The sequence below is a fragment of a genome, unplaced genomic scaffold (genome assembly GCF_019419815.1).
Source record: "Pyrus x bretschneideri cultivar Hongxiangsu unplaced genomic scaffold, Pyrus_bretschneideri_v1 Contig26, whole genome shotgun sequence".
In the NCBI taxonomy this organism is placed as follows: domain Eukaryota; kingdom Viridiplantae; phylum Streptophyta; class Magnoliopsida; order Rosales; family Rosaceae; genus Pyrus; species Pyrus x bretschneideri.
This window is the reverse complement of record NW_025999568.1, coordinates 5,189,393-5,261,194: the sequence shown is the minus strand read 5'-3', so window position 1 is coordinate 5,261,194 and position 71,802 is coordinate 5,189,393. Positions and strand designations below refer to the sequence as shown.

The following is a 71,802-nucleotide window of genomic DNA, read 5'->3' as shown; positions in this document are numbered from 1 at the left end:
GTGTAACTTTCAGACCAAGGATGGGTTCTGGCTGGTCCTTTTCACGGGTGTTTGAATCACATGATGAAAGAAAGACTCACAAAACAATGAAGGATGCCTAATATGAAAGGAATTTTTTCTACGATTCTCCTACAATTCATCACATATAGTCCCATGATGTGCAGAAACTGCGGGATATACCTTCTTAGGAGATATGGTAGCATGATACTAAACTCGATTGTATATTTGTGGATAGAATGTAGTATGCATATTGTAGTTAATTTGTTTTTTTTTTTTTTTTAGTAAAAATAACTTGAATTTGAGACCTCTTTTGATATTTTATATAAAAAAACACGAGGAGATCAATAATATGTTTGTTATAAACAATGCTTTAGTGTGTGTCAACTTTATATAGGTAACACATCAATTAGGAGTGCCAAGGTTTAAAATTGTCGAGTAGAGTAGTAGTGGTGCATGGAGGGACGGGTTACCCTCTCTTTTTTCATGCTTGACAATTTGACAATAATCTACTACACGCTGGGGCCTACCCCTTTCAATCATTTTGTGTGGGACCTCAAGTACACATCCCCGTGAACTCCCAGTGCATGAGTGCAACATTTGATTATTCTCCCTCCCTCCTTCCCTCCCTCCCCCACTCCCTCCCTCCGCCCCTCCCTCCTACTTGCTTCGCATTTCGGGTAGAAGGGGTGTTTTTCTCACTCGATATCATACAACTCAAGAGACAGTCCAATGAGCGTTTGGGGAAGAGGGGGTTACAAATCACATCAACTAAGGCTGCGCATGCTTCACACTACAGAAAAATATAGTTGCATACATACATGTGTGTGTGTGTGTGTGTGTGTGTGTGTGTGTCTTGCATGTATCTTGACATCTTGCATATATACACACTACAGTTGACTACAGCATTACCAGTGTTCTTTTTATATGCGGATGAGGATGAATTTAGACACAAAAAATTGATTGATATGTTCCAATAAAGGATGAAGAGAGAAGCCTATGGCATTTACCAAAAAAAAAAAGAAGAGAGAGAGAGAGAGTGAAGCCTGTGAAAGTGAGAGATAAGACTTATATGGTGCCTTTCGAAAAGTTAAATCAATAGGGTTGTCTTCGAAAATAAGGAAAGTTTGATCTAGCTACCTAGAGTTAGGCTTGCAAATTGCAACTTTGTTGCTGGCTGAAGTTAATAAGGTCATAACAACGAATATTATAATAATAATAACAACAACAACAATACTAATCTTGATTACATAAGGATTGAAATTATGGAGAGAAAAAAATCTCGGCCATTATACATGTAGGGATTAAGGACATCTTACCTAGCACCCATAATTTCCAATGAGTCTCTTTTATCTTTTCTATTTGTCCTCGAGCCTATATCGACGAATATATGACCTGCTTTCAGATTTTGTACGATGCATGTCGATCATGCGATCAAATCGCGTAAAAGGGGAGCATTTGGGAGCATGAACACAATGAGGTTAAATCCCCCCATCCCCCTCTCTTTATTTTGAACCAAAAACAAATCTAAACAAAAATATAGACTCGTGTTACATCTTTCTGCAAGTAATTAATTAAGGACGTGCACCAAATGTTGTAAGGATTTAATGCATGTGCACTAAGAAAACGTAAATGTTTATCCAATAAGTGTATAGTGATGTGCATAGACACTCAAAATAATTTATGTGAAATTATAAACACCTGTTTTCTTTCTACACACTTCTGCTTAGTTATATTCATTGTTTTTGTTTGAATTATTTAATCTAATGACAAAAAATGAAAAAGAAGGTGTAAGAGATAGTAATTGATGAAAATCCCTTAAAAAGCATTTGAGATTTTTTATTGGGCTCCGGTTGAGCGAATATTAGCTCCTCTACTTGAGAATTATATGGGGATATCAAACTCATGGGCAAGTTTTTTCTGTATACAAAAATGGCAAACAAACATGAATTGTCAAGTCATAGCTTTAAAACATTTGGCAAAAGTGTCAAAGGGTTGTCTTGCTCCATAGCTTGATGTGTTTTACATGATTTGCCATATGGTGCAATTTCGTACTAGATGCAGGGTGTATACACTCACACGCACATGTGATCGATGAGTATAAGTGATACAACATAAGCAGTCACATCATGTTCATGGAGGAGAGTAAAAACGTTCGAATGTACAAGTTGGAAAGCAGTTATATATAAAATGTTTGAACAAATAATATGAAATTCCTTTCGTAACAGTGAAAAAATTACCTCAGAACCATGCATGTTAAGGGAGTCGGTAAAACTCCCAACTCAAGCGGCTGATTTACAGAACTTTCTAAGGAACTATAATTTCAAAGCTAGCCAGAGAAGTGAAATTAATGACTAGCTAGAGAAGGTAATATATTAATAAGAGCTAAACATAAAAGTTTTACCTTAGAACTATGCATGTTAAAATAGTCGGTAACAAAAATGACACTCTACTCAAGTGACTGAGTCACCGCACTTTCTAAGACACTCTACTCAGTTATGTTTTATGCGTGATTTCTTAAAAAGATCACGGGCTATGGTTTTGAAACCGTTTTAATTTTCTTCCATCTATTTGACCGTACCACCATTAAATCGTTGTTGTGGCAGATGTAGGACTCATTCTTAGGATGCTTAGAAGCCACACATTAGTTTCACTCTGTGCGATAGGTTATCGTTTTGGAATATGAAGCATTGATATGGAGAAGCTGAATCTCTCTATAATGACTAGTTTTGGTTCATGTGGTGCCGGTGTGGCTTCTATATCAACTCAAAGATAAATCTCATGCTTGTGTTAATGAAACAATCAAACATGCATAAAAACAAAAACTGAATGATTTCAAAAACTTTATAGTGCAATGTCAAAAATATAATTTAAATCACTTCAAGTCTTGAAACTTTAAAGTGTAATTAGCCTAAATTTAGTGGCAAAGAGACACTACTTATTATAGTGCTCAACAACTTCAAAAGCAGTGTCACAAAACTGATGGAATAAGACTGGCCTTGCTCAATATATATCCCATAAAATACATGTTTTTAGCACAAAAAATCATTAATTTAATTGTTTAGATGGATGGTAGAAGAAAGAAAATAAAGAAAAGGAAGAAAAGAAAAGAAATGCATGTGAGGAGGAAGTTACCATAGCAACTTTCGAAACAACACGAAACACCTCTTTAGCCCCAACATTTTACCTCTTGTTGCACTTTTACTACGATTAAAGGTTACTAATTATAATTAGCTCAAGGTAACAACTTACATCAGAGTACAATTCTAGGGCTTTGTAAGAAAGCAAAATTTGGATCGCCCGCCTACCTACCACTGAGTAAATTTACAAGTCCATATAGGCTTGCCGACCTTAATTTGATATTATAAATATTTGCAATAAAATTTAATTATGTCCAACTCATATGGAATGTGATATTTTGTATGGTTCTAGTTAGTGCTTATTTGCTGATGTTTGACCTTTTAGCTCACACGTTTATTCAATCTCAAGATTAAATATTATGAGTTTTTAATTGAGGTGTTATTGTTGAACTAAAATTATTACATCCGTATTGATTTTAAGAAATTTTAGAAGTTGGACATATTAATTATGTCATCAATCCATGTTATAATACGCAACACGTGTTTGAGTACACATAAAATTTCTCGAAATACTATGAAGTATGAACATCAAAATACATACACAGATACACACACACACACACACACACACACACACACACATATACATACATACATATATATAGCTGATATACGAATTACTTCATTCTTATTACATTAAAAAAATCAAAATTTTCTTTTGTTGAGAGTGTAAATCCCACATCTGAGAATTAAGGATGTGTTTGGTTGAGGTGTTTTGAAGTTCCTTTGCATTACCCAAAAAAAAAAAAAAAACACAAACAAACAAACAAACAATATGTGGAGAGACTTTGAAAATGACTTTGGTGCCATATATACGTTTGAAATCAATTTTAATTAAGGTGTCATTTTGAAATCCTTTTGCTTAGTGTCTTTGTAGTGCTCTAGATGTCGAGTAACTTTTTAGCGTTTACGTTGTTCATTGGTAGTTTTTATAATATAGTTCCTTGGGAGTTTAAGCCCCTCTATTTTTTATGGTATTAAAGCAAGTGAATGCATGTATCACAATTGTTCATGTGCTTGCATGTCACCCAATATATATTGTCGCATTTTAAGCTAACATAACATCATACGTGAAGACGGCGTGTTAAGATTACGACATGTGACTTAACAATATTTTACTTGACACTACCCATATATTTCGAATTCAAATAATTGCAACTAGTTTTTGTGTGTTTTTCTAGCATCACTCGTGCAGAGAAACCATGCATGTGGCTGTGTTTTATCTAGGCCAACTTCCTTTGTACATGTACTCTGAGAATACAATGTATATCATCATCTCATCATACGTTTGCATCATACATAAAGCCAGATGGTTCCAAATGCATTTGTGTGCATGGAAACTTTTCTCACACTTTTCATGGCGTTCATAAATTTTAAATTTCATTCTTTAATATAAACATGCATTTGGATTAATATAATCACACAGATGAGCTGGGAGAGCATATTGAGACTTTGGTCGAGCCAGATCCCATTTCAAAAACTAAATCATTGAGGAATAAAACAAGAAAATGACAAAAATGATAATATTTCTTTTATATCTAGTCCTTTTTAAAACCTCTTATTTTACACAAAGCTTATCGAAAAACATGAACTAAAACATTGAGATGATGTAGCTCCTTATGTAACTGCATTATTTAATTCTGCACAGACGCACAGACAGACATGAATACACACACACACACACACACATACACGAGTACCAACTACTATTTATTCAACTATTCGTTTTTGGTTACAAAATATCTTTTTATGGTAGTCATTTGATTTTGGTTACAACATTTCTTTCAAAATTGTCTGTACTATCTGATTGTAAATTTTGATGGAAAATTCAGTAGTGTTTGATCTGGTGAGTACACTACTAGTGTCCTTCACCATCTTAGCCTCAGCAGAACAATGCAGACAAAGATATATGTAATTAATAAAGACATTTCTTTCAATAATTGAAACAAAGTTCTCCTATTCCAATGGGAATACTGGTTGGTGTCAATGGCACCATATCAAGTGTGGATAGTGTTAGATACCCTCTCTTGTGCTTAGGTCTGTCTTTTTTCTTTGGACGAAATGAATCTCTTAAATAATTGACTTAGCACTATTGAGAATTTTAATAATAATAAACTATTCAAAATGTTCTCTCTTTAATTTTTTTTTTATTTTAAAGAAACAATATATTTAAGGGAATTGTTATTGGCACTCCAAAATTCTCATTCTACACTCCAAACTTTCTATATTTAGTAAGAAAAATACACTTGTGAGGAGTGTAGAATGAGATTTTTGGAGTGTCAATAACATTTCTCATATTTAATAGTTATATAAGGATTACGTACAATGCTTAAGCTGTACAACATAAAAAGCTGGGTAGTATTTCATTCTAATTGCAAGAGTCGTCAACACGAAGAGCAATTGCAAAAATATGTGCAAAACCTTTTCTCCAATAATGACCAGTCTCAACATCACCTTCATAATGAATCTGAATTGCAAAGTCGAAATGATCAACATAGAATCAATCGCAAACCAACATATAGAAGAAGTCCTGGTTGAGCCACCAAAGCACACCTGCTCAAGCCATCGATACAAATTTGACCGCATAACATCATAAACCGATAGATCGATACCAAAAAAAACACAGAGAGTGACACCGAATTTGGCCTCATCTAGGTCTCACATGGTGCATTCATCTTATTTAACTCAAAGTTTAGTTCCATGTTTTCATTTAAGTTCATGTTTGGTATTAATTAAATACATACATAATTTTAAGTCATATGGTTCATGTATGATCATTAATAAGGGTTACCAATTCATGGAGGGTGCCCGCACTATTTAAAGCCTTCCTCGTGTATGGAATGTATCATCCAGAAATCTGAGAATTATTTCTGAACTTGTTTAGGAAAAAGGGTCTTCTTTCTATCCCTAAACTCTTATCTCTTTGGTGGATTTCTATAGTGGTGAGTTGTTTATGTTCACTTGTAGTTTCTCTTTGATCTGCATTATATGTCAGAGAGACTACAAAACACATATCAACCTCAACCATACTTATGTGTAATAATACTAAAAACAAACTAAACAGTATTGATAGCTCGTTTGCTAATCCTTAATCAAAATGAGAGGAATTGAATTGAGGAAGAGTTGGAATAGGGAGGAGTTAGAATCAAATTCTTAGAATCGGAATAGGAATGATATTAATTCTATATAAGTTGTTACTAATTCAACTGCATCGGAATAAACCACAGCAAGTGGCCCAGTGATAAGGGTGCGAACTACGCTCCTCAATAAACAAAAAAAAATGTGGGAGGTCCCGGTTCGATCGATGCTCTGAGTTGGTGAGTTTGCTTGATTGTGGTCATGGCTTACAAAAAATTCCCCATAACCTTTTTATGGTTGGCAAATTATTTTATAATTCTTTTGGTAAATAAATTATTTTATAATTTTTTTGTTAATAAATTACTTTATAATTTTTTGTTAATAAATTATTTTATAGTCAAATTAAAAGAAAACATTTATTAATCTTCTATTAATCTCTACTAATTAATAAAACACTCATTGTCAACCAAAATCCTATGAAATTACTAGTTTAACCCTCTAATTAAAATAGAACATGAATAAGAAATATGGGGCAGAAATGTAATTTCACACAACTAAATTTTTTTTTTTTTTTAAAACCTCACTTACATGCAATCCTAACATATCTCTAATTAAAATAAAATATAAAAAAATTAAAAATTAAAAATAAATTAAAAAAAACTTCCCACTCCTACATTCTCTATCACTCTCTTCCTCTCTCCTTCTATTTCAAAAACAAAAATAAAAATTTTCTTATACACTTTGTGTGTGCCCATATGCTAGTATTCAATAATGGTAGCTCTGAGAGTTTTTGTGGAATGAAGGGCAGTGTTGGAATAATCAAAACCAAGTGAAGACATAATTGGTAAAAGAAATTCATTATGATTCTCCACATGTCCTTGGAATTCAATCCCTCCCTCATAAAGGAGTTGAATTCCTCCAAAATAAGGAGTTGAATTCCTAAATTCATGTGGACTTCACATATATTTTTATTTTACAAAATTCAGTAAACAAAGAAGTATTATGTGATCAGAATTCAATTTTGTAAATTAATTTTGATTACAAATACGTAAACGTGTTTTATGAAAAAATAAAAAAATTAAAAAAAACTCCCTACATATTTGCATAAATATGCAAAAACCCATTATTTAGTTTTGCATCACTCCATATCAATCTCATCCATCATCTTGTCCATATCAAGCTCATCCATCATCTTATCACGGGTCCCAAGTGAGAAAAGCGTTGATCAATGTGAAGTGACAATTAGAAACTAAATGGAGGACTAAATGTGAAGAGTGACATAAAATTACACATAATTTAACCATGTTATGTGATCATAAAGATGATGTAGTTCATTGATGTTCTAGCATTACTATCCAATGTTCATATATATACTTTTTGTGTTAGATCATCTTTCTCCCATTACTAAATTTAAAAGAAAATGTGTTATATATGTTTGTGATATTTTTCTTGATATTTATAAAATCATTAATTCCCGTTACAAAGGAAGAAGAAAATCATCCCTTCTACACTTTGGTTCAAGTCAACATAAACACATCTTAGCACATGATTAAAAGTCAATTAATATCATTAATTAGGGTCATGCATGCTCTTGTTCTCTAGCTCTCTCTTGACATTGTAGTCAACAGTTATGCCTTTCTATAGCTATAGGATCATTCTTCCAAGCTCTTTGCTTGAATTAGTCCAATCAGTTTTTAACTCATGAGAATTTTTTTAGTTTAGTAGCCTAGCCATCGTTTTACGGCTCTTGTGACAATATGCGTAGTGCATCTTACGATAAAGCAAAACAGGCGGCCAATAGCAGCTGTGTATTAGCTTTAGCTTGGAGGGGAGATTCATAATCTGATCAAATCTGCATCGATCTTATATATTTTTTATTCTTCGAACCATGCAAAAATGACAGACATGTATATATTCAACCATCTTTTATCTTGGTAAGTAATAGTTTAAGTGATAAATAGAAAATTAGAGTAAATAAATAAATAAAAAGCTGAAAGAGCTTTTTAAGCCATTCCCTGATACAAATTAATCAATGGTTCAATCATACCACTGTAATTGTAGAAAGTTTGGGATAAAAGGGTCTACTGCCCATGATGTAAAACATAGATTTCAAAATCAATCTCTCTCTCTCTCTCTCTCTCTCTCTCATATATATGTATATATAAATATACAAATGATACTCCTTTTTACAAGGTTGCTTTTTATGCTTTCTTTTTCTCCTGCTTACTTTATTTATAAGAGATAGAAGGGAAAGGTTGGAGAGCATAGTAGTTGATTAGTTTAAAGGGTTTTTAGTTCTAAAAAAATACAAACTTTAAAAAAAGCATTTCGTTGTGCATACAAATAATAAAGAAGTGAGTGACTTGAGAGAGAGGGAGGAGAGATTTTTATTTTCTTTCTGGGGTTTGTGTGAAAGAGAACAGAGGAAAAGACAGAAAGTGTAGACGTCAGAGGTTTGGCCGTAGGGTTGGCTTCCCCTTCGGTTGTGGTTTTTGTGAGTTTGTTGTTTTGGACCGTGGCTTCCGGATTACAGAGGTATCTCTCTTATCATCCACATCTCTCTCTCTCTCTCTCTCTCTCTCTCTCTCAGTTTTTATCTTTTGTGTTCATATATAATCGTGTGGCCATAGTTTGGATTTTCTTGGTGTTTTCAAGAAGATGGCTACTGAACTATATTGAAGGAAAGAAAAGTAGCTACCTACCTAGACATACAGGATCTGGTTTCGCTGCTCCTCTCTCTCTCTCTCTCTCTCAACCTTCAGAAAAACAAAAATTGTCTCTTGGGTCGGTGCCAAACAAATATATGTAAGAAACAATCAAGGTGTGAGTGTGTGCATAGTGGGTGTTATTTGTTTGAAAGACTACAACTTCAAACATCATTTTTGCATCTTAGGTTTTCTTCTCTCTCTCTCTCTCTCTCTCTCTCTCTCTCTCTCCTCCCTCTCCCTAGTTGTTTTCCTGGTTTTGTTGTCTTTTAATCAGATCCTGGACTCTCCTCACCATCAATCAGAGAAATCAAGATCCATATGTATTTACACACACACACACACACACACATGTATATAGGGGTACCTAGAGATGCCAGCTTTCTATTAATCCAAGAATTTTGATACCCAACAAAAAATGATGCTCTTCCAACAACAATACTCACAGCAGCTGGTGGATGAGAACATGTCCAATCTAACTTCAGCATCAGGTGAAGCTGCTAGCGTCTCATCTGGCAACAGAAATGAAATTGGCACCAACTTTTCTCAGCAGTTTTTTACCACACCACCGCAAGCTCAACCCGCTCTCAAAAAGAAGAGAAATTTACCAGGCAATCCAGGTATAATTAATTAATTAATCACAAATTATTATCAAAGCCTAATATTAATCACCTCTTAATCTCTATCTTTTCTTTAATTTCTGGATGTTTTGTTTGATTTTCTGGATCAGACCCAGATGCAGAAGTGATAGCCTTGTCCCCCAAGACACTCATGGCAACAAACAGGTTCATCTGTGAGATCTGCAACAAAGGGTTTCAGAGAGACCAGAATCTGCAGCTTCACAGAAGAGGGCACAACCTGCCATGGAAGCTCAAGCAAAGAACAAGCAAGGAGGTGAGGAAGAAGGTTTATGTGTGCCCAGAAGCCAGCTGTGTCCACCATGACCCTTCAAGGGCTCTTGGGGACCTGACTGGGATCAAGAAGCACTTTTGCAGAAAGCACGGTGAGAAGAAGTGGAAATGTGACAAGTGCTCGAAGAGGTATGCGGTTCAATCGGATTGGAAAGCTCATTCCAAAACCTGTGGCACTAGGGAGTACAGATGTGACTGTGGAACCCTATTCTCGAGGTAAACTGATTAATTACCCTCAAATTCCTCATCTTTCCAAGCATTTACATTCATGAGAAAGTGCAAGAACACTCTCTTAATTAGTAATTAATCCAAGCAATAGCTAATCAGACACATATCTTCATCTACGAATTAATGGGTCATTAGAAAAGATGATTTCTCAGAAATCCAGAATTCAAAATTGTAAATTTAATTCAAATAAGTTACTTGGGTACTAATCAAGTTACATTCTTTATTTGGTTCATTGAGTGAACCAAGATTGAAACATTTTAATGCACCTGGCCTGATGTGGACAGTCTTGTCCTATGTTTGGATATCTGAAAGAGAAAAAAATGAATCAAAACAGAAAGAAATGAGAGCAAAAGAGGGAGTGTGTGGGAAGGAAGTCAATACATTTCTCTCAGCAAAAAATGTATTTTTATGCAAAAGCACTTTTATAACATGGTTTTTTGCTTTTGTTTGCTTGTGTTTTGTCTGCTTTTGGGGATTTTCATCACAACAGGAGGGATAGTTTCATCACTCACAGAGCCTTCTGTGATGCTTTAGCAGAAGAGAGTGCAAGAGCCATCACCTCAGCAAACAACCCACATCATCTTCTCATCTCTCAGCAACAACAACAGATGAATCTTAACCAAGTGCAATTAGGGCACCAATTTAATCAAGACATTCATGGATTTTCACTGAAAAAAGAGCAGCAGAGTTTTACAACCCTAAGGCCAGATTTACCACCTTGGTTGGGCCCACCAAACTGCACCATTGACCTCTCCTCATCCTCCTCACTCTTCTCCCCAACCCACCACCAGGATTTATCCCTCGATGATTCCCACAATGGCACATCACAAAACCCTAACCCTAGCCCTAGCAGCTTGGGCCCCACACTCCCACCCTTCCACCCTGCACCTTCCCCTCACATGTCAGCCACTGCATTGCTACAGAAGGCAGCTCAGATGGGTGCAACCATGAGCAGCAAGCATAGTACTACTACAGCAGCAGCTGCAGCCTCTGCATCACCACAGCCCATGGTGAGGGTCCACCAGCACAGCCAGGGTCACATGTCTGAGTTCAGTGGTCACGTGTCTGCTTTTGCAGCAGCAGGGGCCAATGCTACTAATAGCACAACTGGTCCTGCAGTCTCAGGTGTTCATCATCACCATCAAAACCAACATCATCAAGCGTCTCTGCTCCATGATATGATGAACTCTCTGTCTTCCGGAACTGGGTTCGAAGGGGCTGCTTTTGAGCTGGAGGCTTTCGGCTCCCTCCCTAATATTTTGAACAATGCAAAAAAAGACTCGACCAATTCGACCCATTTCAACAGAAGTGGTAGCGACGACGGTGGTGCAAACGGTGAAGGTTTGACCCGAGATTTCTTGGGACTGAGAGCACTGTCTCACAGTGACATTCTGAACATTGCTGGTATTGGAAACTGTGTCAGAAGTGCTAATGCTGCTGCCGCTGTTGCTAATACTGCTTCCCGTGACCACCAAAAACCTTGGCAAGGTTAAGCTAGCTAGCTATTGGCTGAGCTAAGCTCTTACATACGGATCATGACCAGACATCTATTTTTGTTTTTTACTTAAATATAATTTTGGGTTGTTAATTATATAGTCAATTTTCTCTTTGTTAATTACTCTCTCAAGACTCAATCTTCTTCCCAAAGGGAATTAAAGGCCTCGTGATCAAACTTGACGAAATGCCAACATTTTGATGGCTCATGTGGCTTTCTTTACGAAGTACGTAACTATTGCTTTTGCTTCAGTTTTCTTTTTTTCTTTTTTTTTTTAATTGTAATTCATCATATTATGTGCTTCTACTTATGCTAGGGTTTAGGTTTTGTCAAAACAATAATATAATGTTTCATATTAAACTATCTTTTTTTGTATATAAGTGATAATCCACATTAAACTAAATTAAACTGCGGGAGTGACGATTTAATTCCGAGGCAGAAGGAGCATCGCACAACTATATAATCAACTTGTCTAAAGCCAAATTAATAGTATACTCCTAGTATGTACAATAGTAAGTTTACTTCCCATCGATAAAAAAAAAAGGGGTTTATGATCACTTCGAATCTCGGCCCTCGATTTTTAAGTCTATCATTTCCTAGGGTTTCTACCCTACGACAGTGTATGGATACATTGATGATCTACTAGTCCATACCTTAGGAAGAAAAGTTCAATCCGTCACATCTAATCGTTAAACGATATTTATACATTATTGTATTTAGAATTTTCCTATTCCTAACCTTAGTTTTATTGGTAATTTACTATAAAATTAAGGCTTATTTTTAGCTACGTCCCCTAAAACTTGATTTTAATCTCTTTGCTCCTTGTAACTCAGAAATCATCACTTTATTCATTAAAACTCAAAATTCGATTCACTTTGCCCCCTGGAACTCGATTTTGATCCCATTTTGGCCCTTGAAACTTGAATGGTGTCTCTATAGAACTCAAAATTCACTCCACATTGCCTTAGATCTATTAATTTCTTATGTGGGTTTGGTTTAGGTGCGTCAGGCTAATCAATTTTTTTTTTTTTTAATCTCTTCTCTTTTAAACTTAATATTCTCCATTGTTAACACATAATGGATATTTATAATCAAATTTATTGCACATGTGACATAGTTTTATTGGGTGTTGGTCCCACATATGTTTTATGAGGCGAACTATATGTTTCAGAAACAAAACAAAGACCACTTGTCAAAGTGGAACGAATTTTAGGTTTTAGAGAGTAAAATGATGACTTTTGAGTTACAAAGGGCAAAGTGAGATAAAAATAGAGTTTCAGGAGACGTAACTAAAAATAAGCCTAAAATGAACATAGTGTGTGGCTTCTATATATCTTTCAGTGATACGCGCATTTTAGCCATTAGATTTGATTTTCACAACTGTTTAGATCTTCTATTTTCAATTATAAAATGTGATGAAGCCGTATTGAAGAAAAATCCAAAACGCTGATGTCTTATATTTGATCTGAATAAGAACATCCTTTACTTCCCATTCCATTCATGTCAGGCACAATTTAAGGATTTATTGCTGAAAACTTTATTGTTTTTTCTTAGGGTTTAGGGTTTTAATTCTCAAAGGACCAAGTTTTTTTATCCATAACGAATCAACCATTAGCGTGCATGATTAACCCCAATTTACACGTTGAATTATGTATATATTGTTAGCCTTTCCTGTCATATTACGATATTTATGAATACGTACATAGTCCTTTTTTTTTTTTTTTAACTAAACAATATTATTTACAGTAAGGAGTGGGTGGGGGAGTGGGCTAAGCCTCACAATGGGCGCTAGCAATCATGTGGTTCAAATTCGTCTTTGGTGAAAATTGAACTTAAAACCTCTTACTTACAAATGATTCTTGCTCTTATCAAGAATTCATTAAATGCAAATGTTTAGGAAAATTAATCCATGCGATGGAATGGAGCTAACCATTTTTCCTTATTAACTTTCTTAAATTAGTCTTAATCAGTTAATCTTATATGGGTTCCACAAATATTAAAAACAAGATGTTGAATAAAAAGTTGGTTTGACTACAAATTAGTGTGAGTTAGACTTGAAATTAGTGCATCGAGTCACTTTCTTGTTACTAAGCTAGCTATTTACTTTGCTAAACAAGAGTACCATGCAGAGATTGAGTAGGTATGTATACTTTTCTTATATGTTAAATTTCACTCTCCCATATTTTGTTGGTACTCACCACTAAAGGCAAAATAATAAACTATACTAGCCACTAACCCCAAAATCATGGTGGTCCAATTTGTGGACCAACTTCAAAATTTGTAAAAAGTAGGAATTATTTGTCTTAATCATTGGATCATATACTTAAGTTTATATTAATTAATGATTCAAAGGTGTACAAATTATATGTTGATTAGCTTAATCCTTATTCCTCAATGCATGTTAACCCACAAGAGCACTTCTGAGAAATCAAGAAGAGAGAAAAAAAAAAAAAAAAAGCTTTGGTAAGGCTGCTTGAGCGAGCTCTCACAACAAGTGAGATTAGTGTAGCGTCTGACCAAAATACAGTTAAGGAATTGTATATCTTGTGAGATGTGCTTTAATTACAGATGATATGGTCGGCACCTCCCTTACGTCTTGGTTCTCTCTCTAACGATGCATCTAATTATTTTAATTAAAGTAGGAGACTTTGAATATGCGCATATATGCATGTTAGGAAAAGGTAAGGGAGGGGGGATATACGGATTATGGGTACAAAAAAGCATTGGATTCTCCAATACAGAAAGATTCGAAAAATGTGAGAGGCAGAAAGGGTTTGTACATGTAACATGTAAAACCTGAGCAACTTAGCTTTCGTTTGGTTTAGATATTGCTGCTGCTGCTGTGCTGCTCATATCAACACACAAAAGAGAGATGCTGTTTGACACCTGTTGTGGGTGCAATGCAAGTGGGATTCAATCCCGAGGGAACATCACTCTTTGCAAAATGAGAAATGCTAGAAAGTGGGGCTCTCCACATACATCGTCTCATGTTTTTGGCATAATATTTTATAATATTAACATGTAAATTGACGTTAAAATGTAAGATGTCAGAGAATTTCACTTTACGAGAGTTTCCTTAGCATTTCTCTTGCTAAATATACAAATTATTTTTTCTTTAATTTTATAGTTTATCTTCATCAAATAGTAATTTTCACCCGCATGATGTCTAAAATATTTATTCATTCATTTACACACACACACACACACACACATATTTCTACATAGTACCTTTGGCAACCAGTACAACACAATTATCAAAGTGTACGGCATTCCTTATAATACAATGAGGAAACAATAGAGTGCCCTATAACAGCAAATTTATAAGCCAAAAAGTTGGCATCCCGATAAACATAAACAAGCTAATACACTCAAAATTATGAGAAAGTTTATGGATGTCCCCATTCCACTACAATTTTCCAAGGAATTGAGTAAACACCATTCACACAATCAATCAAAATCTTTGAGTCTCATTCCACTACAATTTTCTAGTAACCAGCCCTAACTGCTTGAGGAAGGCCTAGACGGAGCGATGCAGCTGGTTAAAAGCACATTAATTTGTAGAACCAAGAGGTTTAGCTCTAGCAATTATGGGAGAACCCATCTGAAAACGAATATTGAAACTTGCAACAGCCGACTCATTTAGAACAGATCCATCAAAGTTTCATTTAACAAAATCTTAGGAAGGAGGAAACCAACGAATGATCTCTGAAGAAAATTAGAGAAGTTGAGAATTGGTTTTTGGATATGCATGAATTTAAAAATAAATAAATTACAAATTAGCAAACTACACACAAAAATAATCATATTTATGTCCTAACGTAGAAAATCAATATGTCATTATATTTACTTCTTCGTAAATATAAGAAAAGTGATATTTGATTTTTTTTCTTAACATGACAAGTAAGAAATATAAACGATTGACAGGACTCGCCAAGAAACTTTGAGTGTTATGATTTAAAGTTCAGCAGTTACATTAGTGGGATCAATTCATACGGTTTTTTTTTTCCTTTCTACATAGTATAATTGAGAGAATATTTCGTCAAAAAGTGGAAAGAAATTGAAAAATTGATGTGACCTGCAGGCTTATATTCTATATAAGTGTAGCCTGCAGACTTTACCTTCATGATCTTTTATTGCCAGATGATATATATTGTATTGTGTTAGATAGCAACAGCCAGTTAATAATTAGAACTTATGATCAGTGCTTATATTAATTAACCTCAATAATCTTTGTACGTAAGCACATATCAATCAAGGAAAATATTTTCAATGCAAGCCTTAATTATGTATGGCCATTATTAAGATAATAATTCAAAGAAATTAAATATTTCCCTTTTCTGGTTTGTGGTATATATTTATAAGTGCATGATAAATTAGTGCTTCTTTTTAAGTGGCTTGTTAACAAACCAGCCACGATTGACTGCCTCCTGATACAACTTCCCCAGAGGCTCAAGGTTCATGCGGCGCTCATATGAATCTTACTGGTGTTCCTTTGTGTGTGTCCACGTGCGACCCCCAGAGAAGAGAGAGAGAGAGAGAGAATTAATATTTTATGTGTTGAGTTGAGTAATCAATTAAGATATGATTAGCCTATCATCAGATAAAGTAGATTTTTATAAAATCAAAAGGTGTAAACCTAAGAGATTCTCATCCCTAAAGGTCGTTGTAAATTGTTTAGGTCAATTTGTAGACAGTGTTTTGCATGTATAGATGTGTCTGAGCCTACTTTGAGAGTGGTCTAATTGGTACTTGTCTATTCATTGGTTTTCAAAAAGTAAACATATTTAGATTAACAAAAAATTCCTCCCAATTCCCACTTATCTAGGCATGGTTAGCATCAACATGGCAATGAGGTGCAACGAGACAAGTTTTTCAGTACGATTGTTATACACTTACCTAAAATTATAGTTCAAACTCATAATATGTATATATGGTTATGGTTATAACACTCTTAAGTCCACGAACCATAAATCTTAAGCCCTCCCCTACGAACCCGGAGTTAGACTCGTCTCGTCAACATGATTTAGGGTTTAGGGATACAATAAAATGTGTCATTTTTTATTTCAGATTTGACACTTCAGAAAAGTGACTAGCATAATATAAGAGTTTATTAGAAAAGAAATTTTGGTGTGAGTAGTGATTCTACGATGAATAGATAATTTTTAAGTTTTTGGTGTCTGTTTCCATTTAAGATACTGTTTTGGAAAAGAAATGATTAGACGAGTCCAACACACAACTATATATATAGCACAAGATGAATTTTATCATTTAAATAATGTTTAGTAGGTTAATACTCACTTTTAAGGTTTAAAGTTGATTTTGAAATTTTTGTAATTTTCCATTTTGGCTTTTTTTTTGTTCGAAACTAATTTTTTTTAAGATTATTTAAACAAATTTTAGAGTTGTAATTTACTTATCTTATTTATCTTATTCATCTTATTATTAAAAAAAAAACAAGTTTCTATCAAATTTCTAGTATTTCAAAAACTTATAGAAAGATTTGTTATGTGATCCATTTATTCTCTAACTTTCTCTTTAACCTCCTCATGCAGTACTTCAAAATGTATATTTTATAAAAATTGGTAGGGGGAGAGAGGGAGAGAGGGGAGAGAGAGGAGGACACATATACCAACATTAATTCCATTTTCATGTTTGCTGTGAGCATGAGAAATGCAGTAGAGAATGTTTGTTATTTCACTAAATAGGTAGGGAAGGTGGGCCTCGGTCTCATGCCTAAGGCTGTTGCCTATAGCTTAGCTTTTTTGTTTTTTGGTTGAAAGCTGCCCTCACTGGCGCCCCAGCTAAGCAGCTAGTGTTTATATAATCTAGGATTATGATTCTCTCCCTTCCTCTTTCTATCTCATTTCATCTTCTTTTCTCACACTCTTTATTTTGTCTTTCTCTTTTTATAAAAAATTAATATAAGATGTTGACGTGGCTTAATCGTGATCGTTCAAATAGGAAGAGAGAGAAGGGAAGGGAAAAAAGAGGGGAGATAATCCTTCTCCATAATTTGGATGCTTTGGTGCATGCTTTTTGTCTGGTGGATTCAGCTTAGCTAGAAAATAAAAAATATATAAGATGTGGGGGCAACTAGGGGTGGACACGGTTTGGTTCGATGCGGTTTTGAGTGAAACCGAAACCGAAATCAAAATTTTTTACGGTTCGGTTCGGTGCGGTTTTGAAACCAAAACCAAAATGAAACCAAACCGTTTGGTTTGGTTCAGTGCAGTTTCAAACGGTTTCGGTTTGGTTTTTAAGAAAAAATGTACAATTTGCAATTTAACATATTAATAAGCATTTCCCAGTAGCTATAGGAAAAAGACATTGATTAAGTAAACAATTAGCATGTTGCATGCAGTTGTGATGTTAAAATATGTTTGTGCAACAAATGGATGTCCCATACAAGGTATAACATAAAACAAGTTCAATAACTTTGAATTCATGAAACGTGAGCGAAACTTTCATACTAGAATATGTGATATCATGCCTCAAATGAGTGGACTTTATTAGATCATTGTTCGACTCTTGATAACAAGATTAGTCCACCCTTGCACATATGTGTGTGTGTGTGTGTGTGTGATGGTATAAAATAACAAGGGTCCTTCAAGTTAATGAACGAAAGAAAGTGATGAATGATGACATTCAAGTGTGGTTGAGTCCATACTAAGTGTATAGATTCTAATAAACAACCAATTAAAACATGAAATCTAATATGGACATTTAATAAATATTAATTAATATTTGCGGTGCGGTTCGGTTTCGGTGCGGTTTTCAAAAGCCAAAGTCGAAACCAAACTGTTTTCTATGTTGTGGTTCGGTTTCAAAACTGAAACCATTTCAAAACTGCAAAACCAAACCGTTCAGTGCGATTCAATTTGATTCGTGTTTCAGTTTCAGTTTTCGGTTCTAAGTGCCCACCCCTAGTGGCAACAAAAAAAGCTGCAGCAAACTATGAATTTTAACTTATTCAAACTTGCTTCAATTTTTAAGCCAAATATGAGTTTTAACTCAAAACTCATTTTTGAGACAAATTTAAGCAAGAATTCCCCCTAGTTATTGGGCTAGTCCACCATATATATGTATTTTTTTAGGTGTATATTTATAAATTCATTAAATCCAACTGCTAAGATCTAATTTGATCAAATCTAATGGTAAAAAAAAATCTAACAGTCCAAATTTAAATTCAATGACTAAAATAATTTTAAAAATTCTTTCATGTGTTTCATATTCTTTCATAGTGTTCTACAAGTTTCATGGTGTCAGGTTTAGTGATTTTTCAATAATTTATCGAAATCTAAATATTTTTAGTTAAAATGTTCATATACAAAATTAAATTAGAATAGTCTACATAATTTTCTTTTTTAAAAGTTACTTTAAGAAAAAAAATATTATCCTAAATTCATATTTTAATAATCCCAGACTAAAATTTAACCTAAAAGGGTTAGATCAGTAAAATCGTTTCTGGGTTAAAAACTTTAGGTTTTAACCTAAGGGTTGGAGCTGGTTTTATTGAAAGGGATTTTTTTTTTTTTTTTTAAATGGGGATTAGTTGTGGAGTCCACACGACATCGAACTTCAACAATTTGAACTACCTATTTTTCAAGTTGCACCTCATAGATCATCCTTGCAAAATATTAGTCAAATCAGAAATATTTGAGGCATCTAATTGAATTCGAAGAAATTGACGAACACTATGTATTATGAAACAATGAAATTTCACTGTGACAATTAATTGGGCAAATGGTCTCGGATTGAATTAAATTATTACGTAGATGATTTATAAATCGAGACTTACAAAATAGACTGTTCGGATCATTAAAGTTTAATGTGGAATTAGTCCCACAACTAGTCCCCATTTTTTGAAAAATCAACTAAATCCGATGTGGATATATAGATTTATACGAACAATCTATGTTTTAGGTTTTTCCTCAAAGATTATTTCTACAAAAAAATTTGATTAAATCCAAAATCAAATGGTAGATAAATTAAAATCAGTGTTTCTTTATAGTCTTATTCATCTATTTTCTCCACTACAAATGATGTCTTAATAATACTTTTGGATTTGTCCAATCTTTATAAAGCTGATCTATGAATGATGTACTAAAATGTAAAGGTTTCGGATCGTTAAAATACATCGAAACGAACGCTACAAAATGATATTAAAATATATATCAAATGGTCATTTTGGTTCCGGTCTTTAATCAACCTAATTGTTACACTGAAATCTTGTTTGTTTAAATATTTTGATTGAGGTCCTTAACCTCATTTAAGAGATTTAACTTATGCATTTATGCATTTAATGTCCAACCAATTATGAAATTTAAACAAATTCAAATAATATTTTGAAAAGATAATAAATACTTAAAAATCAATTTTAGAGTAATATTGTTCTTCACAAAAATTATAGCAAAAAAATAATGTACCCACATAATTATTAACATATTTTAAAACATAAAATACATGCATATAATTAGCATATGTACATTTAGCAAATTAAAAATGTGACACACCCCAACCCGGGATGTCCACTAAGACTCTGAATCGAGCTGTGATGGCGACACCTGAAATGTGACAAAGCCAGAAAGTGTATTGATGTGGAGAATATGAATAAATTTAATCCTAAAGTGCCTAAATACCAGAGTGCACTATTAGTAGGAATGAGCCCAATTCACACGTGATGTCAAAGCATAAGTACAATACAGTAAAGTAGGGGTGAGAATTATACCATCGATGATAATCGTCTACACCAAGATTTGCCAATAGTCCTCGTCGGTACTAAAACTCTGCTACTAGAACCTGGAGGGGCGCAAAAACAAGGGTGAGTGGGTCTGAAAATAAAGTTTTAATAAAAACCTTTTGAAAACGTTATAACCTCTCGCCGTAAAACCCATATAATTTCCAGAAAATAATACTACGTATATACATACGAAAACCAATGCACAAGGTTAGTAAAAACTGAAGCATGCCATGTCATACATTTCAGCACTAAAAGATGTAAGCCAAGTGAAATCAATATAAAATAATATGTCAGTCAGAGCCACCTAATGTAACCTATATGACTGGACTTATAGCTCATCAATATATGCTAGCACACAAGTCGGAACCACCTATTATGGTCTGTACAACAGGGCTGGGTGTAAATATTACGTTCAAGTGCTACAATCATGTGAAGGCTGTGCAATAATCGCGGGTCACCTACAAGTCGGAACCACCTATTGTGGTCTGCACAATAAGGCTAGCACCAAACTTGGATCCAAGGTAAGCGTGCAGTGCGGGAGGTGAACATCACGTGAAGGACTATGCCCTGGCCTTGGGCAGGAACACTAACACCAGGGTGCAGCAATGATGAGATCTAAATGCATTTATGCATAACAATGTGCAATGCAACCAATATCATCACAATATACTCACCTAGAGCTTACCTAAGCCTCCGCAACATCATTCAATATAAATATAATTCATACTAATGCAACATTTAAAGTATCACACATTTTAGACATGGCATAAAGTGCATGAATCAATTCAAGAGCATTTATGGAAGCTACCATTTATACACACACACTCACACACACACACACACACACACACACACACATATACATACACTATAAAAAGGAAAAGACCCATTCACTTGGAGTCCGCACTACAACTCCCTAGCACAAATATCGAAGCGTCGCAAACGATCGCCGCCTAAAACAATTATCAAATCACGTCTCAGAATTCTTATCAATAAAACATGTAACTTACATATCCTATTCAGGAAGATCCGTACGTTCTAATATTCTCAAATATTACGTACTATAACGTATCAAGGTTTGGTGACGATCCAACGGTCGAATCGTCAATTACTATGATAATCAAGTGGCGGACATTAATGGAACTAGGTTCAAATGATGGAAATTCGTTAATCGAACTTCACATACAGAATCGGAGAATCAAATTTAGTCTAGGAAGGTCAAGAGATGCCTCGGCCCACATGCTGCCGTACACGGCAGTCGGTCGCCCCGACTTACCGAAAAAATCAACTATTTCTAAAAATTACTAAATTTTACAGGAATGTAGATCTCAATGAGGGGAGTAATTTTCATGCATGTGGCTAAGGCCAATTTGGCCAGGAAAAGCTCCAATTTCCCTCGAACCCACTGAAACCCTAGAATTTGGGTGTTTTTCAATCTGTCCTCAAGTCGAACTTTGACGCCCCAACCAACGTGTGGGCTTTGTTCCTGACCTCAAAAGGAGTCGACCCATGGTGGTGGTTGACGAAATTTGCATCGGGAACAGCAGAATTGTCGTTGTATACACCGAAAACCCGACGAGGTCAATCTTAGAGAAACCAAAACCAAAACCCATCAAATTTGGGTGGAGATACAAGCTGGAAGGTCGCCAAGCTGTATGCAAATGATAAATGGAGGTGGTTCACCAAAAAAACGCCGTGAAAGGCATCGGAAAGGTTGTGAAAAACCGGGTCAGAGACCTGGTCTCGGTTGGCCCTTCCCTCCCTCATTTCTCTCCTAGTTGACCAGTCTCTTCTCTCTCCTCTTCTGAATGGGCGTCCCGCCCCTCATTTCTCTCTTTTATCTCTTCTCCCTACCGTCCATTTCTTCTTTCTTTAAATTTGGGCCACACATGTGACTTTCCAGATTAAGCTCCAAAAATCTAGAGCTTTCTAGAAAATAATCAATTCACTAAAATGCCCTCGACTTTAAATGTTAATATCTCCTTCATTATAACTCCAAATCACGTTCCGTTTGTGCCCACGCGTTAGTAGCGACGAGCGCTACGAGGATATGCCAAGAAAACAAGTCTTACGTGACACGACACAGAAGTCAACAAAAGTCAACACTTCGCCTCAAAGGGCATTTTTGTAAATTCACTTATTAAAATTATATAAACCATAAAATTGGGAATGGGTCGTTACAAAATGGGTACAAATAAATTAAAAAATATGGGTACAAATACAAGTAAAAGTTTAAAAAATATGGGCACAAAAAGGAATTAACATATGGGTACAAATTATAACTGAAGGGAAATTGGTACAAATTTAAAAAAAAAAGGTTGCAAATTAAAAATGTGTATGAACTCAAAATTAAAATATATGATAAAAATTTTAACCATAAATATAAATATACCAAATGAAACGTTTCTAATACTAGATGAATATATTTAGAAATAAAAAATATTTTATTATTAGAATAATTAGTGAAGTTTATTAAAATCTAAGGACCCTGATTAAAAATTGAAAAGAAATAAGGTTTTAATCAATGGAGTAGGAAAAATAGGAATGAGAACCTAATTTTTCCTATATCTCAAAAGTGTGTGTCTCTTGTGTCTCTTTTAGGATCATAATCATATAAATATAGACCTCGTTTGGTACGCCGTATAGAACACCGAATAGTACTAATAATACGGAGTCCGATGTTTGTTGCCCTTACGTATTAAATAGTCACCGGATTAATAATCCGGGCCTTTCCATTTTATCCTGTTCATGCCCGCTTAATTATACTCTCCCAGAACACGGTATTATTTAGTATTAGTTTGGTACTGAGGGGCTTTTATAAAAAGTGGGTATAAAAAAAAAAAAAAGTTGAGCTCAAAAAGGTGTTTGGTAAACACTTAAAAACAGCTTATTTTCATAGTTTTAGATGAAAAAAAGCTGAAAACGTGAAGCAGCAAAAATGAGTTTATTTTCATAGCACAACAGAAGCAGTTTTTTTTTTTTTTCAAAGCACAACAATACCAACCAAGCCTTAGTCAGATGGGTAGAAAACACGCATCTCTTGCTTTCTTTGTCTCACTTGCATCGCTCGCCCTCTCCTCTGCTACTATTCTTCTTCTTCTTCTCTCTGTTTCGCTGTACCTCTTCCTCTTTTTCTTGCAATTTTTCTTCTTCTTCTTCTTCTTCTTCTATTGGTTTATGCCCTCCTCCATCTGTTTTTCTTCCAATCTTTCTTCTTCTCTATCAGTTTATGCCCTCCTCCATCTACTTTTCTTGCAATTTCCTTTCAATTAATTGAATTTGGTTATTGTTCTCCCTAATTTTACAATTGATTATAAATTTTTCTATTAATTAAAATTTTAGGGTTTGTCAGTTTTCAGATCTAAAAAAAATGGACATGTATTTTTTTTTTATTATTCATTCTGCCCCCATCTCCCCTGACAGAAGAACACTGCCCACTTGGTTTGTTTTCCTGGCATGAATCGAATCCTTGAAAAAAAATCAATTTGGTTGGGTTTTTGCAAGAATTGCAAAGATCCTGAGTTAGATATGTTGAAAATTCGTACCCAGTTGAAGAAATGGATTGGGCAATTTTTCCCAATTTCTTGAGCTTTTTGGTGAATTGGGGTATTTATTATCTCTGTGTTAATCTGCTAAATAGGCATCCATGATTGCAGGTTATATCCAAAATGGGGAAATTGAAGGTGCATTTGATTTATTTTATAGAATCTTGGCATCTGTGATGAAGCATGATGAATTCAATAATATGAGCATGCTGGTTGCGGTGTATAAATAATACGGTGATTTGGCTGTAGCAGAGTACCAAATATAGTATAAATAATACGGTTATTAGTCCGATGTTGCACTAAACGTTCGATTAATTTAGTCAATATTATCCGATGACTATTTATCCTATCCGATTGAAATAATCAATACAGTTCGAGTTGCCAAACAAGACCATATGTATGGAATGGCAAATGGGTTAACTTGTTTTGTTTTTTTTTTACGTATTTTTATTGTTGGCATAGCTAAAAACCAGTTGACTTGTCGTTGTAAAGATGTTTTGCTCCCTGTGTTAATAATTTCACCTTTTTTCTTTGACTTATCATCTTTCTCTCTATGCTTTTCTGGGTCGCTTGCTTTCTTTAACATGCACAGTACACACATGGATGCACGGAGAGAGAGAGAGAGAGAGAGAGAGAGAGAGAGAGAGATCCTCATCTGTCTTATATTCTCTTTTCAAAAAGTAAAGAGCAGGCTAGCCAGCTACTACTCAATCTTCTCATGAACAATCATTTTGTTGAATTATAGTTGGAAACTGGTCTGAATTTGTTGCACATGTAATGATGGATATTTCTCTTTTACTTATTTAGCAATAACAACAGGTCTAATGAAAATATAAATGACAATACAATGAATGCTTAGTTAAACTTTTTTTTTTTTAAGTACAATCGATATTCTACCATAATTTATATTAAAAGAAATGTTAGTGCATGAAGAGTTGGGAATTGTTATTGGCACTCCAAATTCTTCATTCTACACTCCAAAATTTCTATATTTAGAAAGAAAAATACACTTGTGAGAGTGTGTAGAATAAGATTTTTGGAGTACTAATAACACTTCCCGAAAAGTTTACTCAAAACTCAGTAGGTTAAAGAAAAAATCTAAACCCTAACTATCTACAAGGAAAAAAGGACATCACATCTTCTTTTCGTTATTTAACCTACATCTATTCATTTCTTTATTTTTGTGGAGGTTTAAACTGACCCTCAAGCGGTGATATATTGAAGTTCAAAAATGGTTAGTTATCTTGGTAATGAAGCACATATGATTGATGTGAAAATCCCATATGACGAAGTTGACAGAGAAGGATATTCAACGGTATCAGAATCGCTCCTCAAAGTTATATTAAATGATAACTAGCATATAGACATACACAAAATGTGTGAGAAATTTTTTTTTTTTGTTTTTAAAATAGAAGGAGAAAGGAAGAAAGTAATAGAGAATGTGGGAAATGGGAAGTTTTTTATTTATTTTATTTTATTTATTTAATTAGAGATATATTAGGATTACAGGTATAGGTGAGGCTTTGAAAGAAAACAACAAAATTTGGTTGTGTGAAATTACATTTCTGCCCCATATTTCTTATTCATGTTATGTTTTAATTAGAGGGTTAAACTGATAATTTCATAGAATTTTGGTTGATAATGAGTGTTTTATTAATTAGTAAGATTAATAAGATAACAAACTCAATGCCTAAACCCACGTTCTAAGAGTTTTAGGACTTCTATTTATAAAGCCTCTTCACCAAATTCTAATTAACAAAATTCTGAAAATATCCTTAAAACTTAAAACCTTAATAAACTACTACAAATGAAGAGTTGGTTGAAAAACATATACACCACATGCACATTAAAACATTGGGTTTGATGCGCGTCGCTGTTCTCCTTAAAACTTGGGATCATAGCCCCAAACCGAACAACCCAAATCTGCAAAGCCTTGTTCTTGATGCTCGATTTGCGTCTTTCAACGATCATTAATTCATCTCGCCATATTACCTACGTCACCATAGCTGGTAATTTCTCACATATTTCTTTTCATTTTCTTCCTAGAGTTGTAATGATATAATCAATTGGCTACGTATGTTTATGTATTTTGAGCTGTGATAATACTGAAGTCGAAGGAGACATTTTCTCATATCATTAATTTTTTAAGGTAATAAAAATTTCATAATCAAATAAAACGAGGAACATCATTGATTAGGAATAAAATTTCATAATTACAAACGCAACAGAAAGATAAATAAAACTTAGCCCACATACATCTAACCAAATGGAAAATAACATGACACATCCCCCCTCCCCCTTTAGGGGCCCGACATCCTCGTCGGCACACATCCGGTCAGGGATTGGCTCTGATACCAAACCGACACACCCCGACTCAGAATGTCCATTAGGACCCCGAATCGAGCTATGCTGGCTTTGTCACCTTCTAAGTGTCGGCTAGCACAGCTCAATTCGGGATCTTAGTGGACATTCCAGGTTGGGCTGGCCCAGGCCCCCACCATATCCTGGGTCGGGATGTGACATAACAACCATGAGGCAAATACCTTAATTGCATCACTTTCTAATAAACTTGCAAAAGACAATGCGCTTTGGCAAATAAACCCTGTTATGAGACATTATGAAGATTCCTTCATAGTCATTTGCCAGGCAAACAGACAACGAAACCACAACCAAAAAAAAAATGTCACAATACAAAATAAACTCTTCAGAGGTACGATTCCTCAACCATGGGAGACCCACACCACCAACGAGAAAGATAAGCTCACAATGCCTAAACCCTATGAGCTAGACCTAAAACTGTCAAGACACACAAGGTAAACACCATACCATTAAGTGAAGACTTTACAATGACAAAAAACCATGATTGTGAATCCCTCAAACCACTGCAATGACCCCAAGAGTAAAAGACCGCACCATCCTTTGATGATCTTGCAATCGTTGACAAAACCCCCTTGCTATGAGTGACCTCCAACAAATGTCAAGTTTCCTCCGCATAATCATTTGCTAAGCGCATGAACCACAAAATCAAGATCTTGACTTGAGCAATAAGGCATAACCATTACAAAAGCTCTCATCGACAAAACGAGAGAGTGAGCACTACTAAAAAGAGGAAAAGAAAGAGAAGGAAGTGATCAAGAAGGATCACTACCGATCCCAAAACCAAAAGCTAGAGTCCGCGGCGGTAAGTTTTTTCTTTGGCTTTTTTCTCTCTAGTGGCTAGGGTTTTTTAATTCGAAGTTTTTGTTAGATTGCTATATTTTCCATATCATCACTATCTGCAGACTAATGCTATTGTCATTAAATAAATAAATAAGAACGGACTAAATTACAACACAAAATCGCGAGGGGGATCCTCCTTCAGAAAGGTCACGTGAAGAGTAGGTCTAAATTTGGAAAACAACTGACCACGCAATTTAGTAATAGCATAAGTACTGAATTTTGATTTCTTGTGGACGTCCTCGAATGAAATATATATTCAAACGAATAATTGAGTATATGATGTTTACAGTTGGTGCAGAAAAATGGATGGACAAAAGATGGGCCACAGCCTATTCAAGCCCAAGCATTGGTAGAATTCGATGCCTTTGGTTGGGGTTGGGCTGTTGTCTTGCTTCCCTTGGAGGGGCAGAAGCCAGAAGGAGTGGCCTTTAACTAGAAGCTAAATAATTTCTAGAAAATACTAGGAGACTCACATTTCCGTACCACATTTGTGTACCATCCGATACGGCAAGTGATGTATACATGTAACGTCACTTAATGAATTTATCTCATTGAATGTTGATTGTATACATCACTCTCACAACAGATGACACACTAATATAATATAATTATGCAGTATATCTAACATTACTCATATAGTTTCTCCAGTTTTTCTAGCTCCAGCATAAAGCCTGAAGCAACATGCGAGGGTTTATATTTGATGTGAACTGAGCTCCAAATTGGAAGAACAAATGCCGACTGATCCCAAGCCAAAACCTGTGCAAAGAGGTGATCATTTACAAGTCATAAGAAACAGGCTGTCCATAATCTTTAGTTCTTTTCGGCCCATGCTTTTAGACTTGGCCCAACTTGACTGGCCAACTCATTTGGGTTAAAATAGATGGGTCAACTATGGCGGAATTTAGGCTAAACCACTAAATGTGTAGGCCATAATAATTTAGTATCGAGCCTTTATGCACCAAAGTAGGACATAAGGTCTCTTAATTATAAAGAATACCACTAAATCGTAGTATTGTGGTAGATGAGTCAATTATAAGTGGGGATGACCAAAATCCCCACAAGTTTGGGTATCCATGGATACTCGACCGTAATGAAGCGATTATGGAGGACAACAAACGGGTATGGGGCGGGTTTGAAGATTTGTTTAAAAATGTCACATCCCGGCTCGGGGTCCACCACATCTTGGGCCCGCTCCACCACCGTAGCACGATATTGTCCGCTTTGGACCCCGACCACGCCCTCATAGTTTTGTTTCTAGGAACTTACACGAGAACTTCCCAATAGGTCACCCATTATGGGAGTGCTCTCGCGCACTACTCACTTAACTTCGGAGCTCCCATGGAAACCGAAGCCAGTGAGCTCCCAAAAGGCTTTAGTGCTAGGTAGGGATGAGAATATACATATAACGATCACTCCCCTAGGCAATGTGGGATCTTACAAAAAACCCGAGTCAAACAGTTACATGTTATTGCTTGGAATCTAGGTAGGGAATTATGGAGAATTCCTTTACTAAATTTCATGAAATGATATGTGATTTTGTTGGATTGATTAACGTAGTTAAAAGTTAATATTGTGCCTCTTTGCTTGATTGCATCAATTAATTGTTGATTGTAGATTGTATAGGAAAATATTGTGATATAGGTGAATGACAATCTATTTTCACATATGATTTTGTTATGTAGACTAAATTCTAGCGAGACTGCTCAATTGGCTCCCTTGTGTGATTCTGAAACTCCTTGCCGTTATTGCCTTGAGAATTTTAGAGCTTAAATGAAGGATGAACTACAAATGACTTGATCCCACGTAGGCAGTCTAATACAAAGGTTAGATGCAACCATGAAATAAAAGAAAAGTTACTATTTGGTGGAATTGATTATGTTTTGGTCATGTCTCAGAGACGAGACAAGAGATACGTATAGGTACTTGGTGACATCACGTGTCGATCCTAGACATATCTAGGGATCGGGGCGTGACAATGGAGGTGGCATCCTCAACCCCATTGCCATCCCTAACTATATGTCTCAATGAGACAAGACTTAGGACTAGTCTAGGGTTGCTTAAATTTTTTTAAAAGCAAATTTTTAAGAAAGTTAGGGCTAAACTTATGTTTGGTTAATGAAAAAAAAAATGTATCCATTTCAAAATCATAGATGTAAGGCAGCAGAAAGCAGAAGCAGCTCTACCCATGCTTATAAAAAAAGTGTTCATTTTTTATTTTTTATTTTTATAGGAGGCAGGTGGACAGTCCTAATTAATAAAACTTTCTTATTGACAATCAAAACTTTCTTGTTGACAATCCTTACGCCGTCTTTAATATTTTACTAAAAGCACTTTTAGCATTATAGTTTACAAAACACTTACCTACTCCTTTTTACAACTGTTTATTCTCAGCATCACAATATGAGCAGTTTAGAAAAAGCACAGCAATCCTAAACTAGCCATCAGAAGGTGAAGAATTTGGAGCAATCCTAAACTAGCCATCAGAAGCTGAAGAATTTGGGTAAGTCACCTAATGAGTCAACATAATAAATTGATGTCTAATTTATCATTCACGAAAGTGAAAATTTCGACCTCCCACTTATATATGAATTACATTAGTCTGTAGTTAAAATTTGTTGCTATTGGAAGACAAAAAGTGAAAAGTTGCTATTGTCCACCATTAGTACATCGCAAACATTATCATCATCAAACCCACAACTTAGGAGCGTTTTAAGGATATAGGATTGAACACCTTCATCCAAATGTAGAGACATATAAAATGGAAAGCTTGAAATGTCATTATCCTCCAACGTTGGAAATTCATGCCTATAAATATGACTCAAGATAAGATAGGATTATATTTAGCAGAATTCTTTGAATTTGGATTGTTGTCTTAAGATTACAAGTGTTTTCAGCAATCCCACGAATAAGAACACACAAATTAAGCTTTCGTGTACACACCTAAAACAGAGGGCGGTGAATTGATTACGTGGAGTTTCCTTCATGAGTTTCTCCACATGTTTCTTCTTCTATTGTGATAAACCGAACATAAAGATAAAGATTGGTGTGATGATTTTGAGCTAATAAGACGGAATAAAATGCTCTAACCTTTGCCTTATGACCTTATAGTGGTCATTTTAGGGCTAAGGTGAAGGATGGATCAACTTGAAACACAAATCGAACCCATATAAATAGCATATTTCATGATATAAAATATCATTTGCAACAAAATTCCAAAGGACAAAAAGATTAGTTGAAATGTCAAGTATACGACATTTCACAAAAACATAAAAGATTCACAATAAAAAAGAACAAGGCTTTTCTTTTGTCCAATAAAAAAATTCATAGGGAACCAGGAGGATTCTCTCCGGATCTTCAAATTATGTCTGTTTATCGTATATTGTGCGACTAATTTTTGTTAGTTGCTATTTATATTTAATTTAAAATAATTTCTGATCGCACGATGTACGATAAACGAACACAATTTCTAGGATCCTCAAATTGTTTATTGTATATCGTGTGACCAGTTTTTGTTAGTTGTTATTTATATTTAATTTAAAATAATTTTTGACAACATAATATACGATGAACAGACATAATTTAAGAATTTTCAGGATCTTGAGTATCCGGAGAGGATACTCATTCCATCGGGAATTACTGATACGGAGCATTAGCGGTTAAGGTAAGTTGACTGTTGACACACTTGACAGTTAAGTGAAACATGTGAGAAGTAAGACCCAGTTGTCCCCAATAGGTAATGAAGTACAAGAAGAAGAATCATACCTCAGCGTCAAGCTCCAAATTGTCAACAATGGTGAGGAGGAGAAGCACGACACTCACCTGGTTTTTCCTCATCTTTCTCTCTCTAATAGCCTTTGGCATCTTTGTCCCTGTCTTTGCTCTTCTACCTCCTCTCTCTTCCCACTCTCCCCACCAACAACTGCAGCACCATCCCAGCACCAAAAGGGTAAGTCTTTTCAAAATTTTCTGGTATTTTTTGAAAGTTGGAAAATTGAGTCGAAAAAGATTCTGGGTTTTGATTTCCGGGTCTGTTTGATTTTTGGGTTAAAAGGAAAGTGCATTTGAAGTTTGAACCGATTGACAATCCAAGCACATGTTTGCCCAATTGGGTTTAATTTTTTCCACTTGAAGTTTTGAAACTATAAACACGACTTTTGAGATTGAGATTTTACTTTTTGAACTGTGTTTCAGCTACCCAATAGAGGGATGATAGTAAGAATTTCCTGGTTGTATGTTTAGCAAAAAAATAAAAAAATAAAAAATATCCGGGTGACAGTTGATCATCTAGTGATTGAGGACTGAGGACTGAGGACTTTGGTTGATTCTTTTTCAGAATCAGGATCATGCCAAAAAGTTTGAAATTTCAGAGGACAAGTTCTGGAAGGATGGTCAGCCTTTCCAGATCATTGGGGGTGACTTGCACTATTTCCGGGTTCTTCCTGAGGTATTAATCTTAATTATGTCCCTGGTGGCTTTCCTGCATATGTTATTTGATCTTTTACTGCAAAGAAATATCTGCTTGCCAATGAATCCTAGTAATTATGTCCCTGGTGGCTTTCCTGCATATGTTTAGTGAAGGCTTTCTTCCATTGGTGTAGTGATCTGGGACATTATATTTTATTGATGCAGTACTGGGAAGATAGGTTGTTGAGAGCAAAGGCATTGGGATTAAATACGATTCAAACTTATGTTCCCTGGAACCTACATGAACCAAGAGCTGGTATTTTGGATTTTGACGGTATTGCAGATTTGGTTGCATTTCTCAAACTCTCCCAGAAGCTGGGTATGCTTGTAATGCTTCGACCTGGACCATATATATGTGCAGGTCAGTAGTGACTGACTGTGTCAGATCTAGGATATCTGTCTGTTGTTAAGGGGATTTTGAAATTGGTGAGTTTCTTTAGGTTAAATATATACATGCCATCTGCCCCTGTGTTACCCTACTATGCATCTTGTTACTGGAGTGTTTCTCGTATTGAACCTAAACGGAATCCTTTAATTGGTCTTTTAATTCATAGCTCTAACTGTTCTACTGCCAGGCTTGAATGTCTGAAAATTATTCGGATATTTCAGTCCCTGTTGTTTTTGCATTTGTTAATCATTTAGTTGCCATTAATTTTGGTGTTAGTGATGATATAACCAAACTGTTGATAATAAATTTTGTGCTTATATTGCAGAGTGGGATTTGGGAGGTTTCCCTCCTTGGTTACTTGCCATCAATCCAGCTCCCAGACTACGATCATCAGATCCCATTTTCCTTCAGTTGGTATGTTTTCCTTTTGGATTATCTTTTTTGTACATTTTAAATTCGTCCAAAATTGGTCTAGTCTAGTGAATGTAAGTTTTCATTAAAAGGTACTGTCTTCTGAATTCTGGTGATTCCAGTTTGATATTCAAGTACTTACCAAAATAAACAAATAATGAAATAAAAAGAAATGGTAATTGCTACTTTTTACTAGATTCTATCCTCTTATGGTTTTATTCTTAGCTTCCGATTTGTTTCTTTGTTTTTATTCCGGCGTTGTAACCCTGTGGCACATTTCAGTAAACTTATTACTCATCAAAGAATCTTTGTGCACCATATCTCTGATCATTTCTCTTGGTGCAAATGTCTCTGATAATTCTTCATTATTTTGATACGGGACTCAATGTGAACTTTAAGGTTGATACATGGTGGGGAATCCTGCTTCCAAAGGTAGCTCCCCTTCTTTATGGAAGTGGAGGTCCTGTTATAATGGTTCAGGTATGTGGATCTTTAATTTTCGGCTTGGCCTTTCTCCATGATGCTTAACAGATAGCATTACTTTGATCTTTATATCATCTTAGAGGTGTCTTAGTTATAGTTCAAAGTTGTCAAATTAGATTCAAAATCTTTGATACTTTGAGATGGTAATCTTGGAAAGTTACAGTAAAATAGGATTTTTCTGACAGATTGAAAACGAATTTGGATCATATGGGAACGACAAAGCTTATCTTCATCACCTGGTGTCAGTGGCTAGAAAGCACCTTGGGGAAGATGCAATTTTGTAAGTCATTCAGCCTTATGTTCATTGTTCTTTGGAGATGTGTTTTATTGTTATTTTGATGTGTATGCCACAGAGCAGTCATGATTCATTCATGGTGTTTGCTAATTTTGCCTATAAATATGACCTAGTTTTAAGTTTTAACCGTTATCCAGCTATTTGGATTCCGATTTCCAACTAAAATATATGAAAGAAAGGTGCTATAATTACACGACTTAGAGAAAATGGAATGGTTTTTAGGTATACCACAGATGGAGGTTCAAGGGAAACACTAGAGAAAGGAACAATTCGTGGAGATGCTGTCTTTTCAGGTAAATTCAACTTCAACGTAAACTATTACACATTAAACACCTTGGTGCATATAGCTTGATCATTAGTTTATCATTATCGTGTGTGTTCTGCTTATAACCTGACCTTTATTTTTGCAGCTGTTGATTTCACTACTGGTGATGATCCTTGGCCTATATTTGAGTTGCAAAGGGAGTTCAATGCCCCTGGGAAATCACCACCACTTTCTTCGTAAGTTTCTTGTTGGTCAAATAATTTCGTTGGTGTCAGTCAAAATGTTCATAATGTTTGCATCAGAGAGTTTTACACAGGCTGGCTTACACATTGGGGAGAGAAGAATGCGCAGACTGATGCTGCTTTTACAGCAGCTGCCTTGAAAAAGATTTTGGAAAGAAATGGTTCTGCAGTGCTTTATGTATGTTCTAAAAGTCATAATTTTCCTCTTCTTTCAAGTAAATCTTTATGGCAAGCTCGTTAACTTTAAAATTTTAAATTTCAGATGGCACATGGGGGAACAAACTTTGGGTTTTATAATGGAGCAAATACCGGTTCAGACGAGTCTGATTACAAGCCCGACCTCACTTCCTATGATTATGTGAGGAAGATTTTTCTTCTTCGTTGTAACTTGATATTAATTTGAGCTACAAACTATAAACTCACAACTGAAACACCTTATTTTCCCAGGATGCACCGATCAGGGAATCTGGGGATGTAAACAATGCAAAATTCAAAGGTATCGCTGCAAGCTGTAAATTCATTGATACAAGAGTGAAATCCTCTTGCTATGTGATACTAAAAATTTGCAACAAGATTGCTTATCATAAATGTTGTACTGCTTTCAGCAATTAGGAGGGTCGTAGAGCAACACAGTCTAGGATCTATCCCTGCAGTTCCAGCCGATAATGAGAAGAAAGCATATGGATCCATTCACGTAACTAAAACAGGGACTTTATTTGATATGATCCATTACTTTGATATGGTTGAATCCGAGAGCCCAATATCTATGGAGTCAGCGGGACAGGTGTGTAAAATTATGTCTTTGTAGCTTTATACTTGTTTGCAATTGCACATGGTGATCATGTGGTATTACGCTGAGATGAATGCTTCTTATTTTCAGATGTTTGGATTTATGTTATACGTGACTGAGTATGCTGCAAAAGACAATGGTGGCGGAGTTGTATCCATACCAAAGGTGCAGCTTTCCCTTACTATATAAAGTTAATTACCTGTTCAAATTATTCAGAGTCCAAGCCACACATCTATCTACTATATGTTGAGTGTGTATAAAATAGCCAACAATGTTTTACTAATTTGTTTGGGTTTGAACTTGCAGGTGCATGACAGAGCCCAAGTTTTTGTAATGTGCTCTTCTGAAGATGGTCATGGAAGACCAAAATATGTTGGCACTTTTGAAAGATGGTCAAATCAACCTCTAACCCTTCCTAATACGAAATGCCGCTCTAACATCAGCTTATTTGTGTTGGTACTTGAATGTCGTCTCTATTTGTTTTTCTGTTCATTCGTACTTTCATTTCTTAATGTCAAATATGCCTCAGCACATTTTTCCCCCTAATTTGATATATTCCGTTCTTCTGTTCTTATAGGTTGAAAACATGGGCCGTCTAAATTATGGACCATATATCTTTGACAGGAAGGTAAAGTCGGTACTCAATTGTACCATTTGGCATCTAACTGAAGTCTAGAATTACAGTTCTGTCAGTTTATCTCTTGACATCTGAAAAGCAAGGTGCTTCCTAGAGTAATTGACGATATTTGACTGGTATTTCGTACTCTTTTTTTCAGGGTATTCTGTCTCCTGTTTATCTTGATGGGAGAATTCTCCGAAGATGGAAAATGCATTTGATACCTATAGGAAATCTGAATGAGGTTCCTAAAATCAATCCCATAATTCAGGCTTCACATTCTGGAGTCATTACTATGTCAGCGCGCAAAAGATTAAAACCGAAAAAGTCTGGTACGGTCCCAAATACATTCTCCATGTTCTTTCCCGTACCATGTTGCAAAACCACGACATAAGCTAGGTAATTGTAATCAAGAGAAACGATGATTAAAAACATTTGCTTTCCTTTTCAGGGAATGATTCGAACGTGCCAGCATTCTATGCTGGATATATTTCTATCAGCAAAGAAGACGAAATCAAAGATACATTCATATCATTGAGTGGCTGGGGTAAAGGGATAGTGACTATTAACAATTTCAACATCGGAAGATTTTGGCCGGTAAAACAATGCTTCCATTTCCCTTGTCGTACAAATTTTCCTGTGTATGTTGGTTACAGAACATTAATTCTTTTACTCTTAAGATTTTGAAATATGGTGCATTTTGCAGTTAAGGGGACCGCAGTGTAACCTCTATGTTCCTGCTCCTGTCCTTCGGCGTGGGAATAATGTTGTGGTATGAGATCCAAAAGTTATTTTTCTGCCACTTATTTTGAGCTGAGTTATCTTCTTCTGTTTCCAGTGGCTGCAACAAAAAAACATATCGTTTCTCCTATTTTTTTCAGTGCTTACTTCGGCTTGAACATCCACTTGTTTCTGTTTTACGATTGCACAGGTCATATTTGAGTTAGAGTCCCCAAACCCGGAGCTTGTGGTACGCTTTGTTGATCAGCCAGACTTCACTTGTGGTCCAGGGAAATCGAATGTACATCAGCTTTAGTGCCACTGTTAACATGAGATGTTCGTGTATGAAAACATGGAGAACCGGACTGTATATCTCCATTTAGAAATGCTGGTCCTCCGGAATATTTTACTATCGTGTTTGTCGATTATAATTAACAGAGTAGCAGTGTACAAGGTTTCATGTTCGATAGGAAAAACAAGAAAATCAAAGAAACCTGTGTTGTACAGATTGTATGTGGAGTAACTAGAGATTAATTAAGAAGTCATCTCGTTTATTTCAAGTGTTTCAACATTGTCCTTACATTCAAAAATTCCATATCAAATGTAGCAAATCTGTTCCCGGGACGCACTGGGACAGCCAACACTAATGCTACAGAAATTACAGATTACATCTAAAGAAAAAACTCATTCCGTTTACTTCTTCGCGTCATCTTGTCTTGTTCCTACAGCTGCAGTTGCTGCTGCTGTCATGGCAGCTGCCGCTGCACCCACCTTGGCACCACCGGCAGCCTTGACCTGCACCAGCTACTTTGGCAAATGCAGCTATCCCTCCCACTAACATAGCTCTCAGGGCAACCGTTGGTTTTACTGCCATATCTTATCCCGTTACCTGCAAATTTCCATCGGTATTAGACTCTTTCTTGTTGGGCAAAGAAAACCTCAACTTGAAAATTATGCGTTCCACACCAGGAATTGATACATGAATGCACGATTACCGAACGCATCTCCCAAATGGAAATCTCTATAAATGCTAACCTTCTGCAGAATTTCATTTCATGGACGTCCTACTCCTAGAAAATATTCTCATGTTACGAAATTTAAGAGATTTCGGGTCTCTTGGACGAGGCATTTTCAGCAACAAAAAAGCCTTCAAACTACTTGAAACAAAATGGTAAAGAGTCCATCAACATACAACTTTCGCAGGCATAGTGTTTGTTGCAGACTGCAATTTTACTTGGCATAATGTTGCAGCATAACATGTAGCTCAATGCAAAATATCACATAAAAAAATAATAAAAAATCACAGAGAAATCAAATGGGTCAACAACATTTCTCCTTGCAACAATTTCCCATCTTTCAATCAGATTCCTAACCTCAAAAAGGAGGTGTCTTTTGCATAAAGCAATCAAATCACAAATACCCAGATGGTAATTTCACATATCATCATAAAATTTCATCACCCAAAATCACAAAATTCCCAATACCAACATCGCATACATGCATTCATCCATACATACATGCATACATACATACATGATGGAGGTAGAAAACGAACCTCCCAAAGAAAACAAGCTCGATTCCTGCGCAAGTTGAAAACTTTTTTATTGTCTGCAAGCAAAATTTGGGGAAGAGAGAAATCCAAACGCTGCCCCGCCTTTTATACTACTCCCAACTCTTCACAAAGGCAATGGCCTCAGTCCTCTCTCCTACAAACGACGTAGTTTCTGCACCGGGCTGCATATGGGCTAAAGGCCCAATCTTTATCAGCCCAATTAATCATATAATCGTACGACATGTCGAACCGTACCAGGTTCCTTCTTGTTCAATTCAGTCTCTGCAGTCTGCTGGTGCACAAATCAAAGATCAAACCTTTTTCCATTTCCGGAGAATCTGTACGGCGGAGAGAGAATGGAGCATTCGTACTCCGGTGGCGGCGGAGGAGGAGGAAGCTGGAATATGATTCCAAGCGTGCCGACTCACAGTAACCCCTCTACGCCGTCGAGCCAGGACCATATGTACATCCATCATCAGCAGCAGCAGCAACAACAGCAGTTTCAACATCAGCAGCAGCGTCTTCTTCTTCAACAACAACAGCAGCAGCAGCAACAGCAGCAGCAGCAACAACAGCAGCAGCAGCAGCATCACCAGTCGCTCGCCTCACATTTCCATCTCTTCCATGTACCCAAGTTCAAAAACCCTAACATTTATATATATGTATGTATGTACAATCATAAATGCGTATTGGTTGTGAATTTTTGCTTAGTTTTGTTGGGTTTGGTTTGGTATAATGCAGTTGGTGGAGAAATTAGCTGACACGATCGAGAATGGAACCAGGGATCAGCAGTCTGATGCATTGGTATTATTTTGTAATTGGGGTTTTTATATGAATATATTTTTTTTGTTAAAGTTGTTATTTTGAAGTTTTGTGATGAATTTAGGGCTGAATTTATGAATTGTGTTATGGGTTCTGATAGGTTAGCGATCTGAAGAACCATTTTGAGAAGTGCCAGCAGCTGCTCAACTCCATATCTGGATCGATCGGCACCAAGGCTATGGTAATTGAGTTGTTTTGATTGTTTGGTTGCAGAATAATCAATGGGGTATGACATTGTTTAGTGTGATAGTTTTATGTATAATATGGTCTTGCTTAAGGTATCCGGCATGTTATGTTGTCAGTCCATTTGGTTCTGAATTTAAACATGGCCAATGATTCGGGTTAATAATTTGGTAGCAGAACATGCCACACTCTATAGCATGGTAGCATTTTCTTAGTATTGGAGTGGAATGTTGAAGATTTGTGTGGCTTTTGGTTGTAGACAGTTGAGGGACAGAAGCGAAACTTGGAAGAAAGTGAGCAATCGTTGCATCAGAGGAGGTGTGTACACTCAAGTGCTCTGTTGGATGTACTAAGACTACGTAAATATATTGGTTTCTGGATTCAATTATATGACATGTTGCTTTTGTTCTCGTTATCGACTTGAATTCCAGGGACTTGATGACCAAGTACAGAAAATCTGTTGAAGACCTCCTCAAGTCTGAGCCGTAGCTGTTTGTGAATTGCAAAGCCATCTTTCTTCCTTTTAAAAGTAGAACTCGTAATTTTTTTTTCCCTTGGCATTTAGCGCCTTGCTGTTTCAGAATTTCGATCAAGTAACTATATATATGTTCTTTGCTGTTTCTGACTTCACCCGTCTCAGAAATCAGAATAAGGAATTGTGTGTTTATTGTTTACGATCTCCAAAGCGTTATGCAACAAGCTACTTACCACCATTTTGAAACATGAATTCAGGTCACAACTGCCGAAATTCTAAAGGAAGCACGGGCGGCGAGCTTTGGATAGTTTTTGTTTTCTGGTGTACCGTATGTTCATTAGTTATTGAGCAGATTTTTAAAGTTATTGTTGTACATTGAGGCTGATTTCTGTATCTGATTTTAGCTACTGCGTGTTGTCATTTCCCCTGCTCTTTGTGTCTATAGACAATTTCATGGAATGAGATGGAGATTTACCGACACTTTTTGGTTCCTTCGTAAGCCATCAAATCTCCTGCCGTTGTTTTTGTGCACGTTTAAGTCCGATAATACTCGAATCACGAACATAAATCCCAAACATTTAGTCTAAAACCTCATGTCAAAATGCTCCCTCACGGTGCCAACGTTGATTTGAAATGCATTACAAAACATACGCAAAACTTGCCCTAATCTCTCATCTTTTTCGCATTATGTACTGTCAAACTCAAGCCGATTATAATTTCACTCGAGTTTGCTACTTTGTTCATCAGACCGGAGACCTGGACTGACTCCTATGCACACTCCTCTAAGCTCTGAACTTAACATACATTGCGCATGGAGAAATTCTTATGTGCGGCCGCGCTTAAACACCAGCACCCTCACAAGGGGTTAGACCGTGTGTGAAACGTATAGTAATATTTTCAATACCTTGACGCTTATTAACTTGTTAATCATAAATTTTATTGAAATTAAGATTACTTGCATGCACATATTGTGTGATAGTTCTGATTTGTGCAATGCTTATCTGGTTTTACCCAAAAAATAGACCAACAACCTCTTTCTATTTTTTGGCTAATGATCAGATTAAGACACCAACCTAAATTAATCACATTTCATTAGCCAAAAATATCAAAAACTTCCCAACAGAAACCGTTAAGATCTCTGCCTCTCTGTCTCTCTTGTGTGTCCACCTTTCCTCTCATCTCTCCCCATCCCTCATTCCCCCTTCCATCTTCACTTCCATTGAGAAAATAAGGGAAACCCCCCAGAAAAAAAAGCCTCATCAAGAAAAAAAACCGCCTCTACCACCCCCGCCGGAAACGCATCCGATTCCAACAGCACCAACAACGCATCAACCCCCAAAAAAGAAAAGAAATTTATCATGAGTAGTAGTAGCCATAGCCATAAACACACTCATCACATTTCCACGACAACAACCAAAACACCACCAACCAAAGGCAACGCCAACGCCAACACGCAGGCTTGCGCTGCGTGCAAATACCAGCGCAGAAAGTGCGCCTCTGACTGCATTCTAGCCCCCTACTTCCCCCACGACCGCCAGCGCCAGTTCCTCAACGCTCACAAGCTCTTCGGTGTCAGCAACATCAAGAAAATCATCAAACACCTTGACCAGCCGGACAAGGACGATGCCATGCGCACCATCATCTTCCAGTCTGACGTTCGCGCCAACGACCCTGTTGGCGGTTGCTACAGAATCATTTGCGAGCTGCAGCGCTTGATCGAGTACAACAAGGCCGAGCTTGACATTGTTCTTCACCAGCTAGCCATATGCAGAGCACAAGCACAAGAAGTTTACCAACAACACAAACCGATTCAAATGCCGGAAATCGGAGATCAAAACGCGTGCGATCCGTCGATTAAAGTGGACCCTTGGAGCTTGTACGGCAACCCAATGGGGCATTTTTATTACATTCAACAACCTCAGCCTCCTCACCATGCAGTTGCACTGCAACAAGAACAATCGCAACAACAACAACAACAACGAGTGCCTTATGTGTTTGTTCAAAACAATACTAATAGCAACAACAATAGTGACAGTACTAATGGGGACCCACATCCATATCCACATCAACATTTGTATGAAGACTTGAGCATGTGGGCCATGCAGGATTCTGTGTCTTGCTTGGATATCAAGCAATGTGGTGGTGGGATGAATGGGATTACCAACGTATGTGAGGATTTGAAGCCGTTCGTTGATCAGATTGCTTGTGGTGACGATCATGAGAGAAATAATGGGGAGGTGATCGATATTAATGGCGATCATCAACAAAGGTTATTAGTGACAAACACAGAATTACTCATGTCATCCTAATGTTTTTTTTTTAACTTCATTCATTTATTTATTTAGTTTTTATTTTTAAATTGAGGTAGATAGTTGGGTTAGGTTCGAGGGTAAGGTTGTTTTACCCCTTGAGCTAGAAATCCCTAGGTGTTTTTTAATTGTAAGTTAGCTATTCTTCTTTGTGATTTAAGAACTGAGTCAATAAAATGACCTTTGTTCCTATTTTTATTTTTTTTGTTCAATATCCAAATTTATTAGAGTTAGTTGTCTAACATTATTCTTGCGTTACAAAGAGAAATTTAGACAACTAACCCCTCAAAATCCCTCGATGATTGGTTGAACCCCCTCTGAGACTCCCTGGGAAGCATTCGAAGCCCCTTTGAGTGGTTCAAATTCTAAAATTTGATAAAAACGAATATCTAAAAGTCTTTTAACATGCACACGATCAGAATTTCTCATTCATCCTCACATATTTTACCAGTTGTTGAGCTCACTTAGAACCAGTCATCTTTTTTTAGCTCAATTCTTTTAATTAATTAGTGTTTTCCTATTGGTGTTATTAGGTTTGGTAAACGGATGTGAGAATGCACAATTTCCCCCATAAAGAAGTTTTTAATTTTGTAGAATAAGACCATGTCCAATGCTCAGGTCTAAACCCAAAATTTAGGACATCTAAAAACAGATTTTGGCCCTCCAAACAATGGGAAAATTAAACCAACACCACTTAAACATTACAGATCTCAGTTAAATTTTTGTTGCATTGTGCCACCTACGGCTAACTTCATCAATTTTTCCATTCATAAAGTTGCAGGTGATTTACGCATGAATGTTCAAACTAAGTTGGTACCGATATTCTAGCCATCAATAAAAAGGTCAAGTGCAAATCACTCACAACTTTTTGGACGAAAGAATAGATGGAGTTAGGCTTTTAAGTGGCATACCGCAACAACATAACAAATTAATGGACTAGTTTTCTTTGTTGGGGGTGGCAAATTGCAACAATGCATACAGTATGGTGACATTGATATTGACAGTATAACTGAAGTCTCCAAGAATAACGCAATCCAATTTATCATTTGGAAACGTTTACATTTGTAGCCAGTTATGTTGAATCATTCTCTTATTGAGCAAATAACCCTCGCTCTCCATCTGAAGCGCCAAGTCTTGAAGGATACCTCAAATCAACTCAAAGCCTACTTGCATAGTGTCCCCTGCCGAGAATGTTGAGAGAACTTGCCCCACTAACCTGGACAGAAGGAATACTGCACGTGGGTACAATATTCCTTGTCAGGAGACTACCACATGGTTTCAGGCTGATCATGTGCTCTGATGTGTTGCAACATGGGCAGCTAGGACGCCACCTTTACAACAGCTAGGACGCCACCTTTACAACATTTGTTTATTGCATGCGTGTGTGTAAGATGTATATAAAACAACTGCCATTACAGCAGTTCATATTTAACACAACAAAACATTAAACTTAATATGGTATCAGAGCTTAGGCAATCCTTTGCTCTGCTCTGCCTTCACTCTTCCGCTGCTATATTGTGAACAGCGACATCTGTTACTGCAGCAACCAGTGCACTGCAAGCTGCACACTCGCTGCCTTGCCGTCGCAAAGCTGCTACACAGCCATCGTCGTTGCTCTACCTGTCACAGCCATTAAGCACAGCCGCAGAGCACAGCCATTGCACACTGCCTGCCGACATGGCAACTGACTCTTCCAGCAAACACACCAAATACGAAGATCCCAACGATCCTCTTTATCTTCATCACTCTGATCAGCCTGGAGCGATCCTCGTCACACACCCTTTGAATGACGAAAATTACTCCACTTGGAGCCGAGCCATGGCCATGGCCCTCAATGCCAAGAACAAGGAAGGATTCATCAATGGATCCATTAAAAGGCCCGAGTCTGCATCCACAAGTGAATTCCAACAGTGGACTCGTTGCAACAACCTCGTGAAATCCTGGCTGCTCAACTCTGTCTCGAAAGATATCGGAGCAAGTGTCATCTACAACAATGTTGCAGCTGATATTTGGAATGAGTTGAAGGAACGTTTCTCTCACACAAACAGTGTACATCTCTTCCATATTGAACAAGAGATACATGGAAGTGTTCAAGGAAATTTGAACATTGGTGTATATTATACCAAACTGAAAAGCTTTTGGGATGAACGTGATGCCATGTGCACTCTTCCAACCTGTACATGTGGAGCTGCAAAAGAATTAATGCAATTTCAGCAAAGTCAGAAAACCATGAAGTTTCTCATGGGCCTCAATGAATCCTACGCTGCGGTTCGTGGGCAACTTTTACTTATGGATCCCCTCCCTGTTGTCAACAAAGCTTTCTCACTTATTATTCAAGATGAGAAGCAAAGAACAGTTTCAATGCATGCTCCTGGAAAGTCCTCAGTCACCGATACTGCAGCTTTCGCCGTGCGGGATAACATGCGAAACTCTGGTAGGAATTTTTCTCCAAGAAATTCCCATCTAAAATGTGGTCGTTGTGATGCAACTGGACATACTTCAGATACCTGTCGTGCACACCTCAAGTGCGACTACTGTAATTGGAGAGGTCACACCATTGATCAATGCCGCAAACTGAAAAAAGGGAAAGACAACAGCAATAGGGGAGATTATCAGGATCGCAGGGGTTCCAATTCCAAGGCTAATCACCCTATGAAATACTTCACCACAAACAGCCAGCGTATGCACATTTGCGAGTGTTTGGTTGCTTATGTTTTTCTTCCACCCACCACCATCGTCCCACAAAATTTGGTGCAAGAGCCACACGGTGTCTTTTTCTTGGGTATCCATATGGCACAAAGGGATATCGAGTTTACGACCTTCACACGGGTAAAATCTTTATCTCCCGTGATGTTATTTTCCATGAACATGTGTTCCCTTTTTCATCTTCTGCTGCAGTTTCACCACTTGTGTTTCCACATACTCAAGATACTGCCTATGATGATCCCATCATTCATCCGTCCATTCTACTGGAGCAGGATTCCGTCGATCCATCCTCTTCTTCGCCGGTGAGTCCTGTTTCGGTTTCATCTCCTTTTCTTTCCACCTCACCACCTCATCTTAAACGACCCACTCATGCACCTGGTTATCTTCAACAATATCACATCGACATCAACCTCCCTTCTCGGTCCGTCCCTTCATCTCACTCGGCGTTGACCAAAGTACCAGGTACTCCTTACCCTTTGTCTGATGTCCTCACATACGATCGTTTATCTGCTCGACATCGTGCTTTCACCACTTCCATTTCAGCTGCCATAGAACCCAGCTCATTCTCACAGGCTATATGCGACTCTCACTAGCGTTTCGCTATGGAAGAAGAACTGGCAGCCCTTGCTGCGAATAGGACATGGTCTCTGCAAGAAGCCGGTTGGATGTAAATGGGTTTACAAAATCAAATTTCGATCCGATGGATCCATTGAGAGATATAAAGCACGCTTGGTTGCCAAAGGTTATAGCCAAATTGAAGGCTTAGACTATTGAGATACCTTTGCTCTGGTTGCAAAATTGACTACAGTTCGTCTACTCCTTGCTGTTGCCTCGGTCCAACAATGGCACCTCCACCAGCTTGATGTTAATAATGCTTTCCTCCATGGTGATCTTGAAGAAGATGTCTACATGTCATTGCCTCCTGGTTTCGGACGAAAGGGGGAGACACGAGTTTGTAAACTTCATAAATCTTTGTATGGGCTTAAGCAAGCCTCTCGTCAATGGTTTATCAAACTCTCTTGTGCTCTTAGAAAGGCCGGTTATCAACAATCCAAGGCAGATTATTCATTGTTCGTCCGAAACCATGATGGTAAATTCACTGCCCTCCTTGTCTATGTTGATGATATTATCTTGGCAGGAAATAACATACAAGCAATTGAAGATACCAAGTCTTTTCTTATGAAGCAATTCAAGTTGAAAGACCTTGGCCAATTAAGATATTTCTTGGGCATTGAAATTGCTCGCTCTAGCAAGGGGATCACCTTCTCACAACGAAAATATGCCCTTGAAATACTTGAGGATGCAGGTCATCTTGGCGCAAAACCAGCCACCTCTCCTATGGAGCAAAACTTATCACTCAGAAAGGACGAAGGACAATGGGTTACTGATCCTTCCTCTTATCGACGACTTGTTGGGAGACTAATCTACCTGACAATCACGCGCCCTGACTTGGTGTATGCTGTCCATATTCTTAGTCAATTTATGGAGAAGCCTCGAACTCCACACTTGGAGGCAGCCCAGCGAGTCTTACGATACGTTAAGCACACACCAGGGCAAGGTATTTTTCTTTCTGCAAGAAGTCCAATTCAATTGAATGCTTTTTGTGATGCGGATTGGGCCAGATGTCGAGACACACGACGTTCTACCACCGGATACTATGTATTTCTTGGAGAATCCTTGATCTCCTGGAAAAGCAAGAAACAAAATACTGTGTCACGTTCTAGTGCAGAGGCGGAGTATCGTTCAATGGCAGCAACTTGTTGTGAAGTCACTTGGTTGAAATCTGTTCTACAAGACTTGGGTATCAAACATAAACGTCCAGTCAAGTTATATTGTGATAATCAAGCGGCACTTCACATCGCTTCGAATCCGGTCTTTCACGAAAGAACCAAACACATAGAAATTGACTGCCATCTTGTACGAGAAAGGGTTCAAAGTGGAATGATCGAGACATCTCACATCTCAACCATGAAACAACCAGCCGACATCTTCACAAAGCCACTGAGCTTATACCAGTTTACGACTTTGCTTTGCAAGTTAGGAATAATCAACATTTATTCCAAACTTGAGGGGGAGTGTTGAGAGAACTTGCCCCACTAACCTGGACAGAAGGAATACTGCACGTGGGTACAATATTCCTTGTCAGGAGACTACCACATGGTTTCAGGCTGATCATGTGCTCTGATGTGTTGCAACATGGGCAGCTAGGACGCCACCTTTACAACAGCTAGGACGCCACCTTTACAACATTTGTTTATTGCATGCGTGTGTGTAAGATGTATATAAAACAACTGCCATTACAACAGTTCATATTTAACACAACAAAACATTAAACTTAATAGAGAACATAAAGAATTTATCGTTTCACCTTGATCCAACTCGCCCCGGATTTTTTTCAACCCCTTTGTCTTCGCTGAGATCCTCAACTTTGATGACTCCTCCCATCTCCCGCTGTCAGCATATATAATCGACAACATAATGTAGTTCCCGGTCATTTCAGAGTTCATAGTGATAACGTTGATGGCGGTTTCTTCTGCAATATCTGTATTCTTGTGCATCTTACAAGAATTAAGGACACCAAAAACACAAGCATTGGGTTCCATTGATATGTTTTTCACAATGTTGCTTCCTTCCTGCAATAACCCAGCACGGTCGAGAACATGCACGCGTAGTGCTCCATTTATAACCTTATCATTGTACAATTTCTGGCTCCGCCACTACCACAAACAAAGAAAACATATATGATAAGTGATAACTTTGATTGGAAAATTTGTTTCGTTTTCCTTCCAGGCATACACCTGAAGGAGGGGGAACATTAAAAGACCAGCGTAAAACATTCACGTAATAACTTTCATTAGGGGAATTGTTTCAAACTCACACGTACACAACTTGTACTATAGAACCTGGGATTAAACATTTAAAATTTTTTTAAGCATATTCCACCAACACCAACTCACAATAAGTTCGATCATATCATCTACTTCTCACTGTTGGGGGACTTTTAGGTCGAGGTGGACTTGGGCTTTGAGAATATCCTCTTGTCTTAGTGCGGATTCGTCCTGGAATATCTTGAAAGAGATAGCTTGTCTTAAGAAATACCCCGGTAATATCAACGACTCGAAGATAGCATGATTGATCAAGATAATGACTTGCTCAAGTGAAGTGTTGTGTGGAAGCTAGAAGATTATCAGTTTACATGAGAGAGAAAGGGTTTGCATGGTTGCATGGCATTCTTAGTTGCATGATTTGGGCTTTCTCGGGGTGATAGTAAGGCTTCTAATGGCTGAGATGTTCTATGGAAGGTTGTGGGAATCACTAAGGTTGCATGAATGGTGATTCTTGAGACTTGGAGTGTGCTTTTGGGCTAAATAGAATTCTATGGGCTTCTTCCTGGGTGGTTTCACTTACTACGTTATCTCTATTTCTCCATGTGTTACTCTGTGTGTTCCTCTAATTCCCCCTCTAATGGCTTCTCTCCCTCATATTGTGGATGAAGGGTTCTTCTCTAGGCTTCAAAGGAATCTCCCTTTGTGGCTTGGTCTTCCCCTTCTTTCTCCCTAGCCCTCCTATTATTCCCATTTTGGTGTAAAATAGCTACACTGTTGAGACTTGCAGTTTACTTCTTCTCGAGACATAGGCTTTCCCAGGGCAGTCTTCCGCATGTGCTACTTCTGGTAAGTGCGCTCATGGCTTTCGCACAGTTGGTTGTCTGTGCAGACTGGGAAGGGAAAGTCATCATTAAATGTCTGACTTGCTGGGCTTAACATACATTGAATGCAAGAACCTAGTTTAGTCCTAACCAAGGGAGTTGGCTTGCTAGGAAAGGGGTAAACTAGGTTAATTCTCTCTCAATGAGGCCTGCATGAGATACAAAGGGTATAGGCTTGGATCTTTGGGCTCCCAAGTAGCCTAAACTCTTCCATGACCTTGATTCCACGTAAGCTCGATAATCTTCCGTAACCATCCACACCACAATCCACTTGACAAGCCCTGAATATGTGACTTGGGCTTAGCATGGTAGTGATTAGCATGAGGAAGTGGCATGAGTATCCGGCTTAATTGGCATGGCATGTTTGTAAAAATATTCCTTATCAATCTCATGCCTTGGCATGTATTTAGGCTTGAATGTAGGTTTTGCATGACAATTGGGCCTTGAGACTTGTTTGGATTGGTGTTTGACATTTTTGGGCCCCAACACTCACTTTCGCAACGTTTTGGCACATAGTTGCTAGAATAACTAAGACAAATATACAACCGTCTCAACCACATCATGGTCCAAGTAAGGCCGAATTCCAATCAGAAAGAGCCATTGCAGTAAGACATGATAATCGTGATTCTTCAAACTCGACAATGTCTTAGCGTCCAAAGCTTCACTGCTGCCTAAAACTTTCTTACAAGTTCCTCTATAATGTTGTTGTGACACGAAAATCTTAATAAAATAATTGAGTTATGTAGCCGACAGTGTTTAAAAAACTCACCCCAAGGCGTGCCTAGGCGGCCTTGGAGGCAAGGCGCGACGAAAACCTTTGTGGGAGTGGGCGAAAACTCACCTAGGCTTCGTCGGGGGCGCGCCTGAGGCGTTCAATGGGCGTCCGTTTTTTCTTTTTTTGAGTTGCCCATAACTGAAATTTTCTAATCAAGGGGCCGTCTGTCTGAAGAAGATGAAGAAGTTGCAGTCTTCCACAGAGAAGATCAAGTCGTGAGCACCTTTTCTTTTCCTTTTTAATGTTTTTTTTTCTTTTTAAGTATAAAATGACCCTACTTTGCTGTCATTTATTATCCCACGATCTTCCTTTATGTTCACTTTTTGTTTTTTATATTTTTTTTTCCTCATATTCAAAATAGCTAAGCATCTTTTTTTTTTTTTTTTTTTTTTTTTTAAGATAAAAAGCATATTTTCCTAAATATTCAGCCAGGAAAAAAAGATAAACATTTGTTTACTTTTAATTTTTTTTTAACGTTATATTATTTAAAAGATAAGTTATCTTATCCTTATTTTTTTTTTAAGACTACATATCTTATTCAAATATTACTCAAAACTCTCATAATTCATATAAATATGTACTTAAGACTAAATGTCTGATTTCCACTCTATTTGTTTGATTGTTGATTAATTTGATTGCTTGGTTAGACTTGTTTGTGATGAAGGTTCAATTTGTATGTGACATGTGCGCTTTTGAATAACAATGAATATTTATTTTTCAAAGTATTATATTTTTATATATTATATATATAATTGTGTATAATATATATTAATAAAATTTAGGTCTCGTGAGGCTTCGCCCACACCTCAAGGTTTTCGCCTAAGTGGGACTATCCATGAGACGCCTCATCCACACCTCCGCCTTTCAAAACATTGGTAGCCGAGTACTATTATCTTTTAAAATTAAACTCTATTGAATTTCCACAGTACAATTTTTTTCCTAGTTCTCAAAAAATTAGATGACAGAAGTCCCCAGATACTGTTACACAACAGTTCACGTTTGACAAATTTTTTAAAACACCGGAAAACGCATACATACTCCGACACTCAGAACCGTTCAATCCAACCCTTGGACCGGATCCAATTGGCGTATTTCGGTGTATTGTATCCAGACCAAGTTACCACCACTAGCTTTTGAGAATCTCTTCTACGATCAATATCCTCCCAAAGCATCCATATCAGGGACACGGCTAGGAGGTTTCTTCTGATCTGGATTGTCCACCACGGCAGCCTCCGTTGTCGTCAATAGCAACGAGACGCTGCAATAGAGAACACATACTGGTTTGAGATACAAGAACACCACATGATTAAAGCTTTTTATTTATCACAAAACCGACTACTGATTTCACCTGGCAGCGTCTACCAAGGCAGTTCTGATGACTTTTAGAGGATCTATGATTCCAGCCTTCACCATGTCAACATATTCGCCTATTCACAAGCACAGTGGTTAAGTGACGGGGATAGCAGCAGAGAACGTTTAGAACAGCCAAACATACGGAAAAAATGCGTACACTGAAACTTTGACAAGCTACCACCAAAAAAAATAAAGAAAAATAAAAACGAAGGCGAGTATTGGAAGTCGGAAGTTGTTTTCTGATGAGTACTATCATGGATGTATAACATATTTAAAATTTTATCCACCTCTAATTGGGAGGAAAGTGTTTAAGAGCACCTCAACTTAGCCAACAAAAGCTTGAATCCTCCATATTACTCAATTGAACCAAATAAGAACGTTATCAATACTTTGTAGGCCAATACAGCTCAATCACAGTGAATAAATGTCATAAAGTTAGCAAAAACATTAGTTTAGAAATAAATGAAAACAAAAAGGACGAATAAAACAAACCTTTGGCAGCATCGTAACCCATTTTAAGATCATCTTGTTCCAATAATTTACCAAGAACAAGTGCACCATCAAAACCAGCATTCGAAACTATAGTGAACGTAGGTGCCTGTTTAAAGTAACGATGATACACGAGGTCAGTAAAACAACCTAAAATAAGCCCCAAAAAAATTAATGCCAAGAGATACAGTCGATCAGTAAACCTTAAGAGCATTCTGGATTATTTGTACTCCTCTTCTTTGGTCTTCATTTTGCATGTGAAGGTTCTCCAAGGATTTTATAGCATACAAGAGAGCAACACCGCCCCCTAAATATAACAATCATATGGTTTTATTCTGCTGGGATATATGAGAATATATTTAACCAACCAACTGCAAAAATCAACCAACCTGGCACTATTCCCTCTTCCACGGCTGCTCTTGTAGCATTCAAAGCATCGGTTACCCTATCCTTCCTCTCCCCAACCTCTGCCTCACTGACCCCTCCAACCTGTTAAGAAAAAGATATACTAGCGTGTGAGAGCATAAAACACACAAGTGCAATTCATAAAGGTGAATAACTTACCTTGAAGACGGCAACTCCACCAGATAGCTTTGACAGCCGCTCCTGTGCTTTCTCCTTGTCAAACATGGCATCACTCTTGTCCATGGCTGTTCTCAACTGTAAAAAAAATATATACGGTGTTTAGAATGCTCAAAAACCTTTGATGGAGCTTCACTAATTTATGGGTTGACGTTATCAATAACAGAGTTAAGCAGCTCCCCAAAATAGCACAACTTAACACATTCTATATTTTTATTGACGATTTCAGAATGTATAATACGAGAAACATGGGCTTTTTGCAAAGAAAAAGCTTGAATAACAAATCTGGAAAATCTTCATATGATTAACTTATCAAAAGATGTTTGACCAACAACCTTACAAAGCAGAATCTACGTGATTCAGATATACCTCCTCACATCTTTCTTCAATCAGCTTCTTATCCCCTCCTCCATGTAGAATGATTGTGTCGTCAAGAGAGACAGTCACCTGTTAAAAATTTGGTCATGATGTAAAAGACATACAAATGAAGCATGACACGAGGTGAGGTGAAATGCAAACCTTTTTTGCATAGCCAAGCATTTCATATTTGACTTTGTCAAGAGTCAAACCACGATCTTCACTGACAACCTGCATAATGAGCACATAAATACACTATTACAACCTACAAGTCAATGTTTATATAATTTAACGTTTTGAAAACTTTATTACCTCTCCCCCAGTAAAAACGGCGAGATCATCTAAACTAGCTCTCCTGTTTTCCCCAAAACCGGGAGCTTTGATGGCACAAACCTGCATATTCCACTAGTTACAATTGTGCATGTTGACATGAAAAGGTACACAATTTGTGTTAAAACATCGTGCTGATAAGGAAAAATCAAATAGTTATGTCCAACTGAAACAGTACAAAAGAAATGTCTATGTACATCTGGATACATCTAATTACCTAACCAATTGATAATTGAAATTGAAAATAAGAACACGTATACTTCATGTATTATCCAAAACATGATGAACTTTGCACGGGAAGCCTAAAGCATACCTTAACTCCAGCATGATGTTTGTTGAGTATAAGCATTGCAAGTGGATCACCTTCGACATCCTCAGCCACAATAAGAAGTGGTCTATTTTTCTGTTTAAAATTGGATACAAGGAGGAATAAGAGATAACTATCTTTATCTACAAATTTCAAATGATTATTCGCTTACCGTTGCGGATAAAAGGTAAACAATCGGAAAATGGCAGCTTACATTTACAGCCAGCTCTAGTATTTTCACAAGTGAATTCAGGTCTGAAATTTTCTTCTCACAAATGAGGATCAGTGCATTTTCCAGTTCCTGCAGCATAATAAACCTCCAACTCAATAAAGATGGCAACCCATAAATAAAGTGACTATGTGACCAGGACCATACATTAATTACAGGAATAATAGGATAAAGGTTGAGATGTTTGCAGCTTCTCTGGTGCTCAGGGGAATAAAAAGATAATTTACTTTCGAAAGAATAAACAGACATGTGATGATGTTGTATTATGATTAGGAGCTAACCATTACATGAAGTAGAGTTACAAAGATTTAAACTTACACATTTCTGAGTCTTTGGGTCGGTGATAAAATAAGGAGAAATATAACCTCTGCCTAGCTTCATCCCTTCCACCACTTCCAATTCATTATCCAAAGTGTTCCCATCCTACGAAAATATGCAAATTAGAGGAACAGCCATAACAAACACTTAACACATTTGTCAAACAAAATAATTATATTATTATAAATAAAATAAAAATAAAAAAATGCTCACAGCAACAGTAATGACTCCTTCCTTCCCAACTTTTTCCATTGCTTTTGCTATCAGTTCTCCAATCTCTTGTTCACCATTTGCAGAAATAGTTGCAACCTAATTCATAACATATTCAAACACAAATGTCCAATGAAAAGATTCAGTGCAACTTATTTATCATATCAAAATCTAGTCAGATCAATGAACAACATGCATGAAAACAAACACTGAAAACTATCCACCTATGTATTATTCAATAGAAAAACAATTAAGATCCTCAGCATGCCTCAAAATTTCACTCTGCCCTCATAATGCTATGGACTGTTGGAAAGAAAATGTGGGCAAGAAGTATAAAGAACACAGCTTTCACAAACTTATAGGAAGGAGACTCAATCAATTACGAAAACAAGGAGGTTTTTGAAGTATATCCCATTTATTCCCTGCCCTCAACTCAGAATAGTAAGGTCTATAAAGTATGACTTAGCAATTCAACATTTTTATCCAAGAACCCACATCACCTGTGTAATCTCATCCGGTGTGCTTATCATCAATGCTCTGCTTTTCAGATCAGTAACAACAGCATCAACTGCCGCATTGATACCAATGCGCAAATCCATTGCATTTACCCCAGCAGCTATTGACTTGCAACCTTCTATGAGAATTGCCTGGGTCAGGACAGTTGCACAAGTCGTACCTGCAATCAGATGGTTAACACCATGCCATGAAGTTGAGGGATTTTCAAAAGGAAGCAACATTTGCTCTTCAAAGTCAATAATTTAGAACATGTATCGAGGCTTTCAATTGAGAAAAAACTACCATCTCCTGCAGCAGTATTAGTAGCTTTAGCAACCTGTTTCACAAGATCTGCACCCACATTCTTGTACTTCCCCTCGAAACTAATGCTTTTTGCAACGGTAACCCCATCCTTGGTGACCTTGGGATCCTTATGAGTGTTCTCAATAATCACATAGCGACCCTAAATCAATCAGCCAGCAAGATATAGAAGATAAAACCTTAGTGAGTGTACCATTTTGTTCACTTTTATTGAAACAAATCAAAGGCACATGTAGGACTAAAGGGATTCCAAATCAACGTTTAGCCACTTCGAGATTTTCGTTCCCACCTTTGCTCCTTGTACTTGCAACTTATATACTAGCAAAGAAATTTCTTATACATTGAGGTCTGCTGGTAGACATTATAGTAATGAAGTATGACAACATAACCACACAAAAAATTTAAGAATCATAATCCAATACCTTTGGTCCCATTGTAACTTTGACAGCCTCGGCAACCTCAGAGACACCTTGCAACAAAGCTGCACGAGCCCCAACCCCGAAACTGATATCTTTTGCCACATAATTCCTATTGCTTATAACCCTACTGCTCACCTTTCCAATTCATAACATCATCCAACAAAAACAAAGAGTTTATGAACATCAATTAACAAAGCCTTCCAGAACAATACAGTAAATAAAGAAAACCTCAAAATTTTGAATTCTTTCATTTTGATTCGCCCCACTCAATTAATGACCAAATGATCCGTTTGGTTGCTAACAAAATGCAGGAAAAGAAGAAATCAAACTGAAGTTATAAACTTTGTGGACAAATCTCATAACCAAGAAACCAAAAGTACAGCATGAACACTAAAAATGCAACATTTTTTCTCAGCAAACTTTCCCAGCAACCAAACGGTGTTTTAAGAACAAGAAAGAAATGAAAAGCAAACGATACGAAACGGAGAAGGAATGGAAAATTGAAATATTGTGAGAAAATAAAAGAGAAAGGGGTGCAGGTACCAGTTTCCTGGAAGTAGAGGAGGCTAATTTTGAAGCTATTCGATACATGGCCGGAAGGATCTGCACTTCTGCAGAGAAACTGAGTTGTGTCCTTCAGTATCTTCGGGTTTGAAAGTGAGGGGATTTAGTAGGGTTTTAGCCTCTTAGGATGATGAGGCAATATGGGTTTGGGCTGGTCATTGTGCTTTGTAAGCCTTTTTTGAAGGAGTATTGGCCCTTTAGGAAAGAATAAAATTACAAAGAAAACCCTACCAGCCAGCTAAAATTATAAGCCATGCCATTTAGTTTACAATCTAGATGTATTATTCTTCGTTTGTATGTGAGTGGTCTTAAATTCGATTATCATCAGAAACGAATCTAAACCACATTATTATGGCTAACCAATTGTAACGCTTAGCTCACTCCTCCACCCTCTCAATGTAGATAATATCATTTGTTAAAAAAAAAAAAAAATTTGTAAGTCTCATTACTAAGCTAATCTCTTTCTTTTTTTTTTCTTTTTTTTTTTTTAATATATACAATATTATCTACACTATGGGTGGGGGAATGAGCTAAGCTCGCAATAGGCTGGCCACATAATAATTTGGTTCGAATTTGTCTTTAACGAGAATCGAACTTAAAATCGCTCACTTACAAGTGTAGAACGAAGAGAATTGTCACTAGATCGTAGTATTTAGTGAAGAGGAATAATTTGGTTCAAACATACGGTATTATGTGTCACTGCGCTCACCTTAATAGCGAGATTTGTAACCAAACACCATTAGTGGAGAAGCATGACCCACGTCCGCAAATTCATTCACTACAAAATTAGACCTCCGATAGATATGATGAAACGAGATGTCCTGGAATCTACAAGCAAGCTTGTGGATGTTATACACCAGGGGTACTCAAACATGTACTTAGTGATGGTCCCGTTAACAACATAAGGACCTTGAGCAGTCTCCCTCCATTGAGTAAATGAACCCTTTAAAAGAGCCGCTTGAAGACCATCAACTAGGACTTGTTCTTCTGCAACAAGAATATTTGAAATATTTCATTTGTCCATCCTCCGCGGAGTAATTGCAGGAATACCACTTGAACTAGAACCACACAGGCACAAATTAGCTTGGTGAGAAGTAACAACTGAACCACTAAAATTCAGCTTCATCTTGTGTCCGTCTGGAGGCCTCCAACTAACGAGGACAAGTATTTTGTTGGATAATTTAAAGCCAAATGTGATTTAGCACTACGGTCTAATAATATTCATCTTCATTTGTTAGTGAGAGGTCTTAGGTTCGATTCTCGCGCAAAGGCAAATTTGAACCACATTATTACTAGTCTATTGTGAGGCTTAACCCACTATCCCACTCCTTATAGTAAATAATATCGTTTGTTTAAAAAAAAAAATTAGCTAAATAACTTTGTTCTATCGCCATTTCCTTAATCGTAGGTACAATTTAATTTACTAATGGGGTTTTTTTCAAGCGAGTGTTACCTCATGCAAGAAGAGATTAGGAATGCACTTTGCATTACAAAAATATAAAGAAGAATCTAGAAATTATTACTTAAAGTTAAAAGACTGGCTACAATATTTCATGTATTTAATACAATCATTGTTTGATGATCATATGTAACACACATGAATATATGTGTTTAATACAATTACCATTAGAACTGTGACATCCCACATCGTCCAGGGGAGTGATCCTTATATGTATATTCTCATCCTTACCTAGCACGAGGCCTTTTGGGAGCTCACTGGCTTTGGATTCCGTAGGAACCCCGAAGTTAAGCGAGAAGGGGGCTAGAGCAATCCCATGATGGGTGACCCACTGGGAAGTTGCTCGTGAGTTCCCAAAAACAAAACCGTGAGGGAATGGTAAGCCCAAAGCGGACAATATCGTGCTACGGTGATGGAGCGGGCCCAGGAAGTGAACCGCCCCGGGCCGGGATGTGACAAGAACCGTCGAGATGATTATTGTATCAAATACATGTAAATATTACTAAAAATATGACTTTAGCCCCTAAAACTCAAGTTTTTTTACATAAAACTCGATACGGTCTTTTTACCTAAACAAAACCCAGTGACTAAGCTCTACATAAGCAAATTCATTAATTGGGTTTGACTTCACAAATTTTGTTTTTTTTTCGGATGAATAGAATACCCCTAATTACAATTTTAACTCTAATTGTGTAGATTTTAAGGGAGGGATTAATGATTCTAAAAAATGCGTTAATGTTTAGATTTATTGCATAGTATAAAAATTAGAGATAGATGCTTATGTCAAAAATAAAAATAAAAGAAACATTAATGCTATACTTTTCTTAAGACTCGTAATTGTTTATCACTTACCAAATAAAAATCTGAAATGGCACTACAAAAATATTTTATATAAACTTATAGGTAAATTATTTAAACATATGTATTATCATAAAATTTGCTCAGTTTAGGTAATAATAGATGCAAAATATCTAAAGGAATGCTGTTTCATTCAAAATTAATTCACTTATATTTTAAATTACAATATAGGTAAAATATGTGCACATGTGTATTAGTAATAAAATGTGTCTTTAACAAAATAAAGGAATGTAATTGGATTAAAAGTAATGTATCCACTACTTTTTGTTTATTGAATTTTAATTTACCTATTTTTTTTATCAAAATAATGTATCTACAATATAATTTTTGCAAATATAATATATCTACTACTTTTTGTTTATGAATTTTAATTTACCTGTTGTGTTTTTTTTTTTTACCAAAATAATGTATCTACAATTTACCTATTGTTTGATTCAAAATAATGTATTTACTGCTTTTTGTTTATGCATTTTAATTTACCTATTGTTTCTTTTACCAAAATAACTTATCTATATTATAATTTACATATTGTTTTATAATTGGAACAAATTAATTTACCTACCTGTAACAAGAAGAAATGTAGTTTCATGCATAATATTAAAAAAAATTATGTTACGCCTATGTTTATACAACAATCAAAATGCACCTAACATATACAACAACACATAAAAAATAATTTACCTGCAAGTTAGAGAAATTTTAGACAATTCAAAATATATTATATAATTTGTTTTAATAATTAGAATAAATTAATTTACCACCCAATTAATACGGATATAATTAATGCAAACTGTACCACAAATAATGGTAAATTTGTGGTATGATATGAATACAATTAATGACACACTCCGACCAAAATCAAGGCGTGTTGGCCGTCACGCGAGCCCAGGCAGGGATGCGACAATTAATGCAATATTTTACTTTTTCTGTTACTTTTAATTTGGCATAAATTTAGAGATTTGGAAAATGGAAGAGAAAGTATGAGTGGTATGGGTATAAATACATTATACTAGTAGGTCAATAGTAATTTGATGTGGCTACAAATTTTAAATTTGGGTTTTTATTGGAAGTTTAAAGATAAACGAGTTTTTATCTAGAAATCATGAGTTGTATGGGCCAAAATCTAAAGCACCCTAAATATTATAGTCAAATTCCTGAAAGAAGTAGTGATTAACCAATTTCTTGTATGTCCTTGTAAGCCAAGAACCATCGCATCATATCGACTACAAGGATCATGTGGATCTATATGCAGCATGATGTATAATTTGTGTTCCAACAATCCTTTTGGTCTTCCTGATAAGATAAAGCACAACTTGAATTAATTAGTTGCGGTAGTGCTTCTTTCATCTTCGATAGAACATCATAATCAACGTTACGATTATGATTGGCATCTGTCACCAAACACCATTTTTATTACTTATAAACTCGGTTAACGATTATAGGAAAACGATTGCTATTTTTATTATCTTAATTGGATCGTCTGGTGTATCATCTCGTTATGGGGGAGGCATAAAAGGATGGATTGAGGAAATAAAAACTTAGAAATTGAAAGAACTTGTAATTGGCTTTAGAATTTAACTTTTAGTGTTCACTTCAATTATGGTTTTTTTACACATTTTCACCAACCATCCTTCTCTTTTTTCTTTCTCCCATAAAATTAAGAAACATAATCGAAAAAGTTACCGACCAAGACTGTTTTTTTAATGTAACGAAATGTAATTATAATTATATTAAGAGGGTGAGAGATTTGAGTTAAGCCATACAACATGTCAAAAATAATAAATTACTATTGAACTCGTAAAAAACGAGATTTGAACAAAAAATCTACATCTTATAGGTCGAAAAGAATACTGTTAGATCACAAAATTAATTGTGACTACCGAGCAGAACTCTTAAGCGTACAGTCTAGCAGCCATTGGATGAATTTGGATGAGCTTGAAGGGATTAATTTGTAGACGATGGGAGTTTTAAAACAATATATTGTGCTCAATTGAGTAGTAGGGTATTTGTTCATGCATTTGACGATAAGTCAACTTAAGTTTTTTCAGTTATTGGTTAAGTGATACATGATGAATCATGAGCCATGACACGTTTGTCACACGTATGGAATTCTGTCATTTGGCAGCAGAGAGTCAGTGCTTCCCACGTTTCCAAACACATGCAGGCCAAAATTGAAAAATACTATCGGGGCCCTACCCTCCCTACCTTGAACTCTTCCAAATTCAACTTCAATCACCGACACCGACAAATTTTTTTATTACAATTTTTTTGATTTTTCAATTGCCAAAGTGGTTTTCTCATTACTCACAAAATTGATGAATTGTATTGTACCATACACAAAACACGAAGAAAACGAGTAGAACAAAAATTTGAAACTATATGTTTCGATGCTATATATATATAACTCAACTATTTTCCTCAATATTTTACTCACCGCTTTCGTATACCAAAGAATCGTAAATGTCAAAAATATGTTGTAAAAGTATCATCAATAATGTGCATGTTGTCCAATATTATAGTAGATAAAAGTTTATATCCATGCGTCCTTTCAACTCTCACCACTTGCCTTATTTATAATAAAATAAAAACACCCTCTGCTTTTCTTAATAATAATAAAAATAACAAAATTACTATCAATGGATTATCTAATGCACTAGACACTAAACAAAATACTTTTATACGACACGTCGACACCTTTCAATAAGTCATTAATTTGGATTCTCTCAACTGTAATGTATCTAGTCATTTTCAAATTAATCCCTTTTTCTAAAATTTTACAATTTCTCGTCCAAACACGCTAATTATTTTAGAATAATATTAGGGAAATCAAATTTTTTAAATCAAATTTGAAACCAAATGAAATGATTGTTGATAATTGAATTATTACTTAAGCGTTGATTAACATGCTTATTTCCTATTGGTGGTGACACATCATTTGATTTGCAAATTTACTTTAGAATTTTGATCTCCCTAGCATCACTTGTTATTTTATAGATTTTTTTCACCTTTAATAAGAATATTTGACTTTTGCTAACACAGCTGACAGCACATTTACAGTTCAGAGTATGACTAAAATTATCAGCTAACATATACTTCTCTAAACAAACAGACAATACTAATTAATAAGACCCCAATTTTTTTCTTAAAATAACATTTACATAATAAGAAATTTAACAACTTGCTTTCCTAACACACTATACAATATCAACCACCACCTCCATTTCTTCCAATAACAAAACTCAAGAACAAAAATTATAAAAAATAAATTCGAAATATATATAACAAAATCATGAACAATAAAAACTTTGAAATTAAAATAAAAGAAAATATATCACAAACCTTTTCCTTTTTCTTTTTTTAATTTTTCAATTAAGCACTTTCCCCTCACACAGTCCATTTCCAGATCTTGACTCGAAGATTAACCTTACACTTGGCGTTGGAGGTAGACACAGTGGCAGGAGCTTTAGCAGTAGGAAGAGAAGTAACCCTAATCCCGTCACACTTAACCCTAATCCCCATTTTCGGGGTCTTTAACCCGAAAACCTTCACTCTTACTCTGGTGTCCAACCTCACCCTCAACGGCAACCCGTTTTTGCTCTTCATGTCAGCCTTCAAAGTGCTCACTTCGCTGCTCTCGAGCTCTTTGCCGCTGCTAGAAATTTTAGCCTTCAGCAGCGTCGTGTTCTTCTTCCCATGCACAAAGGCGGGAATGACTCCGTCGGCGACATCTACGTCGTTGGAATAGATGGAGACAGCGATGGGGTTGTAGAAGAAGACGAGTTTCTTGTTAGGGTTTCGAGCAGTGATGTTGAGGTTGAAGCTGGAGGTGAGCTGGTTGTTGGTGGTGATGTTTAGGGTTTGGAGTTTGAGGGCGGTGACGGAGAAGGTGGGGCGGTGAGGGCGGTAGAGGACGTAGAAGACTGCGCCAAAGATGGCCGCAATGACAAGTTGGAGGAGGATGATGAAGATGATCCAGAGGCAGCAGGAGCAGCAGCGGCTTCGGCTGCGGCGGCGGTGGTGTGGTTGGGGGCGGTAGGCTGGGCGCGTGTTGCTGTAGAGTTGGGCCTTTGTGGCGGGGAAGGCTTGGTTTGTGGCGGTGGGGACGGCGTCGGTGGGGGGTTTGGCTGCAGGGTAGACTCTGTCAGCCATTGTGTGTTTATGGGAGAGAAGGATGGGGAAGGTGTTTGATAGTTTTTGATAGAGAATACTCGAAGATAGGGGGACGAAGTGTTTGCTTGGTTCAGAAAGAGAGGGATTTTGAGAGAGAGAGAGAGAGAGAGAGAGAGAGAGAGAGAGATGGGGTGGGGAGGTGATGTAAGGTGGAATAGCGCAATTGAAAAGAGGGGAGGGACAGCAACATATAACCAAAGCCTCATTAGAATCTATAGATCATACCGACACTTCTATCTCGGCGCGTGGGGAAGAAATTAAAAGTAATTTTTTTTTAAAACATTTTTCTTTATATATATCTTGTAAGTAAGAAGTTTTATATTCAATTATATAAATCACCAATTTGATATCATATTATTACGGTGAACTTATCTCAAATCTATCAAAATTATAATGTGTAAAGTATCACCGAATAAAAATTAAAAAAAATAAATTTGTACGTACTTGATTTTCGTTAAAACTGTACTTTTGGATTTTCCAATGACATGATGTGCTTTGCATACGTTTCTAGTGCCCTACATTCTCTTGTACACATTGGTCATTCCAAATTGAATTGTTTCCACAACTTTTCATTAGTTCAAGATCCATTTGATGGGGAACTTAACATGCCCTTTTAAGTTATAGCATCAATTCATGTATACATTATGTGTACGTTAGTATATATATACACCATATTAATATAGAATTGTTTTTTTTTTAAGAGACAACTGGTGGCAAGTCACGGTTATTCACCCATTTCGAAGGCCGGAAAAACTCACAGATGCATTTCAGCCTCCTCTTAGCCACAAATCTAGCTTACCATATTTTTAATATCACATTTGTACCACTTTTCTAATAGAGGTAGGGCCTACAACACATGTAAATTCAATTGAGATTTTAAAAGGATTTTAATGAATTTATAAATCTATAGATTTTGATGGAGTTTAATTGAATTCCCCTCAAATTCTCAAGGGAGAGATGAAACTTGAGAATGCTTAAAATACACTGTGAAATTTCTCAAATTCCCTCGAATTTCCAACTTTTTGAAAACTTTTAAATAAATTTCTAATTATATACACCTGAAATGTTATAAACTCTTTTAAAATCCTAGTTGAATGCACCTAAACTTTGAGAAAAATACTTAAAATCTTGATCGAATACCTCTAGATTTGTAAAGTGAATAATCTCTTAAAATTCCAATTGAAAGTATACCCTCCTTATGGAGAGTAGCCAATTTACTTATAAGCCATAACCCACAGGTCCCTCCTTCCATAAATGTATGATTTATTCTCAATACGCCCCATCACGTGTGGTGAATTTTCAAGCCTAATACGTGGACAACAAAAACGGGATGACGTGAAGCACGTGGGGCTGTTGAGCTTCCCACGCGGGACAACTTTCTCTAATACCATGAAAAGTTGAAATTCCTCCATAAAACTAAGGGAAATGTTATTAACACTCCAAAAATCTCATTCTACACTTCCTTAACAGTGTATTTTTCTTTCTAATTATAAAAAGTTTGGAGTGCTAAATGAGATTTTTGGAGTGCTAATAACAATTCCCTAAAACTAATTGGCAAAATAAACAGTATCCTAACTTATTTATAAACTTATGTAAGATTCCTTCTTATTAATGTAAGATTTATTCTCAAACTAGAATAAAAGGAGTTCACGAATGAGAGATCCTTCAAACCAAAATAAATCACATATGAAATAATTAAAAGCCAATTTAACTAATCTATGTGCCACAACATTAAATTGGTTGGTAAACATGGTGTGCACCGAACGCGCCTGGATGAAGTGAAGAAAACGTATGCACAGATATTTCCACTCTACCTGGTTTGGATTGGACTCTCTCACGCACACAAAAAAGCTGGGTATGCGTGGGGCACGCGTGAAGTTGATGTTCACTGTTCATCATGGAAGTGGAGGACAAATTCTCCATGACGAAGATTTATCGTCTACCTGTTTGTATATAGTAATCATATATTTCTGTATAACCTTGTTGCAACTAGTACAGTCATTACCATCCAACCAACAAAAATAGAAAATATAGCAGTAATCATAAACAGGAAGGTCAGCCTTTTTTTTTTATTTTTTTATTTTTGTGTCACGAAGATAAACTTTCAGTACATTAAAAATTAGTACAAGGCTAAAAAAGAATCAGGTAAATAATTACATAGAAAGTAAAAGGCTGAGAAAAATGAGATAGGCAACCCAAGATACAACGGGAGACTTACACAAACTTAGGTCCGAAGGCTGCAAAAACAAGCAATAAAAACCCTACTCTCCAGCAGCAAAGACCACAATGCTGCCGCCGTCACATTCTTGGAGGAAGCCAAACTCCGAACATAGAAAGTAGACACTAGAACCAAGTTCCCTTCATGAACTCTACAAATATATACAAACAAAGTAACATATGGGTAGGGAGTGGGGCTAGGGGTATGTAAACACCCAACACTTGGCCTCAATGGGGATCCAGCATGCCAGTTGGGGGAGGGGAGGTGAGGGAGGGAAGTAGATTTGATATCCAATTTCTGATCGAAGCCTACGATCCGAGCACATGGTGGGCTGGGGATGAAGTATCACAGCTAGGGAGGGTAGGAATGAAAATTAAAAGACAGAAAGCAGTAAAAGTAGGTGAAAAACATCATATAAAGGGCATGAAGCCTGGGACATATGAGACTCGGGTCAAGGAAAATTGAGATTAAACTCAAGGGAGAACTGAGAATAAAAAAAGAAGGATCCTCATTTTTTTTTTTGCAAAAATTTTGGGAATGAAGCCTGGGACATATGAGACTCGGGTCAAGGAAAATTGAGATTAAACTCAAGGGAGAACTGAGAATAAAAAAAGAAGGATCCTCATTTTTTTTTTTGCAAAAATTTTGGGATTAGTTGTGGCGCCTACATCATATCGAATTTCAACAATCCAGACTGTCTATTTTTCAAGTTGCACCTCATAGATCATTCTTGCAAGTTATTAGCCAAATCGGAAATATTTGAGGCATCTAATTGAGTTCAAAAAAATTGATGAACACTATCAATTTTTTTTTGTCAAATGACATATTTTGTTAGATTAGTCATCGACGAGATTCGAACCCATGCCCTCATGCAAGGGCTCAACTTTTTTCCACCATTGTGGAAAAGGGCCACTTGCTCACATGTGCATATTCCGTATATTTACGTGTAATATTCTGTATTTCTGCATTTAACATCGGTGCATTTATCTGCATTTAATAAAATCATAATCATTTGATTTATTTAATTAATTCTAACTATCTCACATCTCCATAGTCATTAAATTTAAAATTCACCTTCTGTACCGTATCACTTACTCCGTTCCATCCCATTTCACAAACCCTAATGATTCAGTTTTCCCTTTACCATCCCTACGACTCCTATCGCACTTTACAAATTCTTGTTCCAGATTTCCACGGCTGCAACTCTCTCTCCAACGGTCCAACAACTCCAACTCCAACCTCTATTCCCTCTTTCCTCGTCAGTCTCACCTGCACCGGTCTCTTACTGAAATCACCCGCACCGATGTGCAATGTAGAGAATCGAATAAATTTACAATGTATATGTTTTTGCTTTTGAAGTGTTGAGAACATATAAATTTTCCTTCATCAAACCCAACACATACATCAAACTGGCAAGCTAACGTGGTTAAAACTTTACCCTCATAAAATCACTTACAAAAAATTCAATAAAGGGAAAGCATTCATCCATGCATGATTAATCATAATGAATATCTTTGTAATCCTTTGTTAAGATAATGACCAAAGTTACGCCAAGAACAACTATTCTATTTACGATTCAACAAAGTCTAAAAAATCTGTAATGCTTGTTCAAATACAGATATTGATATGCATATTTCAACTCATTAGTCAATAGCCATATATATATATATATATATATATATGAATATACTATCGAGATCAAATTTTTAGATCATCTTTTCCAGATCACATGATATATGATGTGACAATTGATGATTTGACTTATTTTTAATTATTTAAAAAATTAGTCCAACCATCAATCATCATATTATGTGATTACAAAAGATAGAAACTTGAGCTCTCTAGCATCACTTATATATATATATATATATATATATATATATATATATATATATTTATTTATTTACATGAATGCGACATATCAAGTTCGTGACACACAAATTCGAACTACCACCTCAAAAAGTCCTCTAAGGTATGATTTATTGTCTAATGAATATGTGTTGAAAATGTCTGATCTCTTAACAACTCCAAGGAACCCAACAACAATACTTGCAACTTACGTATTGATAATATAACTCATTGACAAAATGTAAGTCAAGCACTACCCAATTAATTAATTAAGTCCTGATCACCTTGCCCAGCTAGAGTAACTTATTTCCTTTTGTTTAACATGTCCTTGGTGTTTGTATTGATTTATCTCCAAATAAGAAACAATAAGAAGATTTATTTCAAGCCTCCACAAAAACAAAAATCCCATTTACTTACACACCACTGTATTTTTTATAATTTTTCCACTTATGATTGGGATTTGGGACAATATTCTAATTTCAATCAAAAGATATATGCCTAGTCTTCGACCGACAGTACGTTCATGACCGAGGGATTGAAGTACTTTTCTCTTCTTATTTGCCTTGCCTTTTCCCTTCAGTGATTGACCAAGACTTTAAGCAAAAGTTTGGGTTTGATTGTGCAACACTATCTCTACCCCAACTTTTTCTATCCATTACTTTTCTTATTGTTAATTAATGAAATTTATTTTTAATTCTGATCTCAAATTAAAGAATTATATATATATATATATATATATGTATATAAGAAAATACCACACATTATGTGTGTGAAAATTTGAAATTTTATGGGAGCAAATGAGGAGAGCAATGTGGGAGAGGAGAGAGAAAAAAACGTGGGATTTGGAGAGAGATGTGGGGTGGGATATTTTGGGATTTAAAGAGATGTGGGGTGACATGTGAGTGAGGGAAGAAAAAAAATCAGTAAAAAAAATTTGTGCAAAAGAAATTATCTTAATATCCATGATTTCTTTAAATATTTTATTAAATTATGGATAAATAACTAAATTGTCTTTTTATCATCTTTTAGTTGATAAAATGGAATTTATTAATAAATAGTATATGTTATAGCACCAATTTCTTTCTAATTATTTAGCATGTTCGTTTAAAAGTGTCAAAAAGGAATCGTTGACTTACATGCACGTAGGGGGGAACATTTGAAGAAGGATTTTCTCCCCTCCTAATCTCTCTCCTTCCCTTATGTGATAACCCGTCCCTAATTCTACGATTTTATAAACTTTTCAAGTGTGAATTGACGAAAATGCCCCTAGGGGCAAGGATTTTGACTTTCGTTAACCATTGTTTAGAGAGTTGTATGACACATTCTTTTAGCGTATCCTCATAGTGCTCATCACTACAAACACGTAGGCGCAAGCGGAATTGAAATCGGAGCTACGGTTAAAATTTTACGTAACTACGATTGTAAAGGGTGTTTTAGTAATTTCACATTTACGAGAGATAATTTTTATTCATGCTTCTTCTTTTTATATTTTGGGTTGTGTGCAACGTGGGCCCACACCCCATTCCTCCACTTCTCTCCCGTGTCTCCCTATCTCTCGAGACAATCTCATTTCTTTTCTTCTTCTTTTTTAAAATCTCCCTTACCTCACTTCCTCCACTCACTAACTACCAACTCATCTTTTTCCCATGAAACCTCTCAGCTCTCTCTCATCTCCTGACTTCCCTTTCTCCCTTAGCTCTCTCCTCCGCCTGCAGCATTGATGGGCTGTGAGGCGAGCCACGACTCACCACGATGGTGAGCCGACACCTTCACCATGTCTACTCATTTGCCACTTGCTCCACTCTCCCCCATCTCAAACTTTCTCGCCCTTTGTGAAAACCAATGCAGCCGTGCACTGCACCACCACCACATCGCCGTACTCCGGCAAACCTCACAACTAAACAACCATTATATCATCACCATCAACCTCGCAGAGGACCACCACCTTTGTACCCAGTTTGCTCAGAGCACCCAAGTGGGAAAAATGGATCTGCACAATGACTTTCATCATTGTTCACTCGTTTCTCTGACCATGGTAAGTCTCGAGACCCTCAAATCCTTCTTATTTAAAGCTCTTATGTTGTTTTAACCTTAAAAATGAGTTTGGGGGACGATTTGATGCAGAAGACGCACTAGGAGGATTTTTCCCTAGTTTTTTGGGTGATTGACGAGCCACCTTTAGGCCATTTTTCCAACCAACACCGACGTTAACTTGGCTTCACTTTGGTATGGTTTTGTTCTTTACATTTCTAACTTCAAAATGGCTTTTGAATCATTGATTTTGGTGGAGAATCGAGCTCAATAGGAGCTTTGGAAGTCAGACCAAGAACTTGCAAAACGCAGGCCTACGCAAGGAAGGCAAGTACAATGGTACTCGCAGGCGTGTGGGCTCACATTGGTCGTCAATGTGTGGCTGCCAGTGCAGCCACTTGTGGCTGCTTGTGGCGGCTCATGGAAGAACCCGTGGTCCATCCTTAGGTTTTTCGACGTGTCGAATCCGAATCCATCTTCCATTTTCCAAAATTCGACCATTTTCAAATAGTTCCTTTATTAGCCGTACTTTGTACGAAAATGTGTAATTACGTTAGTACGCTGTACTTACGTAAATGGTTTCGTTTCTAGGTTAAATGCATCACAAGGATCTTCGATGCCGCAAGGTGGGTTCGACTCGACGACATGATTTGTGAGTGGGTCTTTTCTTTGATATATACATATATTTATTTAGTTTCCATATATACATCTAGTAATGAATTTTATATGTGACTGCCGTAATTAAAATTAACATTTATAGGAAATGACATAACAATGAGAATTAGGAAATCATTATAAATCATACGGGATGTTTCAATTAGAATTACGGCTATAGATAATATTATGTGGACTAGAATTATCTAATCATTGTGGCATGACTATATTTATGTTATTTGCTCATCGTTTGTTGCACCAGTGTTAGTACTCACCCGGGCCAAGGCCAGTCTTTCACGTGTATGTGCACATCGCACCGTACGCTCACTTTGGATCCATTGTAGGTACCCTCCTGTTCTAGATTGCTATAGGCAATTAGGACTCGTATATGCTACACATAGCGCCAGTCTTCACGTAATTGTAGTACTAGAGCGTATATCATTGTTACACCCAGTCATGTTCATGTCATAATAACTCTACATGAACTTGTGTGTCAGCATGTGTCAATAAGCACTCGATATGATATGTTTGCTTATGCGAGATTATGTGATTACGGACATCATGTGTCTACTTACGAAATATTGTGCCGTATTGAATTCTTGAGATATCGCAGGCTGCAGTAAGTATTTTCTTACTATACATATTATGTATATTTTGGAAACTATACTTGTTTTATGGCGAGGGGTTATTATGTTTTCGAAAAGGTTTTACAAAACTTTATTTTTAGGCCCACTCACCCTTATTTTTTGCCCCTTCAGGATTTAGTGCTGAGCTTTCGCGTCGACGAGGATTCTTGGCAACTCTTGGTATTGGAGATTACGCTCGATGGTATAATTCTCATCCTACTTTACTATACTTTACTTATACTCTGACATCACGTGTGAAATGGGTTCATTTTGCTCACAAACGCACTCTTATATTTAGGCACTTTTAGGTTTAAATTTATTCACATTTTCCACATCACTACACTTTATGGCTTCGTCACCCTCCTGGTGTCGCCCAGCACAACTCGATTTAAAGTTCAGGTGGACATTCTGGGTCGGGGTGTATCAGTTTTGTATTAGAGCATAAGTTTAGCAAGTATTGCGTTCATCACACGCATGATGTAAACATTCCTAGTTCTTGAGCCTAATTTTCGAATATTGCCACCTCGTCGAGCACAAATAATGTGTTAACTATTTCTAAGTTTTGAGTGACTTAGATGACTTATTGATATTCCAGAACATCGTTTTGGATGACGCCTTTAGACATTAAATGAAGAAATCACTTGCCAAGGAAAATCCCAATTTGGTATAAGTTAAAGGCCCTGAAGCAGGGCTAATGTATCGATAATTTTGTATCACCAAAGACTTACCACTCAATTCCATCATCATTCTCCCGACATCATTACTAAACTTTTCGAGTTAGGAAACCAAGAATAGTTTTAGTTCCTTGGCAATATCTGTTAGCATACCATCTATCATAATTCCTATAAAGTTTACTTTCGTCAAGATTCCGGAAATGTCTTGAGTGACAACCTGGTGCTAAAGTGGTAGCACTCGACAGAAGAACATCTAGGGACATCCACTTTTGGTCCGCAATAGCATTAATCTTTTCAAACGCACTAGTGATCATTCCGAATCTTCAGGAGGAAAATCAACTTCAGTTTAAGTCCGTTCTAAAGTAGATTATTAGCAAATTTTTGTTTTCGGCCCTAAGATATCCCAACCAATACTAGTTCCCAGAATTTCTTTTAGTGCTGTACTGTTTATTTCAATAAGTATAAGCATGAAAGTACAAGTTGTTATACGTACGGTTAGTAGAAATCCCCAAAGTTGTAAGTATATTCCCTGGAATTAATGAAACCACCTCAAATGACCAATTCCTTACCATCCGTCTGAAACCATCCACCCGAGCGGGCTCTAATCTGTAATCAGCCTACGGTGACACTACTAATTGACGATATTGTCCGATATCCAGGAACTGTCAACCAGTACTCAGGCGGTATGATTTCTGATACCGGACACAGGTACTAGTATCTGGGAGTGATACCCTTATGTCAGGACGCTGGTTTACAATTTCAGGGTAATGAACAATATCAAAATAGCATAAATGTGCTAATTAGTAGCGCGACTGATAGATTGATTAACAATGACAACTTGAGTTGAAGAAAGTAAAATCGTGGAAACTTAGGAATAAGCCTTGTGGGAGGACCGTAAACTCACAGTTGTTTTAACCATATTACCCATTTAGGTAACTAAAACGTCTTTGACCAGTCACTTTTCCGATCACTTCCACAGACAAATATTAGAATTAAGGCATGAATTATTTTCCCTCTGTAATAGCGAAATGAGCATTGAGAAAATTGTGAAAACCTTTTAGTACATGGCATATAGAAATGAAGTAGTATGGTACGTTTCAAAGACGAATATCTCTGATGTCATTTCTCAAAATTTTACTTAGGACATCACCAAATTGTGAAATGAAGTACACCATCAATCCATTTTCTCGTACTACACCAGTTTTTCTTGTGCATTTTTGAATGAGTGCTACATTATTGAGAAAACTTAGTTACAAAAGCTTACAAATTAGGAATTTACCTAACCAAACACTTTATCTGGGGAACCTCAAACCTATCCGCAAAGGCGAAAGACTGAACATTAGGGTCATACCTAGATTTTAACAACTCAATCAGGTGACGATTAAAATCGTTAACCCATACTTCGAATTGATGGTCTACCTGACCAACTTTTAGAACTCGAGTTTTCTTCTGTAGCTTGTCAAATTCGTAGCAGTCTTATTGATGACTTTCTCACCTACCCTAGCAACGAGAGCAAATTTTCTAAACACCTACAGTCAGGTTTATACCAAATTCCTCAATTGTTAACTTTTATTAAATTGGTACTTTTCTTGGGAGACATGATCTCAGCAGATGACATTCTTGTCAATTTTCAACAAGGTTGCAAATGTAGAAAAAAACTATATTCCACAAATTGTTGTGAATTATGTAATCTCCTTGACCTTATTGATTTTGTCGGCAGTTTGTTAGTGACTTTTCAGCGGTTGTGTTTTTCCTTTCATGTTGGCCAAGGAAAATCAGTTTAGCTGAGACGTGGAATATGATTTAAGTTGTGACAACTAAGGTGTTGTCTATTTCCTACCCTTGTTTGCACACCTTTTGATAACATTGAGAATTTCAAAATCCATGATGACGTTTCTTGAATGATTTGGCTGCGTACCAATGCAGTATGACGAAGTATTGTTTATGTTTCCCAACGGTTGGAACCGTACGAAATGAACCACCATACTTATGACCTAAGTCAACAGTTATCATCTTTACTTGAAAATTGGGTGACATTTCTCTGTGGAGAAACGTGTCCAGAATCTTTACTAACCTTAGACTTCTCAAATACATCCTCATTTGAAATAAGCTAAATTTCTGACAGTGACAATGGAAGAACCAAATCAACGTTTACGATTACACTATCTTGTATTACCTCGGTTGTGCAAACGTAATTACTGTTCACTGTAGTAACAGATGTATCTACCCTTGAACACTTTCAACCTGTCATATCCCAATTCAGTTGGGATTCACGAGTATTGATATGACGTTATTTACGAATCCTCAAGAAATCGTTCGAGTGGTTATAATCACTTATTGTATTTGAATGATTCCTCTTCAATGGCCTCAACTAGCCCCCAGATTGTGTCGCACGTACTTGCAATTTCCTTGAACGCAATCTTCAATGAAGAAACAATGTCGTCAAGTAGCGCAATTGCCTCCTCAACTAGTTGGCTTGATTTTTCCAAGCCGTGGAAATATCACCATACGCTCCCAGTGCGAGGTATCTTGTACATATGGATATTAAGATGCTGTTTCGGTGATTATCTATTGACTTGACCAATCAGCTCACCTTCTGTTGGTCCAGAAATACTACATTTTAGACCACTTATCAAAATTTCTCATTCTTGAACTTATCAGACTTTCTAACGTTTTGATCAGCATCTACTCTGACTGCGATTCCCTATTCACCATCTTGTGCTGGAAAATTCCAATCAACCTTGGGTATGTGTCTACCTTATTACACTTCGTATTAATTTTGAAGTAGACACACCGTTTAGGTGAATCGCTCGAACATTTAAATTTTAGTTATGACCATTAATTCCTCGATCGCCCAACAAATACTCTGCTGAATGAATTGTTACCGTTGGTGATCGAATATTTCGGAAACTACCATTGTAGTGAGATGTTATGCATTCTATCCAATTATCTTGTACTTTAGATTTGATCTTGTTTTGACTCTCAAATTCTTGAGTGTTTTTGTAGCCTTCTCGGCATAGTTTTTTT

General features: G+C 36.6%; 7 protein-coding genes across 10 annotated transcripts; 4 read left to right on the top strand and 3 right to left on the bottom strand.

The window, feature by feature from the left end:
- The first annotated feature begins 8,547 nt into the window (after positions 1-8,547).
- On the top strand, positions 8,548-11,783 carry LOC103933121 (protein indeterminate-domain 7). Of its 4 annotated transcripts, none has more exons than XM_009342772.3 (4): positions 8,548-8,750; positions 9,372-9,540; positions 9,651-10,047; positions 10,550-11,783. In XM_009342772.3, the coding sequence occupies exons 2-4, from the start codon at positions 9,387-9,389 to the stop codon at positions 11,550-11,552; spliced, it is 1,554 nt and encodes a 517-aa protein (XP_009341047.1). In that variant the 5' UTR covers positions 8,548-8,750; positions 9,372-9,386; the 3' UTR covers positions 11,553-11,783. The 4 variants fall into 4 exon arrangements, with proteins under 4 accessions (XP_009341047.1, XP_009341046.1, XP_048443172.1 ...); XM_009342771.3 differs by having other exon boundaries at positions 9,369-9,540; XM_048587215.1 differs by lacking the exon at positions 8,548-8,750 and adding an exon at positions 8,757-9,020 and having other exon boundaries at positions 9,369-9,540.
- A 19,010-nt stretch (positions 11,784-30,793) lies between these two features.
- LOC103933119 (beta-galactosidase 17) lies at positions 30,794-36,286 on the top strand. The gene is made up of 19 exons (XM_009342766.3): positions 30,794-31,004; positions 31,392-31,502; positions 31,688-31,883; positions 32,236-32,324; positions 32,721-32,801; positions 32,990-33,084; positions 33,322-33,392; positions 33,510-33,600; positions 33,667-33,784; positions 33,869-33,964; positions 34,054-34,102; positions 34,212-34,390; positions 34,487-34,561; positions 34,703-34,852; positions 34,974-35,024; positions 35,173-35,344; positions 35,464-35,609; positions 35,719-35,784; positions 35,944-36,286. Exons 1-19 carry the CDS (start codon positions 30,795-30,797, stop codon positions 36,046-36,048), a joined length of 2,151 nt encoding a protein of 716 aa, XP_009341041.2. The 5' UTR covers position 30,794; the 3' UTR covers positions 36,049-36,286.
- LOC103933120 lies at positions 36,263-36,621 on the bottom strand. Its single transcript, XM_048587158.1, is given in 2 exon segments — positions 36,263-36,527; positions 36,529-36,621. Coding segments are annotated over 2 exon segments (180 nt in total). The 5' UTR covers positions 36,607-36,621; the 3' UTR covers positions 36,263-36,425.
- An 889-nt stretch (positions 36,622-37,510) lies between these two features.
- LOC103933118 (mediator of RNA polymerase II transcription subunit 9) lies at positions 37,511-39,244 on the top strand. Its single transcript, XM_048587157.1, is given in 6 exon segments — positions 37,511-37,576; positions 37,578-37,910; positions 38,026-38,088; positions 38,207-38,287; positions 38,549-38,607; positions 38,721-39,244. Coding segments are annotated over 6 exon segments (645 nt in total). The 5' UTR covers positions 37,511-37,525; the 3' UTR covers positions 38,779-39,244.
- Positions 39,245-39,758: 514 nt separating this feature from the next.
- On the top strand, positions 39,759-41,423 carry LOC103933117 (LOB domain-containing protein 22-like). The gene has a single exon (XM_009342764.3). The coding sequence runs from the start codon at positions 40,123-40,125 to the stop codon at positions 41,071-41,073; it is 951 nt and encodes a 316-aa protein (XP_009341039.2). The 5' UTR covers positions 39,759-40,122; the 3' UTR covers positions 41,074-41,423.
- Positions 41,424-49,139: 7,716 nt separating this feature from the next.
- Positions 49,140-54,374, bottom strand: LOC103933115 (chaperonin CPN60-like 2, mitochondrial). Its single transcript, XM_009342763.3, has 17 exons — positions 54,217-54,374; positions 53,677-53,808; positions 53,237-53,396; positions 52,939-53,114; positions 52,442-52,537; positions 52,229-52,333; positions 51,896-51,982; positions 51,688-51,777; positions 51,357-51,437; positions 51,207-51,275; positions 51,057-51,134; positions 50,670-50,765; positions 50,495-50,594; positions 50,309-50,412; positions 50,109-50,214; positions 49,612-49,690; positions 49,140-49,521 (listed from the first exon to the last, which is right to left on the bottom strand). Exons 1-17 carry the CDS (start codon positions 54,262-54,264, stop codon positions 49,416-49,418), a joined length of 1,713 nt encoding a protein of 570 aa, XP_009341038.2. The 5' UTR covers positions 54,265-54,374; the 3' UTR covers positions 49,140-49,415.
- A 5,296-nt stretch (positions 54,375-59,670) lies between these two features.
- LOC103933135 (NDR1/HIN1-like protein 13) lies at positions 59,671-60,776 on the bottom strand. The gene has a single exon (XM_018643956.2). The coding sequence runs from the start codon at positions 60,701-60,703 to the stop codon at positions 59,939-59,941; it is 765 nt and encodes a 254-aa protein (XP_018499472.2). The 5' UTR covers positions 60,704-60,776; the 3' UTR covers positions 59,671-59,938.
- Between the last annotated feature and the right edge of the window lie 11,026 nt (positions 60,777-71,802).

Coding starts and splice junctions, on each gene's coding strand:
- LOC103933121 (XM_009342770.3), top strand. CDS start 9,339: ATGATGCTCTTCCAACAACAATACTCACAGCAGCTGGTGGATGAGAAC. Junction 9,541..9,650: donor AAATTTACCAGGCAATCCAG/GTATAATTAATT, acceptor TTTCTGGATCAG/ACCCAGATGCAGAAGTGATA. Junction 10,048..10,549: donor TGTGGAACCCTATTCTCGAG/GTAAACTGATTA, acceptor TCATCACAACAG/GAGGGATAGTTTCATCACTC.
- LOC103933119 (XM_009342766.3), top strand. CDS start 30,795: ATGAAGTACAAGAAGAAGAATCATACCTCAGCGTCAAGCTCCAAATTG. Junction 33,785..33,868: donor ATGGTTCTGCAGTGCTTTAT/GTATGTTCTAAA, acceptor TTTAAATTTCAG/ATGGCACATGGGGGAACAAA. Junction 34,103..34,211: donor AAACAATGCAAAATTCAAAG/GTATCGCTGCAA, acceptor TACTGCTTTCAG/CAATTAGGAGGGTCGTAGAG.
- LOC103933117 (XM_009342764.3), top strand. CDS start 40,123: ATGAGTAGTAGTAGCCATAGCCATAAACACACTCATCACATTTCCACG.
- LOC103933115 (XM_009342763.3), bottom strand. CDS start 54,264: ATGTATCGAATAGCTTCAAAATTAGCCTCCTCTACTTCCAGGAAACTG. Junction 50,413..50,494: donor GGAAGAGGGAATAGTGCCAG/GTTGGTTGATTT, acceptor TGTTATATTTAG/GGGGCGGTGTTGCTCTCTTG. Junction 50,215..50,308: donor TAATCCAGAATGCTCTTAAG/GTTTACTGATCG, acceptor TACTTTAAACAG/GCACCTACGTTCACTATAGT.
- LOC103933135 (XM_018643956.2), bottom strand. CDS start 60,703: ATGGCTGACAGAGTCTACCCTGCAGCCAAACCCCCCACCGACGCCGTC.